At 40.2% G+C, this 60,948-nt stretch overlaps 2 protein-coding genes across 2 annotated transcripts; both read right to left on the bottom strand.

Annotated features, from left to right (window-relative positions):
* Nucleotides 1–359: 359 nt before the first annotated feature.
* On the bottom strand, nucleotides 360–10,974 carry LOC136103216 (5-hydroxytryptamine receptor 5A-like). The gene is made up of 2 exons (XM_065841185.2): nucleotides 9,945–10,974; nucleotides 360–1,170 (listed from the first exon to the last, which is right to left on the bottom strand). The coding sequence occupies exons 1-2, from the start codon at nucleotides 10,725–10,727 to the stop codon at nucleotides 838–840; spliced, it is 1,116 nt and encodes a 371-aa protein (XP_065697257.1). The 5' UTR covers nucleotides 10,728–10,974; the 3' UTR covers nucleotides 360–837.
* A 7,674-nt stretch (nucleotides 10,975–18,648) lies between these two features.
* Nucleotides 18,649–30,671, bottom strand: DDX18 (DEAD-box helicase 18). Its single transcript, XM_065841428.2, has 14 exons — nucleotides 30,398–30,671; nucleotides 30,072–30,251; nucleotides 28,528–28,671; nucleotides 27,865–28,000; nucleotides 27,306–27,406; nucleotides 26,995–27,194; nucleotides 26,792–26,906; nucleotides 25,178–25,317; nucleotides 24,170–24,331; nucleotides 23,071–23,223; nucleotides 22,260–22,373; nucleotides 21,469–21,525; nucleotides 19,925–20,102; nucleotides 18,649–19,302 (listed from the first exon to the last, which is right to left on the bottom strand). The coding sequence occupies exons 1-14, from the start codon at nucleotides 30,654–30,656 to the stop codon at nucleotides 19,160–19,162; spliced, it is 2,082 nt and encodes a 693-aa protein (XP_065697500.2). The 5' UTR covers nucleotides 30,657–30,671; the 3' UTR covers nucleotides 18,649–19,159.
* Nucleotides 30,672–60,948: the final 30,277 nt, after the last annotated feature.

Below are 60,948 nucleotides of genomic sequence, written 5' to 3'. Positions count from 1 at the left end.
TAAATAATAATGCACACAGTCCCTCTTGGAGCAATCATGTGTCTATCTATCTGGAGCTCACCTGGCTTTCAGAAAACATGGACAGCTTGAGCCCTGCAGAGTGAGAGAGTACAGTGCAGGTGAACACTCCACGCTAGGTCCTTCTCCTGTGCAAGTGATGTGAACACATTCTCAGTAGCTTTGAATTATTTTACATTTAGCTCTAAAATTTCACTTAACCCCCATAACTCACCTGTATTTCCCCAAGACTTCCCATCAAGGACTGCTGCTTGCTAGAGAACACGCAGCCCTTCAATCACACAGGGGTGTGGTTTTGAGCTGCTGAGTCATCCATTTTAATTTCACACCAATTCAACAACTGATTGAATACAGCATGTTTATTCCCTTCCAGATAAATCTCAAAAATGAAGCCAGTATCCTGCCCATACCACAAACATTTCAGTATTTCTCAATTAGCAGTTCCCACTGGTGCCTTTGCTAATGATGAGTGAACCACAGAATGGCACCTGCAGCTGGTTAGATGACATCAGTCCAGTTAGATCTGCCGGTCATGGTGTCAGACACCTACAGCCCTTCCCTTGCAGACCTGAGCATTCAAAGAGCAGACGGGAGGGATTCACTGCTTCCATCTTCTTTGCCAAACCCTGGAGCAGCGTATATGTTTCCAAGGGGGAACTGTAAACTGTCACTAGGTTTATCTCCAAACATGTTCCATCTTCTTCTTCATTGTTCCTAAATCCCCTCAAGAAGTTCTTGCACGTAAAAACTGTACATATCCCAGGCATGTTTCCCTCAAGAAATCTGTTATGCAATAATAATTTTCTCCTGTGTCCCCTTTTATCTCTGCTTTACAAAAAGGTTCTTGAAGGCATTGTTGTAATTTTTGTTAAATGCTGTATAAATGAGAGGATTAAAGAAAGAATTGGAGTAGCCAAGCCAAAGAAAGATGCTTTTCCAGACGGGTGGGATGTTGCAGGAACAGAGGGGACTTATTAATTCTGTGATGAAGAAAGGGATCCAGCACAGTACGAAAACTCCAATTAAGATGCCAACCATCAGAGCTGCCTTTTTCTCTTTCTGTTCTCTCCATGTTTCTCCATCTGTCTGGAAGGTGATAGCTGCATGACGAGCTGTAAACACCATCTGTGGTTCACACGAAGCTTCCTTCACCTCAAAACAAAAGCAAACATGAATTCTTACCAAGACAATTTGTTTGAGTGAAGTATTACTTTTAAATGACAGCACGACATCTGTGCACCTACCACAAAAGGCCCCAACTCTGTTCCTTCCATGCTAAAAGAATGAAAATACCCCAGAGTGCCAAAATTACCAGACTTCTCATTATGTTGGAAAAGCTGCTGACTGTGACTGACAAACAGAGCTAAATAAAGAGTAACTGATACCATGTATTTTGTAGGCATTCTTTTTCATTTTGTTTTATCAGATGCCGTGATACCTAGTGGGAAATGGAGTTGCTGAGGCAGGATAACAAGGGCACGTGCCTTCTGCCCATTCCTAAACCAGGCTCTCATATGCTGGTATGTGACCTTCACAGTTTCTCCAGCCTGAATCATAAATTAATTTCATTCCATTGCAGGCCCTTTGGGTCCTTTCCCTAAGGTATTAGGGAGCGATCTGCAATAAATGTCTTGCTCTTTGACAAGATAAAGCTATGTTCTTCAGCCTAACTGCCTGGACACAGAACTCAAAATCTCATCCCTGGTGGGTGCGGCAGCTTGGTACTACCACTTGTTCTGCAGAAAGGGAAGAACATGCCCCAAAAAACTCAGCTATATCTTCAGGAAAAAATTTCCATCAGAACCTTTTAAAATGAAAGAACAGGATTTCAATTAAAGGAAAGTTTTAAGAAATGTGCCTGATCTATGGAAAATGCCAATATTTCATTATCCCCCCCCCAAATCATAAATGCCTGAAATAAAATTGATACTTAGGAAATCTTTCAGTGGAAAGCAAACCCATCAAGAGGAGTCCCTTATGAAAAACAGAACACATGTACCTTCTGCTCTTTCTTGACAGAAGCTACCTCATCACAGGCACTTCTCGCTCCTGGAGAGGGACAGAGCAGCGTATCACACCAGCTGCAGTCTGCCCACAGTGCCAACACCGCATACGACAGTGGGAGCATAGGGGTGCACCTGGAATGACGTACGCCCAGGCACTGTGCAACCATTTTGAATTAGCTTATAAAATACTCTGGTAGTAATCAAAGAAAAGCTTTGCTGGAGAAGCAGCATTTTCTGGTACTCATTTTCTCTCTTCTGTCAGCTGCCCTTTATTTCACTCAGATCTACTCGGTATTCTCACAAAAAGTATTCCGTTGCCAGAAAAACTCCATTTCAATCAGCCTTCAGTTCAAACTCTGGCTTCAACAGAAGTTACACAAGAGAGAGGAAAACATCAGCTCTTGCCCCCTCTCTCAGGGCAAGATGTTCATCTGCATAGTGAGTACAGCCCAGAGCTCCAAGAGGCAGTGGGACTGTGGCAAACAGCTTCTGGGCACAAGTTATTGGTGTGCTTAGAATCTATCCAGAAAAACATTATACTCCCTTGTGATTTTAATCTGCAGATTAAGGTATTTGTGAGTTTAAGGTTCTTCTAGGCACTACAGTTATGAAGACAGCGCAATAAAATAAATAGTTAAAGGATGCAACCTGAGGCTCTACAATTTGCCTAAGTGCTAATCCACAGGCACTGCAAGACCTTGACACCACTCCAAAGATGGCTTGTTGTTAAATTAGCTACATATTCCACAGGCGTGTGCCACCTTTGTGCAAGCTTTATAATAGATGGAGAGCCTCTGTTTAATATGAGCAGAGTAACGTGGAGACGGAAACACTGGCAATGACTACACAATCACTCTTCAAGATGGATATCCCTGGCTTCAGCCTCAGACATGAGACATGGCTGCAGAATGTAAGAGCAGCAAATTATGGGCACAGGCAAATAATGGAGGAAAATGAAAATCACATCTGTCCTGACAATTAAAATGGGACACCCCTCATGTAGCAAGGATCATACCATTTGTCTGCAGAAGGACTTGCTCTGCACATCCTTAATCACACTCTGCAAAAAGGGATGAATGTATGGCACGAGGACAAATTTGTGACAAGCAACCCTGAAAGATTACATCTTGGCCCTAAGGAATAGCTACATAAATATGCCTCTTGGGAAGAGCCACACAAAGGACTTTGTCACTAACACTGGGCATAGTTTGGTGTGATATTTAACATTCAACTCTTACTCGAAAGATAGAGCTTGCAGTGTGCCATCATCAAATCAGACCCTTTTCAGTACTTCAGGTTTTAGAAGGCTTGTGACAATTGCAGAATTTACTAGTAGGGAGTCTTACCACTTATTTTCATATTGTGAGAAAAAGTTATTTATTTGGACAGAAGGTACCACAGTCCTTTGGTGTTTTCCCTAATGAAGCACACATTTACAGCCTGGTCAAGCCCCTACTGAAATTAGAGTAATTTCCACAAACTCCACAGGTTGTTAGATTAGGCCTCTGAATAATAAACAGCAAGTGAAAACAGATCATGTTATCTTTGTAAATTACAGGACAGCAGTTGTCTTCCTATCTACATAATTGCTACTTTATCTGTTGTTATAGCTGTTGTTTCAATTAATTTGACTATTTCTGCCTAGGACTTCTGATTAATGTTGTATTAATAGTAATAATAATAAAAGTGCAAATAGCAGCCTGGTGCTTTAGGAAAAGTAATGGGATCTCTCATGGAACCTTTCATTAAGTAAACTCTGTAAATATCCCTGGCAGACTGGAGATATTTTGCTTCATTTCCCTAAGAAATCCTTTGAATAGGATACACAAGATGTTCTTGAAAACACAACTAGTATCCCTGCTCAAAAAGGTCTTTCAGCCTGTGCCTTCAACAGGACTTAGAGAAGCATTTAGAATCACAGAATCATAGAATCATTTCAGTTGGAAGAAACCCTCAGGATCATGAAGTCCAACCACAACCTAACTCTAGCACTAAACCATATCCCTAAGAACCTCATCTAAACGTCTTTTAAACACCTCCAGGGATAGTGACTCCACCATTTCCCTGGGCAGCCTGTTCCAACACCTGACAAGCCTTTCCTTTAAACCTTGGCAGCTGTGTGAAAGCCACATAAGCTACAAACAACCCTCACTCAGTTGGCTCTCCACCATCACAAGAGGACCAGACTTCATAGAGGGTTTCTAGCTAGGCCCTGTACTCAGTGCCCCTGGGAACGCATCAGATTTTCCATCCTGTGCTCCTTCCCTGCCTGGTCACCACATACACCTGCTACAAGGACTGCCGGCATCTCATCCCTGCTGTGGGGACTGATTGATCAGGAGACAAGTCCACTAGATTTTTAAAATTAAACATGGATTTAATCTGAAGTGCTGTTCATATCAGAAAATATGTATCAGCGGCAACTGCAAAGCTGGGGAAGTCCAACCTTTCATTATAATTTAAAATTATTTCCATTGCTTTCTTTATGATTTGCTGCAGACCTGACTCATCTTTCTGGCCTGGTTGGTGCAAGATTATCCTTGCTACAGCTATCAGCCCCCAAGACAACGTCAAGGCTGTTTGTTATGAGCCAACCCACATGAAGTACATGGAAAGTAAACTGTAGGCAAATGCTGTTGTGGTACACGGTGCTGGCAGGGGAACTATGCTGCAGGATTCCCCCCTTACGCAGGCATGGTGTAATCCACTGTAATTTGGCACTGTCTGAACAAAAGCACAGGCCAAAAAGATTACGTGGCTGCTTCCCAGCCCTGCCAGTTGTGATTTTCTTGAACTAAACACATCTGACTATACCAAATCTGCAGTTTCCAGTGCCAGTCCTGGAGGCTCTACATTACTCCTGTTTCTAACATAAATCACAATATGTGACCATTTTCTCTGTGCGACATGAAACAAAGGACAAGCCCAATATAAAACCTTTCCCCCCATTTTGGGCCTACTGGTAAGTGCCAACAAGCAGGCTGTGCTGTATAGGGGTCACAGACTGTAAATTAAAGCAATCCATGAAGATGTCCCAGCTTATCCTGGGGACATCTTTCATATGTGAGCATTTCTTCACGGTGTTGCATGCTGTTCCTGCTCAGCGGCTGGCAGCACACTCTGCCTTGGGCACAGACTTCCTTCCCTCTGCAAGTCGGAAGCAGCAGGGAAAAATGCTGGTATGAAAGGACTTCTCCTCTAAGGCCAGAATTAGGTTCTGAATTTGTGACATCAGCTATTTCCAGGACAACAGGCTCTGAGAAGTGCAGAGACAGCCGCTTTCCAGTGAGAGTGTCATAGAATTAAATGAAGGAAAAGAGCTCTCAAGTACAAATTCTTCTACAGACACAAAGGAGTTTGGTTTAGTTTCAGATTCATTCTTCTGCTCCTTGATCAGCAGTTACAGTTCAATGCCACTTCTGTTGTTTGTCTGTCCCCAGGAAATTACTAGTATTGAGTGGCTGTATGTTCCTAGAGCTGTATGTTCCCAATTTCTGTGTTCCTAACAGCGCTACAAAAAACATACCACCAAGGAGCTTCTGATGAAATCCCTTCATTTAAAATGCTTTAATGATCGTTATTACTGTTCCTTCATGGCAGGTACTGTGTATGTGTTTGTACTACACCTCCACAGTCTACAATAACTTCTGATTTAAACAACAGTAAAGATGATAAACATCAATCAAATCTAGCTTACTACCCCAAATTCAGAGTTTTGCCTGTTACAGTGTGATTCAGCAAAGAAAAAGATCATTACTGCCTCAGAGTGCAGCTTTGGCACATTTCCTGTTCTTTGAACAAGAACACAAGAAACTGAAATGCACAATGAAGGATCAAAACACACGAATGTCTACACTTTCTTGGATGCTCCACCAATATGACAAACAGTACATTTGATAGGGAAAAGAACACCTGCTTTTCTGCTGCTGCAAACAGGAATAGCTCTGCATTTCTCCCAGGAAATTGCTGCCCACTCTATTTTGCTTCCTGCCTCACCTTTCTCCTATCTGGTATCTTCTGCCACTCTTGCACTTTGTTTCCTGACCCATCCCTTCTGCTTGTACAGTCAGAGGTAGAAATAAGAAATAGAAATAGAAAGCCCGTGACTTCTTCAGAGAAGGAGAATCTGTTTTCTCTCCCATATTGTCCTGACTGGTTATGTGGGTTAGAGAGGCTGAATGGTCCAAGATGCAGAACAGTACTGCACTGTTGGACCTCTGGGGCTTGATACTAAGTAGTGGGAAGGACTCTCACAAAACTGATAAAGCTTGGGTCAGACCTAATCACTCATATACAAGGTACTTTGAGACGGGAGAAAGACAAAAACAAACCAACAAAAACCAGCCATCAAGAGAACTTGATTTTTAACTCCTCACATGGAAATTTAATCCTGACCCTGTAATTGCTACATGCAAGTAAACCTGACATTCAGATTCTGCCATCCTTGTTCTTGCTGGGCAAAACCTAGGCTACATGTGACTTAACTGATTTAAAAGTATCTGCTGGTTTTCAAGCAGTCTAATTTATTTCAATTGGGCTATTTACAGAGAGAATTATTACCTACTGTCAACGAAGTGTGACAATATAGCTGTCAGTGATGCTATGTCACTAGGATTTTTACATGAATTTCACTGACATTGGTATTGACTGTAGAATTCACTTTTTAAGGAGTTTCATTATTAGCAAACAAATAATTATAAAAGCACTAGCCTTATTTAAGAGTTCCAGTTCTGCAATTTTTTTGTTTCAAGGGAAAGTAAGAAACAAGCTCTTATTAAAACTAGAAAGACCTCAGAGGTTACATGTCCATCTCCCTCACCTGAAGTTTTTTCAGACTTTAAAAAGTGTTTTTCAAAAACACAACTAAAATTTTAACCAAAAGTTACTCAAAATAGTTATTTTGTAACTACTCTACTCTGTACCTCTATGAGAGTATAGAAACATAACAAACATATGCCAGCTCTCAGCTCAAAGACAACTGCCCTTTCTATGTATATATATAAATATACATATATAAACACAGGGGCAACTTTCAAAGCACTTTGGCACCAGTCTCTGTTGGCTGAAAATCACTGCACAAAAACATCAAGGTATCAGCATAATTGTTCCACTTGGTGCGTCAGTTTCTTCAAGGCATTTCTACTGGCATATGAGTACTATGACCTCGTATCTTTTCCTGCTTCAATTAACTTGCTAGTATTAACCAGCTGCACTCCTGGGTATACCTCAAGCCACAAATCACAGCCCTGGCACGCAGTTCCAACTCAGCACTACCTGACAGCTGATTCCTGAGCTCAACACAGACCTGTCTCCCAGCTGCTGCTTGTCTCCAGCCTGGGAAGCACTGCCAGCTTTTGGCATCAGCTGCAGAAAGCCGCTCTAACGTTACCGCGATTAAGTAGCGCAGGACATCTGGGGTGAGAACTGACATAGATATAGAGGGCACTTCACACCCAGAGCCAGAGTGACAAAAGCAAAGCGTTGCAGGGTGAACATTCTCGGAGAGGGGGGATGAAAGACAGACATTAGGTGAGAAAGAAACAGAAAATTAGAGTGAATTGATGAGCAGAACAAGAAAAGTTGAACAGAATTTGCCCCATCAGAGTGGACAGGGCTGACACTAATTACACACCTAATTACCCCTGGGTGTGAGGAGCAAAGCTGGATCACCTCCCTAGGTTTGCCACTTACCCTGGCAACATTATCGTTGTGTTGGCTTCTTAAAAACAAATCAGTTTTGGCAAAGGAACAGTAGTGATGTACCTGAAGATTCTTTTCCAGAATTCACTGGGGAACTGCCACTGTTTCTTTGAACATGATGGATCCTGCTCCTATAAGCTTAAATGGGATCAGGATAAAAGTGAATAAGTCTCAGTCTCTTAACTTGCAAAAACGTACCGTGAATGACAGCTCCCTTGATTCACAGGTTTATTTCACGTATACATGTGCAGCTGGGCATCAGCTCTCCCTTTAGATGCCGAGTAAAGGTTTGCATGTGAATCGCAAAACTGTTTTAAGTCAGCAAATAAAGGTGCTGGGACAATGGGGAGGGTTACCATAACTTACCAACTGCAGATGCAAAAATCACTGTTATAAAAGGACAAGTTAATATGTTGATCACAACCAATATAAGGAAGATGAAGAACTACTGGCTTGAGCATGTGCTGGTATTGCAATAGTTTTATACTGGCAATCCCTCCAAAATGAGTATTCAGCTCACAGTGGCAGGAGCTCTTTTGTCAGTACAGCCTAAACCAGTTCCTAGACACTGCATCAGCAAAAAGCACCTACCTGCCAGCCCAGCTGTGCCCACGCAGGAGCTTTTGCAGACCGAACTATGACAATTAGGAGCCAGACTTTTTCTTGTTGAAACTGACATACCAACAATGTGTCTCTGAACAGGCTAAAATTTAAGCAGCGATGCCCCAGCTCATTTAGCTTCTCAGAATTTTAGATTCCAACTAGTCTGTATGAGTATGTGTGTATGTAAAGGTAAGGCATGCAACACCAAGCTTTTGTGCTTGGAAAGATTATGCATTAACTCCAAGCAATACATCCATCATACTTATAACAACTTGGAAATAAATTTGGTGCAAACAAGGGGAAGAAGGCCACAGGGGAAAAAAAAATGCCACTAGTGGAGACATTCTCCTTTTCTAACACATTTTCTGCTTTTGCAGAGAAGACAGCTGCATAGATCAATTTATATTATAAACATCTTCAAGATTTCAGGACACAAATCTGCAAGTCTGACCGCCTATAATTGCCAGTGCTGTTATCTCTTGCTAGAATCAGGGGACACAATCTACGGATTTTTATTCATGACCATAATAATTTGTTTCCTACCATGACTCCAAATGAAAGTTAGAGGGGTTTAGCAGAGGAGTGAGGCTCTGGAGGTTTAGCCCAAGTTGAACAGAAAATGCTCCATGTCTCTTCATGTATTTCTAACTAATTGTCACAACTTATCTTTTGTCACTGAGAAGGGACTGGACTTACCAAGTACAACATGCAATTACAAAACCATACTGTTAAAGAATCATTTTCACAGACAGGTGTGAGAGTAAGAGTATGTGACAGAAAGCAGAGTTTACAGAGACTACTACCGAGCACCTTGGTGACATGGCAGGGGTAACAGCATCATCATGCAGAGACTAACTTAACAGGACAGAAGGGGCTGACCCCAACCCTTCTGCAGGGACACAGCCTTCCCTTCAGCAAGGTGTATCCCCAAAATGAATGAGGTGTCCCCCGTGAACAGGGCTTTGTGGGATTACAGGCAATGTTCGAGGTAAGGAGGAGGAGGAGGTTGTTTTTAAGAGAGGTAGTAATATAAACCAGAAACCATTACTCATTGCTTCAGTACTACACAGTGAGCAGTACATTCCCAATACTGAAGGTAAAATAGCCCAAGCATATAAATAAAGTGTATAATCTGCTTATTAAAATCTATTCAGACAGCAATAGACCCCACACAAAGTCCATGCTGGCAGATAAAAGTGCACACATTTACTCTGTACACAACATGGTGATCTGTTTATGTCTTCGTTTACCCCAACACCACCATCAAAAGATAAAGGGGGAAAAGAAAAAAACAAACAAGGAATGGTAAATTCAAACTAAAGAAATTATTTTTAAATGGGTCTTGAGACTGGCGGTTAATGCACCTGCCACTACCTCTTATAGCACATTTAAAACAAAAAAAATAAATAAAACTCTTCTCCAAGAGTGGTACTTTCGGACTGGCTAACTATGGCTCACGTCTAGTCTGTAGCAGAGCTAAATTCACAAGAGAGCCCCACGGCACAGTCTCAGTTCTCTCACTGTGCCGAATCCACCCACGCAGGGGTGACAGATAAGACGCAAGAACACAGGTGCCTGGGGGGACAGTGGGGACCCTTCCCCGCATCCCACCCTTACCTGGGCAGCCTCGGGCAGGGGCACCACGGCGTTCCTCCTGTGGCCTCCCACGCGGAACTTAGCCGCTTTGTAGATCTTCCAGTAGACGAAGAGCACCACGCAGAGGGGCAGGTAGAAAGCCCCGCCGGTGGAGACGATGGCGTAGGAGGGTTCCTGGCTGACCTGGCAGCGCTCCTGCTCGGGGCTGTAGGTCTCCCCCCAGCCAAAAAGGGGAGCGAGGGAGATGGCGGCGGAGAGCACCCAGGTGAGTGCGATCATGACATTGGAGATGCGGCGGCGGGTGAGCAGCGTGTAGTCCAGGTTGCGGGTGATGGACCAGTAGCGGTCCAGGGCGATGGCCGTCACGTTCCAGATGCTGGCCGTGCAGCACAGCACGTCGAAGCAGACCCACACGAGGCACAGCTCCCGGCCCAGCCGCCACCGCCGCCCGGCCGACAGCTCCTTCACCAAGCTCAGCGGCATCACCAGGGCGGCCACCAGCACGTCCGACACCGCCATGGAGGCCACGAGGTTGTGGGGCACCCGGTGGAAAGCCTTCACTCGCAGGATGGTCGCCAGCACCAGCAGGTTCCAGAGGAAGGTGGCCACAGTCAGGAGCACCAGCAGGGTGAGGATGAGGATGGTGAAGATGGAGAAGGGCTCCCAGCCCCTCCACGTGCTGCTGCCCACCAGTGCGGAAGCAGCCGAAGAGGCGTTGGTGCCCACGTTGGCTGAGGAGGTGTTTGCACCCATGTTGGCCTGACACTGGCCCCGTGGGGTGCAGGGGCTCAGGGTCTCCGCCATGCCTGGCACAGAGAGGCAGCCCCTCACGGCACACTGGCGCTCTCCCCCTTCCCCGTCCCCGGCGCCGCTGCCGGCGGGTGAGAGCCCGCACCGGGCCGGCCCTCAGCGGCCGCCCGCCATGTGCCGTCGCCTCAGCGCAGCCCGCGCCCCCCGCTCCTCACGCCCATAACGAGCGGCTGCGGCGCCGCCGAACAGGCGAACAGACTCGGCGGGACCGCGGCGAGGGCGGCACCGCCGCTCCTGCTCCGCCCCAGCGGCCGCCTCGGGGGCGGTAGTGGAGCACCTGCGGTGCGGGGAGCGGCGCCGCCTGCGCTGGGTTCTCCCCACGGCCCCCGTGGGGCGGCCGGACACCCGCGGCTCCTCACGGCCCCGCCCGCCATTTTCCTCTGAGCGCTGCCCCCGGGGCGCCGAGCACCGCCGGCAAGGTGAGTGACGGTGCTAGGGCTGAACGCGAGCTGTTTCCAGTCTATAGCATTTAAATTGATTTTTTATTTTCCAGTTTAAAAAAAAAAGAAAGCATCTCTGAAGTTCTCTGAAATTTTCAAGTGGCCGGGTACATCTTCACCTTTACGTCAGTTTCGGGGCAGTTTCATGGTTTCTTTACTAAGGCCTCTGAAAACACGGCTGCCTCCCTGCACCTTGCAATCACTATCTTCAAAATCGGGGTGTTTCAAAGATAATTTTAAACCTTTTACACAACGTCTTTTAAAGCCTGTAGTGGATGTTAACAGGGTGATAGAAGGAGACATGGCGATGAGCCTTGTCACCTCCTGACTAGAAAATGGTGAAAAGTACTGTGACAGGATCATATAGCAACCTGGGTATTCTTTTTAAGGTGTGCTTAGGGGATTGTATCTAAGGTCTTTGGGAAGTACCCTTTATCCCAGCCCGATTTTATTCCTGGGATCCTTTTACAACCAATAATAAGCATTTCCACCCAATTAGACCATCACCAGAACAATTTCAATTGGAGTTACTGGACAGAACACAGACTCTTTTCCCTTACCAGGTCACATGGTGCTGTCAGGAGCTCTCCAAAGGTGTTTGAAGTTGATCAAAATGCTGATGATGAACATAAGATCAAAGGTCAGTGACATTTGTTTCCTCGCAAATAGCACATCTACAATCACAGGCTGTGACAAAGCGGAGTTTGGGGACAGGAGGTTGGTTGTTAATTTTTGAGGTAGAGGAGGAATATTTTTGGGGTCAGAATAGTCCCGTCTAAATGCATGCTGCTCAAATCAGTGTTCTTCACTTGCATTCACATTCACTGAATAAACAACATCATCTGACAAAACACAAACCTCTCACAGCACCACTACGTTACCCAGAGCAGGCAGGGTCCAACTGACCTTACTCAGAGGGCCCAACTTCAAAAGCTGGCGCAACGATGAAATATTACAGAAGACAGAGACAGAATAATCAGGCTACTTTGTTTGGTTAACTTTTGGATGCTGCTTCACTCACCACACGAACAATAAAGCAACAAATTATTTCCCAGGCTCTTAATGCAGACATTATTTTAGTTTTCCTTTCCTAACAAGCGCTCTAGTGTAAGCCAGCAGCAAAGAGTAAATTATCTGCATTACTTATCAGCTTTTATTATTAGAAGAGAAGGACTTCTGAGTGCTAAATGTCTTGTATTTTGCCACCTGCGCTTCCAATAGGCAGAATCTGATAGCGCTTGTCAAGAAAAGCCTTTTTGCAATACTGATGCAAGTTAAGCCTAAAGCAGCATCTGAAACAATAGAACGCCAGTAAAAATTTGTTGGAGATGGCAGAGAGCGTGTGACTGCTTCACAAGCAGCTTTGCATGCTTTGTCTTTATATTGCTCCTTTCTAATTTGTGTCTCTTTTCGTTAGTTAATGCCACTTTTAAAATGGCAGCAAAAGAATTACTGAACAACACTTCATTCCTTTAAAAGGCACCCAAACGCAGTTTAAACAAGCCCTTTAACTTCTAAATGTTTCAACATTTGTCAATCCGATTCTGTGAACTTAATAAAGGAATACAAGAATCTTGTCACAATTTGAATAACTCAGCTATGAAAGAAAGACTTGCAAACAAAAAATACAGAACTCTGCAGAAGTTTCATGTTTAGGGGCCCAAATGGACCAGTTTGCTGCTGCAGGAAATGAGGCTTTTTCTGATGTAAGGGTACTTCACGTGTGAGTTGCAAACTCTGTGTGGGCCACCATTAAAGCTGCCCATGATCTCAAAATCTTACTTTCCTAGAAGCCATGTGTCCATCCTTCTACTCCTGCTTATTATGTGTATGTTATGTGCCACATCCAGATAGTCACATTCCCATTCACACATCAAATGCATCAAAATCTCCCACTTCTTCCTCCCACTGGGCTGAAATAACCTAGTCCTGTGATACAGAGGCTTGAATAAAGTCTCAAAGGGATTTATTCTTTCTTCATAATTACCCCACTGCTGCTTGTCCTGTGAATGCAAAGGCTTAGTACTCCTCAAAGATTGCTATGGCAACATGTTACAGTGTCTTGAAAACCAGGACATGCTTTGGAAAAGAGAAGAGGGAATTTTAAAAAATGAGGAGACTTGCAGGTATTAATGTATTCTAAATAACAGAAAAGCAAGTAAATACTGCATGAAATGAGTAAAAACAAACAACCAAAACCAAAACAAACAAAACCCCAACCAAACAAATAAAGACAACCCAAAGAAACAGACAAGACAAAAATACACTTTCTAAAGGACCTAGTTTACTTTTATTTAGTTACAGTGTTACAAGTTGTTGTCCTGTCAAAGCGAAATGAAAACAATGAAAATCCTGTTTGATTCACTGATACTCTTCAATGACTTAAACTACAATCTGCATCTTCATAGTGTCTTATCTCAACAAAGTACAGCAGTGTGTACCCTCAGAAGATATCACCAGCTGTTTCATTGCTCTTAAAATAAGCAAATAAATATGTGGCTAAGGACTTGAAGATAAATGATGGAATTACTGGTAAATACAAAATAACTTAACTGTTCCATCTGGATGTTTGGAGCTTTGTGGGCTGAGCAGCCCGAGGGATACAAAACACAAAAGGAATAGTAATCTATTTATAAGTCGAAGAGTAGAAATACTTCACATCTTCCTTTGCAACTTTTCTCACTTTTCCCTGGTTACCTTAAGAGTTGCTGAGAAAAGGGTTTCTGACAGAGATGAAGAATTGCAAAACATATTTCCTAGTCCTTATCACCTTACCAAACACCGCCTGCAACACTCACTCTTCTGGCGGCCAACATCAAAATTAATCTCCTCAGTCTCATAATCTTTTTTTTGTTGTTGTTGTTCTTTCTGCCAGTCTGAAAGATCTTAATTTAGCTTAATCCTCCACACATCCTCATAATTCCTGTCCAAGCTTTTCTCTGTACAGTTATGGTAAAGAAGTGGTCATCTTCACCAGCCAGCAGCTTCCCAGGCCCATGTCATTACAGCTCTCAGTTTTCAAGCACTTTCAAGGGCAGAATGCTGCTTAGGAACAACTTTGGAGGATGATGATTCATCCAGATAACCAAATTTCAACTCATTATGTGAAGTGTTGTGGTATTTTTATAGCAAATATATAAAATTTAAATAAAGTTTACATTTTTCAGGAGTTTGCTTTTATCTGTTAGAGATAGAAGCAGATTATTTTTAGACCATTATAAAGGGGCTGAATGTGACTGTTTTGACTCATTTTCCATTTTCTGTTTCTGATATAAGTCCTATGAGAGATTCTAGAAGATGCAGTTTTATTCTGTCCTCTGTTCTCTGCTAGCTCTTTAATGAGAAACCAGCCCCTTTTATAAAGCATTTTTCAGCAAACTCATTTTTATAAATCCTGCAATTAATTTGATAAATAAATAGAAAGATTTTCAGCTCAAGAGAAGACAAACCCTCAGAAGCCCTTTGACAGCTGGTTCCCTATTTTTATGATTGAAAATGTGATGGTGAATCTAAATGTCACATAAATGCTAGATAGTACTGATTTTATTAATAATGAACAAATCTTTGACAGAATGATCTCCATTCAAATATCAGTTTTATGTAACCTATGAGGATGTGGAGCCACTAATCACAAGGTTTTCTAACACAAGAGGTAGTCAACAAAGATCTGTGTACCTGCATGAATTAGGTTTACCACTGGGGTGTGTGTGTACATGTTAACAGATAATAAACCCTAATACGGCTAAGGCAAACACTTTAATACAAAGGAGATTTAGTAGCAGATTTGCTAACATTAGGTTTTCCTCCTGTTAGAGCACCCACAAAATACAAAACCCAGCCAAACCAACCCCCTCCCTAAACAACAAACCAACAACTAATAGACCGTAATCTATAATTGAGTAAATCTTGTTTGTTGGACCTTGACTACTGGTTTCTGCTACCACCTATAATCATGGGGAGACAGACTGGTTTAATTATTGACTAGGTACAAGACATGTGCTTTCTACTTGTGGATTTTAATATTTCAAAGTGTTAGATTCAAACTTACTCAGGAGTCCACATCTATTGAATTCTATTTTAACTGGTGTCTGAGAAAGTTGTGGCTCACAAATGCCTTTGATTCTCAGTCTAACTTACTACAAACTGGTGCAGCAACTCTTCACATTTGTCTCAAGTTTCTTAGAAACAGCCTTCTTCCCTTGGACAAAGTGTTCACAAAACATTCCCCATAGGGGCCACCTATTACTACTAATTAACTCCACTACCATTATAATGTACAGTGAATGTAAAGCAAGGTCTTGATGAGTACAAGTCTAGAATATATGTGTGTGGTTTATTTATCTGTGTAATTCTTTTGAACAGACAAGTTTCATGGCCGTACTCAAAGAAAGAATTATTCAAATGAGTTTAAGATTAATTAAAACCTGTATACATTATTGATTAGATCGCACTTGAAATAGCATTGGTGTGGCCACACCTTGAGTAGATGATCAATGTAGGTCCCTCTCAACTGAAAATTATTCTGTTCTTGTTCTTATTCTGTTCTTGTTCTTATTCTGTTCTTGTTCTTATTCTAATTCTGTTCTATTCTATTCTTATTCTAATTCTGTTCTATTCTATTCTTATTCTAATTCTGTTCTATTCTATTCTTATTCTAATTCTGTTCTATTCTATTCTTATTCTAATTCTGTTCTATTCTATTCTTATTCTAATTCTGATTCTATTCTATTCTTATTCTAATTCTGATTCTATTCTATTCTTATTCTAATTCTGATTCTATTCTATTCTTATTCTAATTCTGATTCTATTCTATTCTATTCTATTCTTATTCTAATTCTTATTCTATTCTATTCTAATTCTTATTCTAATTATTCTATTCTATTCTTATTCTATTCTATTCTATTCTAATTCTTATTCTTATTCTTATTCTATTCTATTCTATAGAAGATGCTCAAGATTTTTCTGGAAAGGTGAATGCAGTTTCTGAAACTGGATGACACCAATATAACAAAAAGAGCGTGTGTCTAGACAGCACCCTGATTTTCCATTTGTCTTCCATTCTCTTAATGGTATCCTTCCTCTACCTCTCCTCACAACTCCATATCAAATGTTTGTTGTGGTGGCTACAAGGAGAAAAAAAAGGTAATATCTTCCTTATGTGTCTGTGCAATAAAGAGATTTGACACAAGCAACATTATAGTATTTATGATTTTGATGCAAGCCAGAGAATTTTTGAGAAGCAAAGTGCTGGATTCTTATTGCCACGGCTCAACACCTCCTATAAATCTGGAGCCAACAAAAGCATCAGAAACAGTTGCATGAATTCTCCTGCTAAGCGAAGCAGGTAAAACCCTGAGGAAATGAAGCTGGTAGGGCAAAAGTCAAGAGCAGAGGCAGATTTTATTCTATATGTCTAGCCAGTTGATTCTAGGCTTGAGAATTGTTATTTTAGGTTTTTTTTTTTTTTAAAAAAAACAAAACAAAATGAAAAAACAAAAAACAAAAACCCACACCTTTTAAGGGCTAATAACTGGCTCTTTTCTACTTGTGAGGTTTCTAGATCTCTGTAAAATCCCTTTTAAGTTTTGGGGGGTTGAAGTAACTGGACAACTATGTCCTAAAGAGGGCAGTGGTACAACTAAAACCAGAAGTCACAGACCTTTGCTGTATCCTGTCAAAACTGTGCCTTCCTTCACAGCGGGAAGAAACTGGAGACCTCTATTCAAATGTTTTGTTTCTTTTAATCATGTAGACCTTTTCACCCTTCCTGTGAGAGCCTGCTTCCCCGAGCTTAGCGTACTGTGAAAGCAAATAATTACAATATCTAAAGCTTTGGTAGCTTACTTAAATTATCAACTCATACATGAAACAAAAAGGCTAATTACTGCCAAAATATAAATATACTTATTTACAACAGACCTAAGTAGGTATTATCTGGTTCTCAATTATTCTTGCTCTACAGCATCAATAAATGTGATACTCACCTTGAAAAATATGATGGTGACACTTTCTGACTAGTCTTGTGCTTGTCCATAACTCGGCAGCATCACAGTGCTGGAAACTCACATCATGACAAGATTTTTCATGATTATGAGCAGTAGCTCAGCAATGGAATTCTCCTTTATGGGCCTGTTCCAACAACTGTCAAAAAAATCTTTCAGTTCAAGCAGGACAGTTCTGATCACCCCCTTAAGTGGTTTAGAGAGTCCAATTTCTTTGTCAAGGTTCTCAGAGAAAGACGGCAGTTTCTCAAGGCACGTGGTATTAGTTCCCAACCGATCAGTCACTGTTATGAGACAAGCCTTGAGAATCTGATGGCTGAGGTCTATTAACTGCTCACAAGATTGATAACAGCGTAAACTGCAAAGGAAACGTTAGATTTCCAATCCGTTTGACAATCTTTTAAACTTCTTGCAATACCATAGTAGAATAGATACTGCCCGATACACACAGATATTTCATCACAAGCTATTTTTCATTTATGATTCCATAAACAAAGAGAAAGGTAACTACATCTGCACAAGGCAGGATGCCAAAGTTCTTCTCTTTCAATACTCAGTGTCAGCTTGGGAATTTCTCTTCTGCTTAACCAGGAAATTACAGTGTGAAATAGCAGACTATGTAGTTACTTCAGACTGTTGCAGCCACTATACATTAATAATGTTTAAGTAACAGTGTTAGCACTTGCTTTTCTTTGGGGGAGGGGGAGGAGGAGGGGCAGAGGGGCAGGATACTACTACTCTAGAACAATATCATTTGGTTTTTTCATCTCTTGGATGAGATTATGTCAAAGATTTATTTGTATTAGGCTATGTAAGAAAATGCAAACCAAAATTCCCAGGGAGTTGTGAAGACTCCTGCCAAACCTGTTTTTCTGTTGTCCTCCTATCAGACTTCAGAAATTGGTAGTGCAACAGCTCTCCCAAATTAAAAAATGAGGTGGAGGTTCTCTAGCTGCTAGGAAAGCAGTCAGCCTTCTGTTCCCAGAACAAAGAGAAGTGACAGATCAAAACAGTTCTCCGTGAAGTAGATTTTTACCTGCACAGAGAAGCAGCAGGAATTCTGATTCGCTTCTAAGCCCAACCAGGTCTGGCTGCGCAGCACATGGTCAGACAGGTGGTCACTGGCTGTGCCCATCAGCTTGGCTCAATCCTGTGGTAGTACCTTTGATTTTGCCCATCACTGATCTGATAAATTAAGACTACAAAGCAATTCAATTTCCTAACTTACAAGATACAACTGCAAAAATTCTCACTGAAGTGATGGAGCATTTGAACAAACATTATCTGGGCTGAGTGCTTCCAATTTATGCATCTGCTTTTCTTAATTTTCTTTGCATATTCATAAGAGAGTACACTAGCCATTACGAGACTGATAAATTCAGGTTTAAAGAGAACATGAAGGAAAACCAAGCATTTCACTAGAATGTTACCATTTTATCACATTAAAAGTGACAGTATTAAGCATGTCCCAGATATGGTATAAGAGATTTTTTTTGTTTAATGTTGGACACTGTACTTGTTATACAGATACCATGACTGAAATCAATCACAAGTTCATACAGCGTTAATTACTCATAAGTATGTTCTGTTCTAAAGGAATCTTCCTATATTCTTCAGCATGTTTGATGGACAAAGCAGAGTTCTGCAGCACTTAAAATGCTTGCAATGATTTATGTGAGCAAAATATTTTTTAATCTCACACTATAATCTGTCCTTGCATTTATTTAAAAAAATTTCAGAGGTGTGCACAGAAAAAAGGATAAACATAAAGCAAACTCTTCTATAAATCCTAGAAGTATTTTTTCTTTAATAAAAAACTCTGTAGTATTGACTTCAGATAATTACATTCAACCACCTTCCTTACAGCAAGTATAGCAAAATTAGCAGGCCATATTCTCCATTTCTATCTTTAGTCTCCCTTCCAAAGAGTCTTCCCAAACTGAAGTCTATTCCAATGCTAAAAGGCATTTTAATGAATGTATGATTAACGAGAAAACTGGCGTTTGTCCGATTTCTTGCTAATGTGTTTGAAAATTTTAGCTTTGTGGACATTCTTCGATTTCTGGTAACCAAATCCTCCACCTCCACCTCTTTTCTGTAGTCTTCTGCCGTGGTTGCTGTGCACATCTGGAATTTTATTGGTTAAAGAACTTACAAAGGAATCATTTGAAATGTTGCTTTTTAGGTGTGAGTTATTAATGTGAGAAAAAATAGCAGCATTATACAAAAAGTTGAGTTGCATAACCATGGGCAAAACTAGAACTTTCTGCTTGTGGTTCTAAATAATGCTTTCATTTCTCCTGTTGGCTGAATTGGCTAAAGTACTACTGCTTCAAATTCCATCCGCTAGCAGGCTTGACAGTAATCTAGATGGAGTTTTTTATTTCATGCTCTTGCCCCTCTTTTTCAATACTCCATGATTATTAAACTTAAGCCTGTACCTTTCAATGAAAATAATTTTGCATGGAGGAGAAAAGTACTCTAGAACAAATATGAATTCCAGTATCTGCTATCCTGCAGCAACTAAAGCACGTACAGCATGTACATGCACTAAACCATGGACTGTTGTTGGCCACTTCTGCAGCTCTAATATTTGCTATTTAACATTTTCTTTGATAAACCATGACTCATTTATGTGACTAATAGAAAAAAAAAATCAGAATTTGAAGCAGCATAGGCACTTCAGTAAGTTGCATTTAACATTTATAAAGCAGAAATTCAGCTTTCAAACACTGCAGTAAAAGGATACTGAGGTCAACAAATGGAGGAACTTTAAAGCCAAATGAAAGGCTGACTTTGGGAAGATCCAAGTTATTGACATCATAGATCTGCTTCAGTGAATGGGAGTCATAAGCTCTGATGTAAGCTTTGTACGCTTCCTGGGCGGACTTGTGAAGGAAGTAGTTCTTCTCAATCAGTTTCTCCAGCTGGTGAGGGAAAAAAAGCCAAACCCAAAAGACATATCCAATTATAGCTATAACACATGTATAAATTACATTCAAACAAATTATTTGCTGTGTGGGTTGCAGTGACATTTACTATTCACTTCAGAAAAATTGCCCCATGATGGGTGAGTGCACATACATATATCAGAGCGCTTTAATAAACAGAAGGACAAAAAAGCCTGAAGCTGAATTACAGCACAAAGCCTCAGCAATATGAAAATTCACACAAATATTAAATTGGGTTGTCCCAAACAAGTTAGTCCAGAAGAAATATACAACTGCAGCCACACTATGACGCCATGTGTATTCAGAATTAACAGATTGCAACAGTATACTTTTAAGTCAGACATCTAAACTGCACCATTCCATGTAAATCTACGTATAGTCTTATCTATTATGAATTGTAAAATGTGCAGTATTAATTCTAAGACAAAAATGCAGATTCAGTAGTGTTGACTGAGATGTTTTACTAGTTTTGGGCTGATTTCCCATTACTCTTTAGATCCAAATGTCTCATCTGATGTTTAACATACATTAATTCAGCACACGAAAAATAAGTTACATTAGACATCATTATCTCCTAATTATTCTTAACTAAGAACCTCTTTCTGCAAGGCCTGTCACTGCTGCTTGTACTTGTTATTTCAAATTTAAATTAATGCAAAGAAGCTTTACAGTGCTCTTATGAAAAGAATGATTCATAGAACCAAACAATGGAAATTCACATCTACAGAAATGTCTAAGTCATTCTATTCAACTTCGTGCTCCATGGCTGTATTTATAGCACTGGAACACAAAGCAGGTGTAGCTGATACTGGACTTTAACAACATCAGGCAGTTAAAAATCCAGCTGGAGTATCTACTAGCATCTGCAAGTGTTGATATGGGATCTCGTTCTGCTCACTGAAGTCTTTGATTAAATAATCTCATAAAGCACATGCTACTTGTGATTAATCTGAATATATGTAACCATGCAATAAAAGCTACTGAAACCTTGTTTGCTATGCCAGAGAAGAACAATCTGTTCAAAAGTTGAAATCGGGTTTATATCACCATGGTTTTGGAATGCCATGCAAATAAAACCAATTCTTACAAGCAAATTCATTCTGTATAATTATGACAATTTACTACTGGATATTAGAATTAATCTCCAATTTCAAAACATTTTCTCTCTTTACTGTCATCAAGGGACAATACAACAGGAGGATTTACCGCCCCATACTCAACTACAGGAATTTTTCCAAACAAGCATGCATATTTTTAAACTGCAGTCATTATAGACTAACATTCTCCATGTAAATTATAACACTGATATTCAGAGCAGCTGTAGTATTAAGTCATTTCATACCTGAGACTGGATGTCTGAAATTTTTGACCACGAAAATTCAAATTCACTTAGTGGTACCTTAAAAAAGAAAGAAATAAAATACCAAAATTATTTATACTGTGTAAACAGCGATGTTTTTTAATACCATAGCTGTATCTGTCAATATGTAATTACAACTCTCAAGTTCAAGGATGTTTTTGTGAATTAAAAGCACACTTGTACATATTTTTAGGTTTTTGGCACAATCTTTTATTCAAAGCAATGATCACACTATTTTCCATTATTACTCTTACCACAAAGTGCTTTTACATCAATATGCCAGTATTTTCACTTCCTTTAAACTAGAATAACAAAGACACTCTTACCCCTTTATCTTTTGCTTTAGAAGCTTCACCACTTCAGTTACAAGTGGCAAAACTCTGTAGTGCAAACAAGCCCATACTTCTTTTGGAATTGAACAAAATGCAATTAATTCTTTGAATAGAAAAAATAAAGACTGCATGAGCAACCTCTGCGTTTTAATTTCCTCTGGATGGTCCACCTCCCAGTATCCTTCCTGAGACAGGTCATAGCACATTTATCCTTTAATAACACAAGTTGCAGTTGCAAAGCAACTATAAATACACTCAATATTTACCTTTGTGCTGCTGACTTCAGACTCAAAGTCTGATGTTCGGTTGAATATTTTTTAAGAAACAGAATGGTTTTTTTGCTTAAAAAATTACAATGTTGGATTAAAGATTACAGTTTTTGCCTTTAAAAACCTATTTCACAGTTAAAAAAAAAACCTCAACAACTAGACATGAGCTTACCCTGGCTTGCTTTAGGTAACGAAGAAAGCCCAGTTCTTCTGGTCGTAAAATGAGCAGAGCATGTCCTCTACCATTTATGCCTCTGGCAGTTCTACCAACACGATGAATATATTCCTTTTGGAAAAAATAAGAAACAGCAAGTCCAATCTGTCTTTCAAACACATAACAATCAAACAGCTTCACAAAAAAACCCCACCAAGTTAGCATTAGTGTAATGCATCACCCATATTTTTTAAGACTTCTTAGCAGCACTACATGGATGAGGGAAACCAAGTGGTGAAGATGTAAAGCATAATTAGGCTGAGACAGAATCCCCTGATTAAAAGTATTTTACCTTTTTCTGAAAAAAAAAAAAAAATTTTATGTCTACTGTAAATGAAAATTAAACTTTCCTTTTGGTATATTTGCTCTGTGTATTTGTGAAAACTTCTGAGTTTCGCTTGTTTACACTGGGCATTTATTCAAATAAGAATGCTGATTTTTAATAAAAATCAAATTTCCATGGAAAAGCTCTTTAAGAGACTCAGGGATGCATAAGCTCATATTCCTCCTGAGAAGTGTTTTGTTGCTCAGTTGGTTAGATTTAAAAAAAATAATCTTTTTGAAAGCAAATCTTAAAAAGGCACCAAAGGCCTCAGTAAGGTGCAGCATCTCCTATGAGCTGGTGAAGGGAAATGGAAGGAACGAGCTGCTAGATACAAACGTGGCTGAATCCTGACCTGTCAAGCAGCAGTTTCGGCTTTTCTCTGTAATTATGTTTTATCTAGGATTTGATTTGTTGCTGTGACATTTCTCTGTTTCCTCAACTTACTTTTGGATCATCTGGAGGGTCATACTGGACAATCCAGTCAACTTCAGGAATATCCAGTCCTCTGGCAGCGACATCGGTGCACAACAGTATTCCAGATTCTGCATTACAGAACTGGAAGAATGTTGTAGTACGTTTGGTTTGTTTCTGCTTGCCCTAAAAGGGAAAACACACATTAAGCGTGAAATATCAACTAAAAATAAAATAAAAATCTGCCAACTTGTAAGCTTAAATCTAATTTCCCATTTCACATATTGTATCACTGACAACAATATGAAATAATTTGGGGCATCTTTCCATATCACAGACTTCTACAGACCACACAGGACCATTTTGCAGTGAAGAAACAACACTATCACAGTCAGCAGCACATGGCTATAAGAAATAGCATCTCTATCTTCCAAAGTATTTAATATTTGGTTACCTAAGCATTCTGTTCAGGAGGGCTGCATAAATGCCTGAACTTCAGAAAAAGGATATTTGCATGTCTAGCAATAGGTTAAATAGATTACAGGTTAAAGTATAAATACTTGTAAAAGTTCTATCAAAGTACAGCAAAAAGTCTCCAAAATAACAATATAAAAAAAGGACATTTGTGTTCAGTTATAACTATTTCATATACATTCAGTCCACTCTTTCTCCTGGACTATGCATTTTGTGGTTTCAATAAAAATTTGGAATACCTATCCAAATGGTAACAATTGGCTTAGTAAAACCAACCATCACCCTGGCCTTAGAAAAAGCAGCCATCACTCCAGGGATTAGAGAATTTAGACTCCCCTGACAGCAGCTTTGCTCCACAAATTGAGTTGTAGTGCGTATGAAAGGCAGCCCCTTGGAAGAAAACAGAAGGCTTTCCACACACAGAACATAAATATCAGTGTTCAACCCTGGTTTGGAAAATAATAAGACTAACAATATTGAAATATCATTATTACATAGTCTTTGCTTTATCTTCTTCCTCTACAGACTTACCAAGACCATTATCAGTTTGTGAGCAGCAAATCGGTTTATTAGAAACTGGACTGAAATAAGGCCAATGAGAGGTCAGTAACAACTTCAGGTACTATGAGATTAATTAATCAATGGATAAAATACTTACATGAATGGCCAAAACAGGCAGATCAATGTAGTTGAGTAACTCATAGTGGTACTTCACTGACATACATGAAGAAAAAAATACCATTAGTTTCTTCTTCCGGTTCTTCTTGAGGAATGTGAAGAGCAAAAGGAATCTTTTTTCAGAAGGACACACTACATATCCCTGGAAAAAATTTAAGTACTGTTAACTAAAGTAGTCTGGAACAAACTTCTGTTTTTTCAGCAATACAGTTAAACAGAGGAAGTGTTATGCTGTGAAACAAATAAGCCAAATAGTTAATTTTTCCAGCTATACTAGGCCAAACCATTTGATTTACTGTCTGTCCCTCACCTTGGTATGTGAAATTCCTGAAGATTATGAACTTGGCAAGAAACTTACTGTACTAACTTGAAATTTGAAGAAGTAATTTTTAATTAATTATCCAAACTAGTTTAAATTCAGTAAAAAATTATATTATTAAAATTCATTTCAAGAACTCTGAATTATTGACATCAGGCATGAAAATAACTGCATAGGATTCTTAACATTTTTTTTATGATTGCAAAGATTTTTTTATGGAATTCTTGCTACTGATTTACTTTAGGGTAATACAGTTACTGGTAATTTTACAACATTCACCATGTCAACTGCACAAACCCAGAAACTGCTGTGCAACTGCATTTAGGGCAACAACAATGAAACATATCTGAAGTCTTTATCTCTCTACTCAGTAATACGGAAAATACAGTTAAAAAGACAACAGGAGCTTAGATATATAATATAAATAGGAATAGACAGGTTCAAGTAACCGTATTACTATTCCATGAGGTTTTATATCATCTGTCCTGCAAACATCAACTGGATGCATATAATTTACTGCAGTTAGCAGACTGAATAAAGCCCCTCAGGCAACCAAAAGCTTTTGCCCACTAGGATGGTAAACAGCTTTAAGACAGCACTTGTACAACCCACTTAAAACACATTGGTATGGTCACAGATCAAACCCTTTGAATAACATTTGTGTTTTACCTGTTCAAGGCCATCTACTGTTGCTGTCTCCTTGTTGTCATCAACCCCAACATACAGTGGCTCTTTCTTCAGGGAGATCTTTGCCAGATCTTCAACCTTTCTGGTTTGTGTTGCAGAAAAAAGCATCGTCTGTCTGCGCTCTGGAAAAAATATTTGAATGACAGCCTCATTTTTTAAAGGAGAATTCAAATAGCAAGTTCATGAAATCTCTAGTTACAAACTTCCCTGAGGAAGTCTTCTCCTTTTTTTCAATTAAATTCTAATTCAAACATACTGCTAACAACAAACAAAGACCAGTGTAATTGTATTATGGGTTGTACAAGACGTTTACTTAAGCTGCCCCCACCCACAAAATCCTAGCATCTATCAAAACACAATATTGTTTCTCTCTGGGAAAATATTAATAATCATTTGCACTCCAATTTAGTAACCAAACAATTATTTAGATAAACACCAACCTTGTAATTCTAACTATAAATTGATTTCATTCCCATGAATACAAAAATCATTCTAGAGGTTGTACAAGAAAAAGCTTAGCAAAACTCAAATGCATAGTTACTGTTCGTCTTGAAAAATCAGTCTAGACCATACGTGTTTGTGCACGCTGTTGTTCCCGTTGTGGTAAATCTGTACCAAGCCTCAGTGACTCCAATGGTCTTAGAACAGCTAGACAGAATCTCCTGCCTGCCCACCATCCCACAATTCAAATGCACATCCTGACCTGGTAACATTTTCTTGTTCCATGAGTACATGGAAACACAGACTTGTGTTTCATTTCACAACTGCAAGAACAGTGGCAGGCGTTCTTGCTAAAAAATTGGTACCACCACCTTTAAAATGCTTTTTGCTACTTTGAAGTGTCTGTTTTAAAATATTATTTCCTTTCTAAAGAGACGAAAACAAGTTAAATTCATGTAAAGTAAAAATATATTTAATCTGTAATTTTCCTATTCTTCCTTCCCTGTTTTTAGCACTGCTCACTAACATTCTTCACAGGTTTTATTAAATTTATCTATATGCATTTGAAACATGCAGATCTGAATTTTAATATTTATTTATATACTATTTCCGTGGTTTTGTTCCTCTATTTTGGAAGTTAAAGGGAGAACCGTGTTGACTCTGAGAACGTGTTTTATGCATTCATTACAAAGAATAACTGAAGGAAAAATTAGGAAAAGAAAATGTTAAGGTAAATACACATACAAGATTTCTGTAAGATACTTTTCTTCGAGACATGAAGAAAATTTGAACTGCAAGTCAGAAGACCTTTTTCCTTATATTTCAGCCTTATTATTGTAATAAATAGTTGTAGGAAATAAACAGGTAGAGAAAAATGAATGGAAGAATGTAGATGTTATACTAAAAGGATCTTGTATGAACACAATTATATCCCTAAAGTGCATATTAAGATTCTGTCCTTCAGATAACTGATTTTAAATAAAATAATATATGCTAGCTATCAGGAAAAAAGAAAAGAAAGAACAGAGTAAGACAATCACAGTGAAGTGCATTTACAGAACTATAAAAATTAATGACTTCTCTTATAATAATCGAGTCATAAAGAAGACAATGTTAATCAAGTGATTTCCAGGACAGACAGATTTTTTTTCTTACTTGGTAGAAGTTTTATGATCTGTTTCATTTCTTCTTCAAATCCAACCTCCAAGATCCGATCCGCCTCATCAATTACCAAACACTGCAAGTTCTTGTACATGAAACCTGGAGTGTTCTAGAAGATTAACAAATTCAGAGTCAGACAGGGACAGCAGTTTTATGATGTTTTAATAATGCAGATAAGCCATCAATATTTTATCTACCTGCATATGATCCAGAAGTCTTCCTGGTGTTGCTACAATGACATTGATTCCATTTCCAAGTTTCTGTGCTTCTGCTGATCTGTTACTGCCCCCCATTATCAGACCATAGGTGTGAACATGATGATTCATAAGTTCTTTAAGAACTCCGTAGGTTTGCATAGCAAGCTCTCGAGTAGGAGAAAGAATAATAACACCTGTTCCTAAAAAATACATCAGACACAAATAAGTTACAACTCGTCCAGTCTTCCTCCTGGCTACATTCCTAAATTGATGGCCACAGTAAAATTCAAATGTGAAATGAAGAGCCTTACCATTTCTAGGCATGAATTTTAACTTGTAGATGAGCTCTACTGCAGGAATAAGAAATGCAAGCGTTTTGCCACTGCCTGTTTTTGCAGCTGCTAAAATATCCCTGTGTGCAGCAAAGTTAGAAAGAGAAGTATTCAGTTAATTGTACAGAGAACAGAACAATCTTATCTTGAATGCCGTTGACAACGTAAAAACATAACGGGGCTTCTGCGAAAACAGCAGAGCTGGTATTAAGAGCTCGGTGGCAGATGTAGTCCACTGCAACTTGTCACCACAGCTCTAGAGACTCTTTGAGACACCAGACTAGCGAAAACAGACTTCCCTGCTTTCAAAGCCACACACAGAACAGTTTCCATGAGCTTACCCTAAGTATTTGTTCACAGGCAACACAGACATACTTTGTTAACTTGCATTAATGTCTATAAACAAAATATTTTAAACATACAAGAACATATTTTTAAAAAGCAGTTTAGCTGCAGAAAGTCACATTTCATGCATTCAGCTTGCTACCAAAATGTAGACAATATTTGGGGTCAATATAATGATTAAAAGGACTCTTACCTGCCTTCCAGAAGTGGCTTAATACTTTTATGCTGAATTTCAGTCATGTGTGTAAACCCCATGTCATTGATGCCTTTCAATGTGTTCTCACTGACAAGACCAGCCAGCGAAGTAAAGGAATTGTCTTCAAAAGCACCTGGAGTGAAGAAGGAAATAAAAAAGAAATAAAAAGTCTTCAATTCCATCTGTCCTCTGAGACTACACAGTTAAAATTGACCTAGATGGAAAAAAACAAATCAAAGCAAAGGACTTTTTCTTATTCCTTTCTACTGTAAAATGTGAAGACACTGAGGAAATACTGATTATCATGTTTCTAGGAATACTGCAGAGCTATTAACAATGAACGTGAATGCACCACTTCTCATGCCCAGCTTACTAGTTGTACACCTGTGCCTTGCTCTTCTTGGATTTTTTCTTCTACAGTTACACATATGTGTGTATATTTTTTAAAACAGATTTTCACTAGTCAGTTTAAGACTAACAAGAGTGTGTATGTAATGGAAATTTCAAAGAACGGTAACTGAATAACAGCTGTACAGTTGCCAGTGTCACCTGTATTCAAACCCCTGACTTCTACAGATAATTTCAAAACTGCAACTTGCTCTGGAAGAAAGCACTAGACCTTGGATTTTTGCACACGTGTGAAAAAGAGACACAAGATACCTGTTACACCTAGTGGTAAACTGGGCACTTCATCTTCCTCCCCCTCCTCCTCTTCCACTTGTTTCTCTCCAGAATCCTGCTTGTCTTCATCTTCTACCTCCACAGATTCATCTTGTTCGCATTTTGCTTTTTTAGGTTTTGTATCTAGAACATTATTTTACAGAAGACAAGTCAGAGATATGAAGGACGTGTTCATCATGAAAAGTTGTTCCACAGAGTGAATTTCTTTAGTCTGTAAACCACTTTAAAATGCCTTACGTTTTTCATGGGGTGGGATGCGGGCACAAGAAAAGAAGGCAAGTTTTCTATGGGAATTTTTGAGGCAGAGCGCAAAAAATTCAGAAGTTCCTTGCATACAATCCACTTTGCACAGTAAAACAGTGAAGCTTAATGTATACTATATGACATTTTCTACAGAAATATGGAACAAGTTACAAAATTCTTTCCTATCTGTAACGCAGCCATAAAGCTTCCAACAAGGGTTGTACTCAGGTCACATGAAATGTAATCCGTGTGCTGTTTCGAGTATGTGAATCCTCAGAGAACTGCATGAAAACACCTCTTAATTTGCATAACCATTAGAAGTGTCACAAAGATCAAACACGTAAGAGATAAATGTTTCAAATGTATATATATTTGTTTGTATATATAAGTATATAAAATCAAGCAATATTTGCAGGACACTATTTGGGGTAGTTTCCCAGTATACTTTAGTTTCATAATATACAGATGTCACCAAACGCTGAATGTGTTATTAAAAAGACATAATAGCTGCACATGCAAGCATTGAAGGCATCTGTCTGTCAAAGCTCTGCTTTGAAAGCCAGCATACATATTTGCACAAAAAAAGCAAAACATTTAAACTTATCGTTGCGAAGTAGAATCTTATGCAAGAATTAAATGGGTTGCTACAGGTTTAGTACACATTAGAGCTCAAATATTACAGCTAGAATAAGAAAACGAGTAACTGAGGATCTCCAGAGTTTTAGAACATACACCAGGTCAACACACGGTGCTTCTCATATCCAGGTGACAAATCCTGGTGTGGCCACACCTGGAGCACTGTGTGCAATTCTGGGATACACAGTACAAAAAAAGATATAAAACTACTGGAGAGCATCCAGAAGAGGGCTACAAAGCTTCCTCAAAAGGGCAGGCGTCAAACTCTTCTTTCTGGTGACCAATGACAGGATCTAAGGGAATGGCAGGAAAATGTGCCAGGGGAGGTTTAGGTTGGACATTAGGAAAAGGTTCTTCACCCAGAGGGTGCTGGACACTGGAACAGGCTCCCCAGGGAGGTGTCACGGCCCCAAGCCTGATAGTTTTCAAGAAGAGCCTGGACAACATCCTCAGACACACGGTGTGAACTGTGGGGTTGTCACATGCAGGGACACGATTTGGACTCAATGATCCATGTGGGTCCCTTCCAACTCAGGACATTCTGTGACTCCTCTCCGACAGGGTGGAAAGTGAAAGAAGGCACTTGTTGGGGTCTCCAAGAACAATTCAGCCCTGAGAGACAGGCTGCGGTTCGGATAACGTACCATCTCCCGCCTCAGCTGCCGTCTTCCTCTTCTTCTTCTTCTTCCTCTTCTTCTCCTCCCCGCCGCGGGGCTCGGCTCCCTCCGCACCCTCCGCGACCGCTCCGGCCGCCGCCGCTTCTACCTCGGGGGCCGCCTCCTCCTCCGCCGCCTCCTCCGGGGAGCCCCGCAATGCCGCCTCGCCTGGCGGAGGCACCGCACGGCGCGGAGACACGTTTGGGAGAGAGAAAGGGAAACCAAAATCAGCGACCGCTCCGCCAGCGCTCAGCCCAGGAGAGGCTCCGCACGCCCAGCTGTCCCCGGCCCGGCCCGGCCCGGCCCCGCCGTACCTGACCCCTCGGCCTCCCGCAGCTTCAGGTTGCGCTGCCGCAGCTTCAGGTTGCGCTTGTGGATCTTCCTGCGCAGCAGCCGCATGGGCAGGTTGCTCGCGGCCACCGACACCGACATCGCCGCCGTCTCTGCCCGCTCCCGCGACCACACGTGGGGACGGCGTTGCGGCGCATCCGGTCCCACCGGAACCGCGACCCCCGCCGTCCGCGAGGCCTGACGGGCGGCCCGCAGCGCCCCCCGGCGGGCCGGCGGAGACATTTCGGGCTCCCCGTCCCTGATGGGGTTGACCTCGGAGATGGAACCGGCTGTCCTGCCCCGGGCCGGTGTGTCCCCAAGCGAGGGTGGAAAACGACCCTTTTTACCCTCAGGAGGGCAGTCACCATCTCCTCCACAGGCGTCCTATGGCCCCCGGTGCCCGTTTGCCCGGTGGCGTTGTCTCCGCTCACTGTTACAGCTGTTTAAATCCAACCGGGGAAAGAAACGCCCCCGGGCATCCACCTGTGCGGTCCTGAATGTCGCACCTCCGGGAGAGGTGGATTTGGGGACACCCTGTGTGTCCTGTGGTGTGCAGCCGGAGGGGCTGGCGACACCCGTGTGCCCAAAGCGGGGATCCTCGAGCTGCAGCACCGAGCGCTGGAAACTTTTGGTACCGACTTCCAGCGGTAGAGCTGGTGACACTTTCAGACTTGCAGAACCGGTGACCCTGGGGATAAAGGACACAGCGGTGCCTTCAGTGAAGTCCCGCATCTCTAGTAGCCACCCGATCCGCTGACTGTTCCTCCTGGTGGGCATGAAGAACATGAAATCCTCTGGATTTTCAGCAGCCTGGCAGCGCTAAAAAGTGGGTCAAATCTGGGAGCTCCTCATTTCCAGGGCTCAGCTTCTTGGAACTCTTTTAGGCAGCGCTTTCTATCTGGCCACCTGCAGCTGCCAGCTGCTCCTCCATCCCAGTGACAGACCTTTCCTTCTGGTGTCCTTCTGCTTTTTGGCTCTGCACCCTCTGCCCAAACAGGGTGAATTCCTGCAGGCTGGAATGCACCGCCCTTCAAATACTTGGTGACCAGCAGGTGGCACAAGCAGTACGGGGATTCACAGCAGCCCGCTATCTTTAACAGGGAACCAGTGTGTTAAAAGTCTGAATGACTGCAGATTGTGTAAGGCTTAGCCTGCAACACCTCGCTGTAACGCAGAATAAACTGCAGAACTACTCATATTACTATATTAATTTTGAAGTGTTTATTGCATGTAACTTTTTTTTTTTTTTAAGCTACTAATGTTAGAGATGAAACAAAAATAATTTGTCACTGTCTGTAATTATTGTCTTGCAGAGATCATATGGGGTCATCAGGAAGAGAATTACTTTTTTTTTTTTTTTTTTCCCAGAACTTCAGAGAATGAACCACATGATCTTGTCCAGACTTTCTCAGACTGGATAACAGGTATGGCCACTGGCTTATTAAGTTGAATGAACAACTACCATCTGCGTCAGCGGTGTTTGAAAATAAACTGAACCATCTTCAGCGAGAAAAGCTTTTGGTACAAAATTCCAGGTGAAGTCAGTTCAAGACCTGTAGACCTCATCGTGGTTACAGCTTCCTTACAAGGGGAGGAGTGGCAGGCATGGAGCTCGTCTCTTTAGTGAGTGATGACAGAACCCGAGGGAGTGCTGGGGGAGGTTTAGGTTGGACATTAGGAAAAGGTTCTTCACCCAGAGGGTGCTGGACACTGGAACAGGCTCCCCAGGGAGGTGTCACAGCCCCAAGCCTGATAGTGTTCAAGAAGAGACTGGACAACGTCCTCAGACACATGGTGTGAATTGTGGGGTTGTCACGTGCAGGGACAGGAGTTGGAGTCGATGATCCTTGTGGGTCCCTTCCAACTCGGGACATTTTATGATTCTAAGGCTGAATTTTAGGCAGGTAAAAGTTCCTTACTGCAACTCAGTGTAATTCAGGTTCTGGTTGCATTTGCTTCCTGACTACCTTGTATTGTGTCTGGAGGATATGTTTTTAAGTATATATGAATTTGCTCTTCTTAGTTTGTACTGATTTATACGTATGTGGCTATGTTTGGTGTTTGGATATGGAATTAACCAAGGCGGTCCTCCTTTCTGGAATATGTTCATTGTGTGATAGAGTGAATCAAAAATCTGGGCAGGAGGGAGCTGACACTAATACTTAAACTGAGGGTAATCACACTGAGTAAATACACAGATGTTCCTGCGGCATGGCATTGTCCACACGTTACTATCTTTACCAGTTCTGCCATGTTTGTCATTATTTTACTTTCACCCACACCATCACACTCCCATCTCTGCCAAGAATTAGGACCTGGAAACCCTGGTCAAGTAAAACCCTAAATGAAGAACTCACCTCTAGCATCCATGTTGGGTCCTGGCTGACTTGGCAAGTCTTCTTGAAATTACATTAGTGTGGCACGAGGCCCAAATTGATTAACTGTCCTGAAAAAGTATGTTAGATCTCACTGAGCAGAATATGTTGGCTTTGTCAATTGACCGTTATCAGCATTGCGCACATGGAAAACTTTGTTGCATTTGCAGATAAATGACGATCTTGCATCTGTGCAAGCAGATGTCATGACATTACGTATAGGAATTCAGAAATTACAGATTTCATTAGGTGGCAAAGTATCATGTGCTCTAACATTGCTTTGTCTCAATATCTTGTAAAAGATGTTGCTTAGAGTTAGAAAAGAATTGTGCTTCTCAGGATATTTCAAAACATGTTTTATCATCTTATTTCTTTTGGTCTTAATTTTTTTTTTTCAAGCTGCAATGGTGCAAAATTATTAAAAAGAAGACTCAAAAGGAAATAATGATAATTTTATTGTGACAGGTCTAGACAATAGTTTAAACCACTAGCTCATGTTAATAGTTTTTCTCTGAAGCTTTGCATTTCTTAGACATCATATGAATTTCCCTGGCACATGTCTCATTTCTGTCCAATAGATTCATTCCTAATTACTTGATTTATCAGGCAATCATTACCAACAACAGGATTTTCTCAAATAGTTATTGAATTGTTGTCAAAATGTTTCAAATTCTCTACACATGATCATGCAGGAAGGTTTGTAGGGAATCCTATTTTGGGTTAGCAAAGCCTTTATAGAGCTGAAGAAGTCTCTATTAGACACTCTGACTTTATTTCTGAAGATGAATTTTTTAATGGGCTGCCAATGTCAGTATTTTATCTACCAAAGTAAATACCTCATTAAAGCCAGATTCAAAATCTTTTCTCCTACTTACCATTAACTAACTTCTGTTGATTAACAGCGTATCACAAAAATAGACATTGATTTCAGTTACATCATTTCAGGTAGATGCTGACACTTGGCTTCATATGAAGTATCAGATATCATTTTTTTTCAAATATGTCTAACTTATGTAAAAAAAAAAATCTGTATATGTGTGCAAGTGATGGATACAAAGGTATCTGCAGAAATAATCCATTTTCCAATTTAATTGAGACATATAATTCTGAAACATGGACTTCAGAAGAGAAAAGTTGCCCACATCTGAAGTGGTGTAAATGGTATAGAGACAGATATATCAAGATATAGCACGTAGAGAAGAGATGAGTTGATTTATAGAACATGTTAGCAGGAGTTAGAAATCACTGATGCAATTATCTCCATAGGGTATCTTTGAATTCCACTGGGTCTGTGTGGGAATTTAAAGTATGTCTTTGAGTTTAAAACAAGGAGAGTAACATATGTGTTTGGAAAAAGCAAGTTACGTTATTATAATCACATTTTTAAAGTGTGGTGTTTTTTTTTAATATTACTTCCAAAAAATGTCTTACTTGTGTCACATGGAGGTGTTGTCTCAGTTATAACATCATGAACACTTCGTGTGGCATGTGGAATACAGCTGTGTTCAAACCACATTTGTGAATTTTTTTAGGAAATTTCTCATTTACCCCATATTTTTTGACTGAAGCTATTTGGTGTGATGAGTGTCAATGCAGACAGACATTCACCTGCATGTGTTCCAAATCAAAACTTGTGTAGACCTTCAACTGCGATGAGAATGTAAAGATGGGTTGAATTGCAGTTTATTGAAGACCTTGTAGATTTTTCATAGTTCTTGTGGATTTTCTGGGACTTAAAACTACTGAGGTGTTTCTGAGCAGCAGTTTAATATCTCAAAGTGTTAGGCCATCTTAAGTGCCCTTATTAGCTCATTAAAGGGAAGGCGATATTCTAGTGTTGGAATAATCTGGATCTTGCCGGGGTAAGGAACTGAAACCTTTTAAATTGTTCTAATGTTCTCTTCTTTTACACACATAGAGGACTGAAGCCTAATCTCACTCTTTTTAGACTTCTCTGCAGAATTCAGCATGGCTGATCGTGAAATTCTGGTGTGCCATATAAGCTGGTGGCAGGAGTCCAGTTACTGTACTAGTCTGAGCCCTTCCTGAAGTGATGCATCCAGCAGATAGTGATGATCCACTGCCTGCTCCACTTGAACCCCAATGGCTGGAAACTCACAAAAATCAACTTCCTTGTGTCCTTTTCTAGCATGTGGAATTGGCAGCTGGACTCAGATGCCAGCAATTTGCAGATAATACCTGGCCATATGTATTTCTTAACCATCTGTGACTACATTATCGACTCTGCTACTACCAAGGTGATCAGCTAATTGTGTGAGATCGGCTTAATTAAGCTGAAGTGAGCTATATAGCTGTGACTACAGCTAGACTATGTGACTTTTATGGGCAAAAAGTCTTCAGTGTTTAGGAAATGCCACCCAGCATAAAATACTGTAGTTCTTCCCTGCGGCAACAGAGTTTGTGCTTTGGTTTGCCAAAGAAATTTGTGCTAAGGTCAGTATTTTTGTTCTCATTGCCAAAATACCTCATCACTAGGTCCCAGCTTATAAAAAATATTGCTTACATCCCTCTGAAATGAAGAAGACAGTCCAATTCATAGAATCACAGAATGGTTGAGGTTGCAAGGAACCTCTGGAGATTGCCTAGTCCAACTCCCCTGCTCAAGCAAGATCAGGTAGAGCAGGTTGTTCAGGACCCTGTCTACTCAGGTTTTGAGTGTCTCCAGGGATGGAGACTCCACAGAAGACTTTGTCTTCTTTACTCCCTCCCATCAGATATTGATACACATTGAACTTTCTCTTCTGATCAGTCCCAGCTTTCTCATTTTCTCCTTGTACGCCAGATGCTTTAAACCCTTTATCATTTCTGTGGCCATTTGCTTAACTCACTCCGGTATGTCCATGCACTTGTACTGGGGAGCCCAGAACTGGTGTCCAGTGCTCTACATGTGTCTCGCCAGAAGGAAGGATCATCTCCCTTTTGTTTGTCACAGTGGGACTTTCTCTTATAATTGTATAACTCTTTTTGCTAACAAAACTCTGCCATTTCCAAGTTTTAAATATATAGTCATTTTATATTTAACACCTACATTGTGCAAACAAAAAACAGGAAGAGCTAGCACCGCTAGGAAAAGTAGGTGCTATACACATTTTTATCCTCACAGAGGCAACGAGACAACAAACAATACATAATACAAGAGCAGTGCACAATTTGTAATATACTACTGGCAGGCAGGAGGGTACCATGAGGATAACTGTAGTGTAAAGGCACGTGTGGCACACAGCTGAATAGTTTAGATTCTATTTTATTTTATCAATGCAGAGCAAATTGTTTCTGACATTTGTAATTTAAACTTACACAATATTTTTGGGGTACTTGGAACCTAATTTCCTGGTTTATTTTAGGAAGCTGTTTATAGCTGTTTGTTTCAACTGTACCACCATCCCTTGACAGTGTTGATAAATAGCCTGTTTTGCATATGACAGTAAGGTATTGTCACTTTCATTAAGATGGCATTTAAATTCATGATATTCTTTCTTTACATAAGAAGATCCATTTTTTAATATTTTTCTGTTTTATAAAACTTAGTGAAGGTCTTTCAAAATACTGCAATGGCTACAAGTAGGATCAAGTGATTAGTTAACTTATTAATCAAAGTGCAGGTATAGCAGCTAGCTTATAACTTGCAGACTGACAGGTTCATGATCTTTAAATTAATTTTCTCAGGCACAAGAGGCTTTCCTTTTACAACACCCTCTTCAATTTGAAGAATCCTAGTAAATATATTACTGTCTCCTTTTGAGAAGCAGTGTGTCTTTTATATTGCTTTCTCATTTACATACCTTCATTTAAAATATCTCTGTTCAAATAATATTAAGTCAAAATTAAAGAGATTATGATATCTGAGATGGTAAGTGAAACACACAGGGTCAGCTAAGATTCTTTGTAACTAATTTGAAGATAAAGATTGAAAGGGAAGGATAGAGCTTTGGACATTCTGGGTGCATGGCAGCTGGATGGAGACAAATCTGTAGCGTTTTGTGGATGGAATGAACACAAGATGTCACTCTAGCTGTAAAGTAGCTCCTACACAAGGATACCATTAGTTGAAGAGGAAAGGGAAGGAAGGATTAATTACCCCCTCCAACCTGTCTGTCACGTATTTTCCTACATTGACTATCACAAAACACTGTTTCACTACAAAATTTTCTACTCATTGCCATTTATGATTTTTTTCAAACTGCTCTTTTAAAGTAGTTTCCTGAAGTTTGAAGTCAGATTTTACTTCCTGGAATCATAGCCCTATGTTTCTAATACTTTGAGTGAAAAATATGGTGGAGGATGCAATGCAAGACTTTTCTGAGTTTTCTTATTCATTTTCATACCTGTATTTAGAAGTGTAAAAGCTTATAGAAGGATGCAATGTCAAGTATTGTGAAAAACTTTCTCGTAACGTTACGTAACATAACATTACATAACATTACATAACAAACATAACCATAACATACACAACATAACACAATATGTTAAATTGTTACGTTTCTTCCTAAACTGTGTAAACCTTAGAATCATAGAATCACAGAATACTGCTCTTAACTGCCAGAATTTAAATAGGCAAGTGATAGTAAAATACTATTTTGTAACAAATTATACATCTTAGGGGACCAGATTGTCATAAACCTGGACCCTTTCAGATTGCCATTGTAAAGGAGTTTTAAAATTCCTGAGAATGAGAATAGTTAATTATTAGTCTGTTGTGTAATGTTGCAATTTTCGATTAAAACTCAGTGGGAGCTCGGACCGTCAGCACTGTGTAAGAGAATGATCAATAGCTTGTGCTATTGGACTCGGAGCTTTTATGGTTCAAGCCTTTATAAACTGTGTCAAGCTTGATAGTTATAATTATTGCACAGGTTGGCTTGACCTATATAGTGTAGTCATAATGCATTAGCCTTTCCAACTTTCAGTTGCCTGTCCTTTATTATCAGTGACATTTTCCCTTAAAGGTTCAGAGCAAGTGTGACTTTATGATCAGCTGTAAGCTTTAACTAAACCAACTCTTTTTTTTCCATGGAAGACTGTTGAAGAAACCAGGAGATGGCAGTCTTTCTTAATAGATCACAGTTAAATTATACTGATGACCACAATTTCTGTCCTTGTGCCACAGAATAGCCAAAAATCTAAAATGAAGTGAAGGAAAAGCCACGTGTCTTGTTGGCACAGCAAGTCATTGAGTGCTTAACCCCTCTGGTATCTTCCAGAGCCTTTTCTTTCAGGTGTCAGATCTTGAACAATCACGTAAATCCAGGAGGAATCATGGTCTTACCTGTGGAGGGGTTTCGTTAGATGGAGATATGTTGTTGAACTAGTCAGGCCAAAAGGAATCTCAAGGCCACTTCGAGAAGCTGAGAACAGAATCTGATGTGAGAAAGAGGGGCATTTCTTCATTAACAGGGCCTCAGCATGGCGTGAGTCGTCGGACCTATCATCGGTGGGGCTCCAGCATGTGGACTGCCTGTGATACTCATTTAGCGAATCCATGCTTGGAGCGTGGACGCGTGATTGGAGACTAGTTGTGTATATAAGGAGGCTTGTTTCTGTAATAAATGGCTTTGCGTGATTCACATTGAATTGGAATGCTGAGTCCTTCATAGCTCCAACACTTACCAGTGTTCAGACTGGCCTTAGTGCAGCCTGGCTGTTTCAATGTACCTGAACTACAGTTCTGTCTTCTCTTCTAATGCTGGTAGGAGAAGTCAATGACTAGCCAGCCTTCCTCAGGCTGGGTGCTTCAGCTGAAGGCAAGCTATTTTGGAGAAAACTATGTTAGAAACAAAACACAATTCATTCATCTATGTTTTATCAGTAAAAATGTGGTCACCCAGAGACTGTATGACCCATTCTGTCTCTGTTAGTTTGCACCTTAATGTATCTGTCACCATTCTTTGACAACTCAAAGACTCCACAGGTGATCAATGTGGTTTTATCTGGCTGTGGTGGTTTTGATCTCTGTTCATGCCACTTGACAAACGGCAGCATCACATCAGCTTACAACCTAGTAGGATATCGCTGTACTAAAATATGCTATTGTCTGTTCTTACTGGAGAAATAATTACTGTGTGGCAGTATTAGATATCAGTCTGTTTTGAGCTGTTGCCTGCAAGCATGAGCAAAAACTTCTTACCTTTCTCTGTGTTTTTCTGCAGAGTAGCACCAGAAACTCTGAGACAGGAGAGTGTTAAAGCAGCTTAAATTGGCTCTCTGTCCTTATTGTCCCAGTCCAACTCAAACAGAGCTTAGGAAAACCATGATCTGCCTTCAATGATTTACTAGAACCAACTGATAGATTTAATTCTAACAAACTAATAATCTTGCTTCTCCATAGTCATCATAGCTTTTGGACTCCAAAAACTGCTTCTCAGTGTTAACACTCCTTCTCTTAAACTGCAGTAATGTGCATGGGAACAGCAAGTGTATAGAGACCAAGAGCACATATTATTCAGGACGATGTCAGGCTTCTACCTTGTTTGGACTAACACTTTGTCTTCTATTTGGGCAAATTCTTGCTTTGCACCTCACAACCTTTTCGAACGGTCTTAACCTCTCACTGACTAATAATGATAATAACAATAATAACATGAAGAAATTCTTTTAGATGATGCTGAATGAGTAGATGTAGAAGCTAGCTGATGTTTATCAAGTTTTCAGGTTGCTACCTGAGATAATTGCAGAACCAGGCAGAGGAGGAAAACAATAAATTGTTCCAAATGTCCAGCTATATTCTCACTTGTCATATGTCAATATTTCAAGGGATTTTTTTTTGTTTTTAAAGTTAGTGATAACAGACCTCCATGTCATGTTTATGTGTAAAGGTCCTCAACCTTTCTTCTGCAGCTCACCGTATTCAGTTTGATGCACATTACTCAATGTCTTGCCACTGTTTTCCAGAGCATTTGTGCCTGTAGACATCCTGCAGATGACTGATTCTCACAGCAGAGCTCTATTTCTAACTTGTCATGCAGGAAGTTGAGCTGTTCACGTCTAGCAGAAGGCAAATGTCTTTGGGCTTTCATGCCAGGATTCTGCAGGTGAGAATCGTGTACATAGTATGGAGTATCTGGCTATAGGCTTGCAATATGGATCCATTTAGATTGTGAAACTCCTTAGTGTTGCAAAACCGCTTGATATACAAATGACACTGAATATATTGACCAAAGTTTGTTATTTCGTCCCATTCACAAAATCTCATCAATAATTCCCAGATAGCTATAATGGAATTTACCTGAGCTGTGTATATGAAGTTTCAGTTGCTATGCAGTATCATAATGCAAGCATCTAAAAGCTATGTTAAACATTTAGCATGCACTTAATCATCTGCCAAAAATGTCTCATTAATAATTATTAAGTCATTGAGTCGTGCAAAGAGAGATGTTCTGTCTTTACTTACATAATGGTAAAACACAGATCATTTACCAAGCATGTAACAGCACATCAGATATTGGAATTTTTGAAGGGAATTAACAGAGCCTTATTAGATGATACGTATTAGTAAAAGAAGGAAGCATTCAATGATTGAAACAGTGTTCAGCCACGGCATGCAGTCTTGTTTCTACACTCCCCCATACTCTGACAGCCTAAAACATTGTAAATTGGCAAGGTGTAAAGAAATAACATTAATAATATAACAAAAATGATTGCAGAGTGTCACTCTGTTATGAGGCCGGGACTCTAAAAATACATGTAGACCTCCTAGCTCTGCCACAGATATCCTGCGTGACTGAAAGAAATCAGTTGTGCTGACATTCCTGCCGTCTAACTATGGACATTAACAAAGGTCCTGTATTAAAGCACTGGCTTCAGAAAGCAGTTCAAATGTCACATGAGCTCCACAGTGGTGTCTGTCTCCATTGACTGTTGGGAGTACAGTGTGGATGGGCTCTGAACACAGTCAAGGTCCTTAAGTGCAGTTTTGGAAATAGTGCTGGATGTTTATCTGGATTTGTTGGCTTTAAGTAGTACCTGGTTGAGTTGAAATGCTGTACATCTCTAGAGGGTTCCTCATACCCTTTTGTAAAGAGTTCAATAATTATGCTTGCTTATCCGTGGTGACAATGAATCTTTGCCCCAGGTCCAGGATATGTAGGGTATTAAAGCTCCTGGTTACTGTCAGAGATAGAGTCTGGCCTACAGCTGTTCTTGTGTTCTTCTGGTGAGCACTTGATCTCCCAGAGAGCCTGTTCTCCCTCAGCCCTCTCTGCACAAAGCATGCGGGAGGCCTCGTATTCAGCTTGCTTTGCAGCAGGGTTTGCACCTATACCTTCGTTCCTCTTCTAGAGGGTACAGGGTGAAAAAACAAAACAAAACAAACACAAAACCAAAACCAACCAACCAATGACAACAAAAAACAAACCAAAACAAAACCCCAAACAAACCAAAAACCAAACAAACAACAAAAAATAAGGCACATCCTTTGCATTAATAGTGTGTTTTACATTTTCCCACCCATATCCATAAGGAATGAAGATAAAGTTAAAGAAAAAGAAGCAGCAAATCAGGTATAGGTATAGGTAAGCTCCAGAGAGAGCGCAAATGTACTCACTCTGCAGTGTTTAAAAGGGCAATTTAGGGCTTTAATTGAAGCCTGAATTACTTCAACCTTGAATGCAAATTGCATTAATATGTAATTACGTAATTTCACAAAAGAAAGCAAGAAAAACAAGAGATGCCTTACTGATTTACATGGCAAATAGCCCCAAAAAGTCCTTGGCTAGGATTTGAACATTTCAAGAAAAATAAAGCAAGGTTGCAAATGGAGACTTGGAGCATAAGACAGATATATATTTTGTAGATATTCAGCAAGTTTGATGAATGAAGCAGATCTCTGTGTGAATTCTTAGCCTTAACTCCCCAGCAAGCATACACATTCAAAAAATGTCTTCTGTCTAGATACTAAATGTGGAGCAAAATTTCTCTTGTAAAAATGCTATTCCAAGTGCCATAAACCAAAACTTTAATTAAAAAAAAAAGAAAAAAATGATAGTTGACTTCAGCAAAAAGATTTGGGTTTGCTGTGCCCTGGAGTCCCCTGAGTGTGCCCTTCTAAAGGAGCACATTCACTCACTGACCCTGACGACAGTAGTGGGACAGTCCTTTGAGGATGTCAAAATGCAATATCTCACATCCAAGCACACACCACATTTCAGTCACCACCATCTGCGTGTTGTGTATCCTCAAAGATAAGCTTGTGTTTTCTCAAGAACCCAGTTACATCCTGACATTAATGGCTCCTGATTGATCATCTCACATCAGAAGAACAATGAGCATCTCTGCTGATGGGTGGTCCTTACTAAGAACAGTGGAGACGTCTTTGGCATGAGGCCAACTGTGTTCCTTTGCTTAGAGGCTGCCTCATCCAGACCCGTATCTTGCATGGTGCAGTATCTGGGGAAAGCTGGATGCCATATCTCAGCTTCCTCAGTTGTTCTCCCTGAATTTCATGAGCCTGTTACAGGATTCTGTCACAATAAAGTCAGGAGAAATCATTAGGGAGAGCAAGGAGCTGGCAGAACACTTCGTTGGACTGTGTGAGGTGAGGTGGTAAGGACATAAGTATTAGAAGGGCAATGTTGGAAGCTCAGTCAGGACAGAGTGAGTGCTACAGGTGTTATTTAAAATAAATCTTGCTGTGCTAGCAGCTCAGACTTTGGACACACACAGATCTTGTCCTCCTCAGAAAATACATGTTCTGTGAAAATAGCATTTTCAGTTGTGTTTTGCCTTTTTTTATTTTTCAGTACTCCCACACTGGCTGATGTTGTACAGCTGTTTGTTGGTTGCTCTGAGACTTTCACTGGAATCTGATTGCCCAGGATAAGAATTTACCCACAAAAGTAAAGTCATTTGTGCTGTGCCATGGAATTAGTGTTAGTCACTTTTTTTTTTCTTTTTCCTGACAGAAGAAGATAAAGCATTGAATAAGTCTGGCCCTGCAGGTGATGCTGAGAGACGCTGGGAGATATCACAAATTGAATTCCCTAGCCAGCCTGATATAGTGTAGAATATTTACTGCTTCCAGGGCTGTTAAGCCTCACCTCTACCATGCATTTCTAAACATTTATATCTTTTACAACTTTACACTTTCTAAGTAGTGAACTATCTTCAAAAAGGATAAACAAAGTAATTGAAAATAATTTTAATTACATAATTTCCAACATCATATTATCTTTCTGTGAAAGAGTGCAGCTTTAGCAGAGACACAGACCCAGGAGACAGCATGTACAGATCTCTTGAGCTCTCCTTCATTATTAATGTCTTGTTTTCATTGGTTTTAAGACAGATTCCTTCAGTCACATTTTCAAAACCATCTAGTTGATTTGCATACATGATTTTAAGTGTGAATTATTTGGAAACTCCCAGTGTCCCTACCTGACTTCTGAGATTTTGCCTTTTTATGTTGCAGTGAAGGTGCTGAGTGAAGAATTGATCCTACTTCAAAATTATAAAATATCTCTGTCTTGTTATATTACATTTAATGGGAAAATGTTTATAATTTAAGCATGTAATTTTCCACTATTCTCAGACGGCTTCAGTGGTATAAGCAGTGCTCAGGGCGTGTTTGAGAGATATATTTTGATTAATAAAGAACAGACTAGTGAGCTACTATGAAGAACTGGATAAAGATTAAGATTTTCCTATACTGTTGGAATAGAAAGAGACTCTTGGGTAAAATATTTTAGGGAATAAATCCAATAAGGGTCCAATTTAAAGAAAAAAGTCCACTTACATGCATAAGTATAAGTGTCTGACTTTTCCTCTCTTAAAGAATTGCCCCCAAAGTTATAAAATAAGAATAATTACTCTTAGCAAAATTTTCTGATCATTTATTCTACCTGAGTTTTCTGGAGTACATCTTCAGATCATGGATTGTATGTGAATATCTCATTATCACTAATGAGAATTTCAATGCAGCATGTAATTTTACTGTGCTATTTTGTCTGATTTGTATTACACCTGTCAGTCTGCTTTCCTTCTGCTATTTCATTAATATTTAAATATTAATATTTAAAGGTCAAACTGAGCCTGCAGTGATATTAAAATATATTATTCGGTTTCATCTGACTTGAGGAGAACATCTTTAGAACAGTGCTCACTGGATAGGGAAAAAAGCAATCACCATACAATTTGCTGCCTTTTAAATGCATTTTTTTCCTTCTCCCTCCAGTAGAAATTGAGCAGCTTCCATATGAGAGAGATTTGAAAAGGAATGAAGCCCAATTCATACTACAGTCAATGGGAGGGAGGTGTGTCTCTTCTCCTGGAGAGTCTTGTCCTGAAGCAGCTGCAGAGCTGAAAGTCTTCACAGGACAATGAAGCAAAACTTTGTCCACTAGAATTTCTCAGTGGAAGATGCATCTGTCAAGCTCGATGCAGCTCTCATTCTGGTCAGTGAAAAAAGGTGAGTGATGGCAAGATCTGGACCAAAACTTTGCCCCTCTGTGCTGAGTTCTCCAAATAAACATGGAACATGTTTCAACAGCATGGTGTGCTGGAATTAAAAGGAAATGCTAAGTGTTATGTACAGTGGTGTGGTAAAGGTAGTGCTCCAACTGAAGCAGCATTTGTTTACATAGATATTTAGATAGGCGAACTGTGTTCCATAGATGGGATTTTGCGTTATGAACAGAACTGGATTATCCCAGAAGCTGCTTATCTGTGTAAATATTTGTGACATCAGAATTGAAGGTTATAAGGTCAGGTTTGCAAAGAATTATAGGATGTAAATTCCAATAAACTATGTTATTTGACTCAAGACTATGCTAATGCTAATATTTTTTGTAACTAAATCCTCCTGAAATCACCAAGGAAATTATATGGCCTTTACTTGCTGTGTTCCAGAAGGTAGCCTGGTGCTACAGAGAAACTGGAAGAGATTCTACAAAGAGTGGAATTGATTTCATAGATAATCTTCACTGTATCAAAGCTGCTTCTCTTGTGGATTTAAGGGAGCCTGCCATGAGAACACCTATAAAGTAAAATTAGAGCTGTGCATATGCTGTGTATGTAAATTGTTGCCTATAGCATGCACTTGCTTGAAGTGCAGGAGTCCTTACAATACTTATTTATGTGTAAAAAAAAAAAGGTCCCAGGAATGACCTAATAAATGATGAGTCTTCTTACCAGTAGCCATACGACACTGCTGCAAGAGCAACTGGATTATGTGGTAGCAGCCAGGTTAGATGTAGCCTGTCTGTCCTATCCACACTGTGGACATGGATATGTTTGGTCTTGTGCCAAGGAAAATGAGAGATTCAGCTTTTCTCATTGTCTTGTCTTGATACACATCAAGGGATTATTCAGAACTAAACCAAAAATTGTGTCCATACAATGTGGACACAGTAGTAGTTTGGACCGAGTAAAAGTTTGACCAGGTGTTGATTATACAGAAATACCTCAGGTGCTGGGAGGCTGTGCAGCTTGGTTTGTTTTGTTGTAAAAGAGTACGAAGCAACAGGGAAACTCTTTAGTCAAAGTGTCAAATCTCTACTGTGAATGTGTTTAACAGCCTAAACAATACTGAGCTGGCATCCTAAACCTGCCTTTGCAGTTGTTCATCACTGTTGAATGCCAGGCTGTATGTGTGGAGGTTTTTTTTGTTTGTTTTTTTGATTGCTTTCCCACATATCTACATATTTTGGCATTTGAGAACACATTAGTCTTCCACAGGCAATGTAAAGAAACCAGTTTTTGAGTCTTTGAACTTGTTTACTCATGTTGTGGCTGTGAGGTCATAAATTAACATGGAATGTATTTCTCTTTTCTGCAACACTTTACCTAACCCAAGTATCTCAGAACAGAATTTTCCATATCTGCACAATAAGCTGGTGATTATAGCTTTTGCTGTCAGACACAAAAATAGAAAATGTAAATGCATGCACTTTTAATAGGAAAGGTTATCTTCAGCTGTATAGCTGTTTATCCAAACCCTAATGTCATTCTTGTGAACTTAGGGCTACCTGCTTGTAAAGGTCTGAGGTAAAGTTATAATCAATTTTTTGTCTCTCCTGAGCTTAATACCATTAATCGGTGTGATTTTCTGACTTCAGCTCGTGCTGAATAATCAAATGGTCTTGCTGTATCTCTAAATGCCTCTTTTGAAACACAGAAGAGCAATAAGAAAATACAGTTGCAGATATATCGAAGGAAATGTTTAAAGTGGGATATGATATAAATAGCTTAACTTTTATCACTTTTGGCATATCACCCAAGAAGAAAAAGTATTCTTAATGAGCTAAGTGAATCTTCTTAAATTCAATAGCTGAATAGTTCCTCTGGGGGTGTGCGTATGGGAAAAAACAAACCCTTATTTTCTGGTGCCATAGAAACCAGCCTTAACCAGGATGTTGTAAGTAAAAAGAGCACCCTCTGGCTTCATATTTATGTTGCATATGTATTCCTTTCTAAATATGAAAAATGACACTTAATTTCTCAAATAGGTGGTCTGTTGATCCCCTTTTAGATTTGACTGTTTCCAGAAGCAAGCTTAAGAAGTAATTTTTGACTAAGAAATGAAAAATGCACAGACCCTGAAGAGATTACAGAGGCAGCCTGAGTCCATCGACTTCTAACGCATGGCAGAGTGTGTTGAGTGGAAGGACTCAGAATGTTCCCACTAAGTCTTGGCAAGCGGAGAGACAGCAGATGTGCGCCTCTTCCGTTACTGTGACATCACCCTTCATATACCTCATCCTAGATAGTGGGTTTTCATCATTTCAAGTCTTTTCTGTAAGAAATCAAACATTTTGTTAGAGTGGGGCAAGTGGTACAGCCATTTCCTTGTAGCTCAGTTCTTATTTTCAAAAACTGAGACTCATGCTTTCCAAAGCAAGGAGCCAGTTGGCGCTTTCATTGATGGCAGCAATATTAGCCTTCAAAAGGAGTAAGTTTCATTATAGTCTCACAAGCTTAAAACCCCAGAATGAAGGCACTGAAATTACACGACGTGCTGTCTCTATTGACATGGAAATTTTGGCAGATATCAACAGCTTCCTGTGGAAAAGAGTACACTAGCACATTTTGTAAATATTGTGTTCCGAATTGAAGAAAACTTAGTTTATGTTAGTGTTGAACGTGCTTTTAAAACCAAACCCCTTTTTTTTTTTTTTCTAGAAAACAGCTGAAATTACCTTGTTTCTCAGTGTGATCCTGCTCTAGCACTCTGTTTCTAGAGACAACTTTAAAGTATGCTAGTTTTAGGAGAAGAAACTGTATACTATCTTCTAATACATCTATGAACTGAATTAGGAGCTAGAAGTATTTTTCCTCACACTGTGTGTTGCGTGTATATCTGCTTTTGGTGTGCTATGAAATTGCACATTGCAGGCTGGGAACTCCAGTGACCTTTTTATCCTTGACACTGCGGTGGCTCTTCAAGGGAAATAAGACTGGGCTATACAGGGAACATGGCTCTGTAAAGTGAAGGTCAATCTGTCTGCTCGGTGCAGCTAAACATTTCCAGCCATTTCTTCAGTTTCTACATTTAACTTGAGGAAGAATATATTTAATGACAACATAGGTTAAAAAGGCTTTCTACTGCTCTCTCATGCTGCCTCAAGAGGGATGCCCGTCTGATTGCTGTGAGTCTGTAGAAAAAGAAGCTGAAATGTTCACTTTAACATCTGTGAGAGTGAAACCAAAAGACAAGGCTGGGTACAGCCTATTCTGGAGACCTGCAGGGACATTCCTATGTATGTTTTCTTGTGGGCCACAGGAGCCCAGCTACACCATTGGAACAAAGAGACCTGGCAGAAAACACTCTTAGGAAGGATCCTACACTGTTGTTTGTCTGATGTCAGTCATATGGCACTGCCACGAGGATAAACAGATAAGTGAGAGCAGCCAGATCACAGCCTAGTTAGTTCTGCATATTTCAAATGTATAATGGAAAAGCAGTCAGCCACCCATTGGCTGGGTAATGACGGGGGCTGACTGTCAGTAGGTACAAAATACTGTGTCTGCTGCAAGAAATGTAGAAATATCTGCAGTCAAATCAGGGTACAACTAGTAATATTTTGCATGGAAGCCTGCTCTTCATTTGGGTAGGGTCTGGGTCAGCCCTCAAGGCTTTGTGAAGGGCACACTGGAGCTGGATATCCATCGTAGTCCTGTCCTTTTTTGCCATTGCTGGTTTCATTCTAGCATATGCTGCGTTTCTTTCTTCTCCAACTGGTCTCTGTGTTCTCACTTTAGAATATATACCTCTACCTTAAAATGTATTTGTAGATCAAAAAGTATCTATGTAAGGATAGCTTCTTCCTTCCCAACAAGGCTGCACTCAGAGAATAGTACTCACTGACTAGTGTGACAAGAGACAGCTCAGAGTAATTTTTTACTCTTTTAGCAGAGTGTCTGCGAGGTTTGCTTAGCCATTACCACAAAGAAAAACACTTCTTGCCTTGTCTCTCTTCAGCATTAGACCCATTTGCTAAGTCACAGCTGTGCAAATATGCTGACAGTCAGGGTGTGACACAGGTGGAACTGGGCAACTCATCTGACCTACACAACCTTCCCCCTTGATGATAATGTCATACAAGAAATAAAGAGCCAGCAGAAGGCTTAGATCTCTCTGCCTTTCTAGGCAACAAGAATATTATTTAATAGAAAAACAAGGCTTATTTCAAATAACAATTAAAAGAAGTCTCTGGGACTTTTGCAGGTGCTAACGGCTGGTGAATGATATAGGATGTAGATACTGGGACAGGTGTTCAAGGGATGCATCCAGGGAAGAAGCAAAGTTGGGGTGATGCAAAGGCAGCATGTGTGGGAGAAAAATAGTTGTTATATTCATTTTAGCTTCTTGAGAAACACTTGTTTGACTAGGGGCCTGGGAGTCTTTCAGGGCTCAGTGGTACCTTTTGAATCCAGAAGTGGCTTCAGGCCAGGCCCTCGTGGCACGGGGTTGTGGAATTAGCAGATGTATCCACAGAATGACTAACAGATTGACTATGGGGATATAAGTTTGAGACCAGATAAAACTTTATATTTAATTTACGTTATTCGTATTTCTTCCTACTTCAAAGCGATGATTGTCTAGATGTCTACTTTTTATCTGGAGCAATACAGTTCATTAAGAAAGTTACTTGGGTTGTGAAGTCAAGTATTTTGAGCCTTGAAAATGCCAGATTTATGGTTGGCAATGCAACATTAAGTATATGTCCAGTGTCTTAAATTATAATAACCTACTTTATTTCTCTGAAGGGTACATGCCTTATTCAGTGTGCGGAAGGGACTTAGGGAAGAGAATCAGGGCAACTGAGCTGTCCTTGACTAACTGCTGTGTGCTAGACTTTGTTCTTAATGGCTCCCATTTTGCTCGGTTTCTGTTGAATACAATGGACACTTAGTATTAATCTGATGATACCAGACTGCACTTCCACCTGAAGACTTCAGGTCCTTTACAAATGGTACCTTACCTTTGCAAGTCTTCTGCAAAATTAAATACTTCATTTTACAAAGACAGCTAGCTACACAGATGTAAAATTATATGCTCGGTCCCACAGGCACCAAGACTCACCACAGAAATAAAACCTGGATATATGGGCTCCTGAGCTTCCATTTTAATAACAAGTCTATTTGTCTTGCTTTATGCCTAGTAGTTATTGATCTTCAGTACAAATGGGAATCAGAAATCTATGGTGCCTTTCAATAGGTCTGCAGCAAACTGCTGGAGTAATATTTTAGAAAATTTCAGGCAGGGTCTCTGAAACAGGTAGAATTAATCAATTAGAACCATCTGTAGATCTATTTATGTATTGCTAAATGACGAAGTCTGAAAGTGAAGTCTGTTGATGCATCCAGCAATGTTGGTGGAAGAAGAGACTTAAATGGAAGAGATTTTTCTTCTCACAGTAACACCATGTGAAACTACAAGTTGAAATTTTATCTATAACTGTAACTTGATTGTTGTTCCCTCTATCTGCCTTCCGCAGTGCATGCACTTGCCATAAATCCTTCAGAAGAAATTGTATTGTTACTCCTTCCTATCAAATTTCGTTTGCGTTTACGGAGATTAAACTAGGATTGTGACTGCATTCTCCCCCTGCATTCTTCTCAGTGTGGGACTGGGAAGGATTTGGATAATGGGAATGCCAGAAGAGTGTGGGGAGAGAGTGTGACAGTCCCTCCTGTGGATTGTGCATGGGGACAGTCCAAGCCCCATGGTGGATTTTTGCTTGAAAATGTTAGTGCTTCATTAAAGGCACACACTACCAGTTTTTTTGACCCAAGTGGAAAAAAAGGGGTGCTTTAAGGGTGAATGTATGTAACACAAATATATTAAAAATGTATCTATAATCCTCCGAAAAACATGGCTTCATTGCCACCCATAATTACAGGTTTGTAGAACTTGGAGACAATGTTAATAGCAAGCATACTAAATACTTTTTTAAAATGCCATACCAGGACCATAGGTGCTTCCCAGCAGAGACCAGTGATGTGTGTACTGCATCGCTGGAAGCTGTGATTGCAGCACAGAAAAGCAAGTCACTTCGCTGTAGGCAGATTGAACACTAGTAGCAGTGATACTCTCGCATCACAGGCTTCAGCGTGAACTGCACGTGTCAGTCACAAATTCCAGGCGGATCTTTGCAAATACGGAGTGTCAGCTGGTAGGCACTGGAATTGGTTTGTTGTCCCCTGTGGCCACTGACACCAAAAACAGATCTGGCCCTGGGGTGCTGGTAAGACCTCAGCTACCCCATGTATTCTTTGCTCAAACGAAAATGGTGTTGTCGCAGGAGCATGGAGAGAAGAAGAGAATAAGAGTAGATGTTGTTCTGGCTGTAACGGAGGCCTGTTTACAGAGTGAATGATTTGTGTACGTGTCTGTGTGGAATAAAGGTGCCAAAATTCCTGTCGAAATGTAACCACCAAAAGTAAATATAATCATACTAGTGCCTTTGCTACATACTTCACCAATTTCTTAGCATGAAGTGTGTAAGGGGATATCCATTAGCATGAAAACCCACTGTGTAATTTGAGAAATAATATTTATCTTAATCCGTCTTTCCCTTTATCTCCTCTCCCTTTCCCATTTGTCTCCTCCCTGCTGCAGTTTGATGTAGTGCTACTGAATGCTGATGAGACCACATGAAGCCCAACCCTAGCCACTCATTATTTGCCAGCTAAGTTGGCACCATAGCAGCATTTAATACTTCTGACTGGGAGAAAATCTGTGGAGGAGGCTAGACATGATATGGAAATCTCTAGGGTAAATGTGGTTTTGTTTTATTTTCTTTTGCTTTTTAAGATATTTATTCAAGTCTGACGTGATTACATTCCCTCCTCACCATGTTCATCTCAAAAAGGCAAACTCTTCCTGTGTTCCATAACCTCAATCTGTTTTCTGAAGATGCACATACAGAGAGAAGCCAAGACCTTCTTCCAACATGTAGTGAGAGGGATTTATTGTTCGTATTTCCTACTGTTTCTGCCGCAGTAGTGCCTGTGTGTCTTGGCTGAACTGCTTCTTGCTCTGAAGAAGTTTACAGATGAGGCAAACAGATTCAGAAGGAAAACAAAGTCAGGGAAGTACCAAAATAGATGGTGGTGTTTTGAAATTTAATACTTAATGCTATTTGAGACATATATAAACTAAACTTAGGTAAGATTGATCAATACAGAATTGTTGTTGAGATTATACTAAAGCTAAGAGGAAAAACAGAGAGGCAGTGATTACTACTAAGCAACAAGTAGGTGCCTGTGGGTGAAACAGCTCTTCTTCAATAAAAAAATCTAGATGGATTGGAGGGGAAAAAAGGTGATCCTTGTCTCTGAGAAGTAAGTTCCTGGACTTAGAAGTTATAAGTATAATCAATAACATGTAAGTGCTGGTATATTTGAATTATAAAAGCTTTGAAATATATAAAATATTAATTAAAATTTCTCTGTGTGTTACCGAAGAGACTTGGCTCTTTCACAGATACATTACTTTGGGAAGAGCAATGTCATCGGTTCTTTCAGGTACTGCCATCTAATAATGGCACCTAGGCAGCAGGAGCTGTCACACTAATGCATTGCAATATAAAGTATACTTTAAAACCATTTCCCTAACTGCAGCTATCAAACACACCATCAAACATGTCCTGCCTAGTGGAATGCATGAAGTTTTTCAGATAAAATAATAGAAATCTCACAATTTTGTTGAGTTACCCCACTGAAAGATACGTAGAAAATTAATCAAAACGGTAAATGGTTGAGGTTGGATGGCACCTCTGGAAATAATTTGGTCTAACTCCCTTTCTGAAAGCAAGGTCAGCTAAAGCAGATTGCTCAGGATCCTGTCCAGTCAGCTTTGTAATCACTCCACAGATGGATACTCTACAACCTCTCTGGGAAGCTTGTTCCACACCATGACCACCCTCTCAGCTTTTTCTTACATTTACATGGAATTTGCCATATTTCAGTTTCTGCCCATTGCCTCTTGTCGGGGCACAGGCTGTTGCTGACAAGAGTGTGACACCATTTTCCTTACTTCCCCCATCAGGTATTGATACACATTGATAAAATCCCTCTGAGCCCACCCTTCTCCAGCCTGAGGAGTCCCAGCTCTCTCAGCCTCTGCTTGTATTCTGAAAGCCCTTTGTGATGTTTTGCAGGACTCACTCCAGTATGTGTCTGTCTGTCTTGTCCTGGAGAACCCAGAGTGAGACACAGTGTGTCTCATCAGGGATGAGTAGAGGGAACGCATTCTAAAATATTTTAACATGTGTTTGATCTCTACTTTCACACCTGCCTCCCACTGAAAAATGAATATTTCGTTTTCAGGTAGAACAATGATTTCACATGAGTACGCTCTACCCAAAATACCCAGTATTGCAATCCAGCCTGTCAGGATAATCCAAAATGTGATCTCCTGGTCTGGAAATGCAAGAATGTGGGTTATACCATTCCACGTTTCTCCTTCCTGGTAACTGCAGTGTGAGTTCCTGTGTAGCTGTAAGCACCTCTGAGCTTAGCAGCACATTTCATTCCCAGAAATCCAGCCTTAGAATCAAAACGGAATCATTTATAACAGAGAGATAGAGCAGATATAAGCCTACTGCCTAATGGTGGTGTGCTGCGTGGTACACGTTCTAGTGCACCGGATTATGCTGAATCATTTCCTCTCAGAATGAGATGAGCCTATACTATCTATCTACTTTATATCTAACTTTTATGATACCTTGTGTAGAGTCCCCCCAAACTAGAGAACAGGCAGATGATTGCTTAAGCAACTCGAATTTCTACCTGTGTGCTCTGCTGAGAGGCAAGCACTACAAACCAGATGATCTGTATCTGTTTATATTTTCCTTTTTTTCCCTGGGATTATATTTTCCTGATTTTTCCTTTTAAAGGAAAAGTGAAATGGGATGCATGATGCTGTGGTGCAAAATGCTTCTGTTGCTCCTGAATCAAAGCTACATGCAGCTCTGGCTGAGGCTTGTGAAAAGCAGAATTTAACTTGATCTGCGTGCACTAGTTACCGGTGCTGTGGCAGGCAGCTGTTTCACTCCACGTCAGGTTTCTCACTATTCCTGTAAGAAATCTATGACAAATGATTCGCAGGCCTTTCCTTCTAGGTCAGCAGTTTGCAAACACTCTTTCAAAACTCAATTAAAATGTTCCATTTTCTCATTGGCATGAGGATAATAAATGGAAGAATTTCCAGGCTTAATATGTCTCTCCCTCAGAAATACTTCAGATTGCACAGCTGTGAACAGAGGTGCTTTATCAGAGATTAGTTTGTTCAGATTTCCTCCATGACTGAAAATTGTTAACAAAATTCAATTACTGTTGTGAGGAAGTAACCTAGAAAATAAAGGCTATTGCTGGCTATTTGCTGAAGGAATCAGTTAAAGTAATAGTATCAGTTAAAGACAGTTGATGCTGCTTTAGAAGTTTCTGCTAGCTTAAAAGCAATCTTTTTCTGATGTAGCATCAGGTAAAAATAGAACTGCAAGATGTCCTGCACTTTAAGTTATTTATATGTCTTGTGCTGTATCTTATGTGCACTGCCTACAGGGGAGATTCAAAATAGGAGAGTGATGTTTGTGCTTTTCACCAAATGTTCTTGATGGCGCGTGGCTGCCTGGATGCTCATGCAGGAGATACTGCTCTCTCTTCTGCCACTCTCACATTGTTCTGCAGAACAGCTGGCAGCAACCATGTGTCCTCAGTAGTCCCTACAGATGAACTGTCTGTCTTTTCATCCACTTGCAGCATTTCTGCCGGTAGCCATGGCTTCATCCCATAGGATTTTATTACTCTGTACAGCTCACTCTGGCTCAAAGACTAAACACTTAGACATAGAGGTTTAGTCCAGAGATTGGGCTCAGGTAGTCATCCTGTCCTTCAGCATACGGACTGTGCTTTTATTGAAGAAAAGTTAAGTTTGTATTAAGTAGAAAAAATCCTGTCATTTCAGAGAATCACAGAATGGCTGGGGTTGGAAGGGACCTCTGGAGATCATCCAGTCCAACTCACCTGCTAAAGCAGGTTCAGCAGAGCAGATCACACAGGAACGTGTCCAGGTGGGTTTGAATGTCCTCAGAGACGGAGACTCCACAGCCTCTCTGGGCAGCCTGTTTTAGGGCTCTGGCACCCTCAAAGTAAAGAAGTTTCTCCTGATATTCAGATGGAACCTCCTGTGCTTCAGTCTGTGCCCATTGCCCCCCATCCTATCATTGGGCACCACTGAAAGAGTCTGGTCCCATCCTCTTGCCACCTTTGAGGTATTTATAAACATTGATGAGATCCCCTCTCAGCCTTCTCTTCTTCAGGCTGAACAGACCCAGCTCTCTCAGTCTCTCCTCATCAGAAAGGTGGTCTAGGCCGCTCATCATCTTCATAGCCCACTGCTGGACTCCCTCCAGTAATTCCTTGTCCTTCTTTAACTGGGGAGCCCAGAACTGGACACAGAGCTCCAGATGCGGACTCACCATTTACTGCTTTCCTCTGTCCCCTACTGTAAATTATGGGACTGCTCCCTGTTTACCCCAACTCTTCTCACCCAGATGTTGGCATTTTTCATATGGCTTTCCCTAGTTTTGACACATCTCACCTCAGGGTGATTATACTCAGCCTCCCACTGTTTTCTCCTGGATTGCTTCCTTCATCAGAGGAATTGTCATGCTCATCAGTTCTTGCTGCTCTTTCTGAACTTTAATTAGCTCTGCCCTAAGGGTTTGTGAGCCTCAGGAGCTCTTCTTTGACAACAGTGGGTTTGCTTGCTGGTCTAAGTGCAGATTTTCTGAGGGTTTCAGAATACCTATCCTGCCTATCTTTGCATTGAGTTCCTTCATCTATAATTAATACATGTCAGAGATGAATCTGTGCTATAAACTTTTCTTATGAGGATGAGTTCTTCCATGAAAATATTTATCAAGTTCTGTTCACCTTGACCATAGCAGTGAATTCCTTTGTTCAATTATTCACAGTCCTCTGAAGGACTGTGCTCTAATCTATCAGGCCTAACAGAACTCAGGACTAATACCTCTTAAGTCTGGATCCAAAGTTCAAATAGCATCTTAATCACAGATCGGGTGGCATGTTCCACCTCTGAGTCTGTCTTCAGAGGAATATGAAGCATTTTTTTCAATGTAAGTATTTGAAGGCCTTATTTTTATTACTCAAAGAAGAAAAAGAGGAGTCAATACTGCCTCAGAATTACATTTAAATATGTGAAATTTTGGTGCAGGGATATTAATGACCTGACTTTTAACAGTGTGCTTAGTCTCTGCAGCTTTCATTAATGTCAGAGAGGCTTGCAGTCACCTGAACTTCTGACCATAATTTTCCAAGCATACTTGACTCACCAGTGAGAATGGGAGAATGAGTCGTATTTATCATTAATGACTGGTGATTTTGAATACATCAAGGTTTTAACTTCCAGAAATCTCACAAGAGCCCTTTTCTTTTGCCTTTCTTCCCTCAACCCCCCACCCTAACAAGATTGCCAAAGATCTTCCTTTGAAAAGTTCCTTTATTTCCAGGTTGCAGATTAAAACTGAAAATGCAAAGTTCTGAAAAATGCCTGTTGCTCACAAAGGTCCTGGCGATAGCATCTTTCATCTGCTTTCATCTGCAGCATCCCTTACAATTCTCTCTGCCACTTCAGTGAAGCCAATTCTAGTATTTTCATCCCATCCTGTTAAATTGAAAAGAATATTTCTATTGATTCAGAGAACAGAAGAATTAAGCTCCAGTGTGTGCTTCACTGTGCTGTGCCATAGAGTGCCTTATAACCAATGTATAGCATATGCAGCTTTAGTTTACTGAGTGCGGTTCCAATATCTCACTGCCTTTTTACACCAAGGCTGACATCCTGACACAGATAGTTACTTTATGAAATAAATGATATGGTATTTCTGGATTTTTGTTGTTGTTGTTGTTTTTGCCTTAATAAAAACCAATCAGTTTAAAGGCATCTCACTCACTTGATCAAGGTTCAGCTGGCAGAGGCATCTATTTCTGTCACAGAGGTGGAGAAGAGTCATTAGGTCACCTGGCTGATCCTCTTCTGGAGTGGTCTGTTCTTGGAGAGCTTGATTTTACATTTTGCAATATTCTGCCCATTGAAACAGTATGATGTTTAAAGATCTGTCAAACTGATAGGATTAAGAGCAATGCTTTCCATTGTGTATTTGTTTATCAGACAAAAACTACTCACTGTGCTGTCTCTCAACTCTGAGTTTCTACAGGTCTGGCAATCAGACAGGTGAGAAATTGGTCTCATTAACTACTTTTTTAAGGCTGTGCTAAAGGACTTCACCTCAGTTTGACTATACTTAGCAGTGTGTATTTAATCCAAACAAAAATTAAGTTAATACCTGAAGTGAAAGTGAAACTGGGCTAAAAACCCTTAGACATCAAAACACATGGTTCTACTTGCAAACATGTTGAAAAAAGAGATCAACAGGTGTGATCCAGCAGCCGTCATTCGCTGTCTGGGCCATGGGTCCATCACTGATACAAAGGATTTGGAAAGTGCTTTTTCATGCTTGTTCCTTATGGTACCTGTTCTCCCCATTCCTATGGGTGTAGGTCCTGGGGAGCTGACAGTCTAGGTTTGGTGGTCAGCAGAAGCATGAGAAAAAATGAGAGCAATCATGCACAAGACCACATGTGGAGCTTGTCATTGAGCTTGTTCTCTTGAGCCCAAGAGATGAAGATGCTTTTGTGCTGCTGCTGTACATGCTGAAATGCTGCTGTGTGTTTGTCATGAACACAGTGCTGCAAGGCAAGGCTGTGTCTCCTGCTGCTGATCCTTTCCAGTCGTGACACTGGGACTGGAGACCTGCAACTGAGTGGGAGGATTGGTTACCTTTTCCCCATAGACAACAGGACTATTCCTCTGCTTTCTGCAGAAATGGGGTTATGCAAGTCCGTGACTGCATGTAGCCTTGCAAATATGTCTATGAGTCCCTCAGTTCACTACCTGTTAGAATATTCTTCATCCAAGCAAGAGCTGCCAGTCTTCCCTGACTTGATACAGGGCTGTAACATCAATGCTGTCCTCAAGTATATACCTTTGAAGGCTTCTCCTCCCAGGCGCGTTCCTGTGCACATAGTCTGTGGAAATAGCAGATCACTGGACTTCTCCTTGCTCCTGGGTGTGATTTAGGTTGAGCCTAATGTCAGTCTAAATGAGAGGCCATGTCTGTTGCTGCTCTGTGGAGTTTCGATGGTGTGCCATGTCTAAGGGTGTGCTGGTGTTGCAAAGACCCAATGTTGTGGGCTATGCCTGCAGTCTCATTACACCTGTACGTGTATTTTTGCCTACAGATATTGGACGCACAGTCTCTGTGTACCCAAAGTATCGTGAAAAGATGTTACCCTTTGTTGATGGCTGTGCTTGAAAAACAACATATTAGCATGGAAAGCACTATAGGATAAAATGGCAGAGACTGGCACTTTGCTGCGCTGTAAACTGAGTTTGGAAAATAGATTTTTCCCAGTTTTGACATCTATTTAGTTCTTTGCTATTATTCTATACATTGTATGAGGAGAAGAAAATGGGACAATGATCAGAAAAGTTGCCTAAATACATTTTAATACAAATTTTAACATAAAAAGGTAAAAAGTAATAATTTTGTTCAAGTAGTTCATCTCCAGTCAGATGATACAGAGGTTACTGCAGAGCTCATGCCTTTTATTTCTTACTTTACTTTGGCTTGTGTACCAACCAATTCTTGTTAAATATTTATGGACAAGATTAAAGACTATAAAACTTAGCAGCTGGCAGCTGTCCTCGCCTAAAGGATAATGCAGAGTTTTCATTTTAATTGGATAACTATGTGACTGAAATATGCAAACCCCAAGGGAAATACAAGAATTGAAATATATAAAGTATTTTTAAAAGAAAATACCCTTTTACATTCGATACTTTCTTTGTCCCTTAGTAGCTTTTATCTGAAGGTGAAACTGCCATTTCTTTTTCAGTTCTTTATTTTTAAACTTTTATTTCAGTTGGTTGCTTTTTCCTTTGTTTCTCTAGGAGATAAACTTTTCAGATGGTGTTCCTTCTGTTAGAAGCCAGGCATGAATTAACCTGCTCTTATTCTTCTTTCTCTATTCTTCCTTGTCTTCCTACATTATTTAATTTTTTTGTGTGTTCTTAATTACTGCTATTATTATGTTAGTGGGAATCTTCATATTCCAGCCTTTGAAGATTAGTCCATCAGTACAATCTTGTAGGCTGTAATCTTAGCTGTCTATACATATATTCTTCTCCTTTATGTCAATACTTTGGATACACCTTGCAGTTCAACTAAAAGAAAGGGCAGCTGTAGCTGAGCATAAACAGCATGTCATATTTCAACCCTTTTTCTCACCAAACCCCTTGATTCTGTCTTTCTAAAACTGTTTTCCTCAACACCTTAAACTGTCTTGTGACTACTGGAATCAGTAAAGCTGGGGCTATCTTTGTGTCAATGTCTGCATGGAGGATGGTAGTAAAGCAACAACAGTTTCTTTCTTCACTCATTCAGCAACTCATAATGCAGGGAGCCATGTAGAGAAATAATACAGGTCCTGACCTCTCATTTTCTCCCTGCGTGGATGCTCTCATGTTTCTCTTCTTGGACTCATTTTATGATGAACTGTTTTCTTTGATACTTTCCTTAAGATATTTTCAGATATATTAGCTGTGCTGTACAATCTGGTTTGTTGTCACATTAATAGTTTAAGGCAACCAATATCTGTGAATTTGAGAGTTATGTGTACCTGTGAGTATTCACTTGTTTTGTGCTGAGTAATATTTGCTTAGACGGGCATTTGCTGTTATGGTCAGCTTAGCTTAGTTTTGCCGTTGAGTTGTAGTTTCTTTAAAATTACTGCTAATGACTTCATCGAGGACATTGTGACATGAGATAAACTGGGCATCTAATGTCTCCATCAAAAACACGGGCGAAAACAGACACTTCCTCTCAGAGCTCAGCAGATTCGGACCAGAGCACACAGACACATTGTCACCTTGGTTATTTCCCAAGAAGGGGGGTGGATAAAGGCTACAGTAGATCCCAGAGGTCAATGGTGAGACAGCTCTGTCTGCTTGAGAGTCACAGCCTTGCTCCTGGAATAGTGCTACAAAACCCAAGCAGAGGTCCTTCAAAATCCAGTTGGAGAAGGTTCTCTCTGTTTAGCCAGTCGTTGACTGGTTAGAAAGGTGAGCCAGTTTATAGGAGCTATCAATTCACACCTCCACTGACACCTCCACTGTGTGAAGAGACAATACCTCCTCAAGTGCAAGTTACTGGGACAACTGGGATGGAAGAAGAAAGTCACTGTCAGCTGCAGATGCAAGTTTATATTATATGGCAAAATTAAAGATACATGACATTAGAAAGAGAAAGTGATGTTGATCTCTAGCCCAGTGTTGATGCTTTTGTAGAAGGACTTTTTCCTTGAGTATGTATACTATTGACATGTATCTTTGCAAAAACTCTGTAGACTCTGGTTTAGAGGAGGCTGAGCTGAAGTAGATTGTTTCTGAACACTCCCAGGAGATGAAATTTTAAAAAGGTTTTTTATCTTGGGTAAAAAGCTTTTCAATATAAAAAGGTTAAGAGTATGTGGAGTGACAGATGAATGGTAATTGTGAGGACTGTAATTTGGATTTGCATTGCTCAAATGGAAATCAGTCAGGACTTTGGAAGCAAAGTCTTTCTTCAGATGTCTTAAAATGACTCACCAAAGATCACAGGTGAAGTCCTGATCAGAGAAGAAAACCCCAAAATGGCTTTGTAAATGATAAATTAACATGTCCATAGGGGGCCTGATTTTCATTTCCAGTGTTACCTCTCCTTTCCCTGTTGGCACTTCAAAGCATTGACATTTTAGATTTGACACATAAATGTGTTGTTAAAATGACCTGCAAAAGGAGACTATGGAGCTGCATAGAAGCAGCTGGACCTATGTGCATTTTTTGTGTCCTTTCTCGTCTACCAGTGACAAGCAAAGAATAAGTTGGGGTATTTTATTTTAAGGATGAAATTATTTCCCAGACTTGCTTCATAAAACTATATGGTTGCCTTGCATCTGTTAAGAAATGAGTACTGATTAGAGTATTATAGTGAAGAAATATCTAATGAAAATTACCTTTTTTATTTGTTTCTTCTTTTCAGTGTAACATTACAAGAATCAACAGATCATATCATACTAATTATGATTTATTTTAATAATGGCCATAATAAAAGTATAATATCTCCTCTCCTATAATAATAAAAGTATAATATCTAGTTTGCTTTTTACTGAGATAGTAAGCTTCTTTGCATACACAAAGGACTCTTCTGTTATTAGAAGATGCAAGCAAGATTGGCTGATCTTTTTGAAATTATATAAAAATTTTAAAAATACTCTTAACAATATATAAAGGGTGAGTGCCATGAGAATGGAGCCAGGCTCTTCTCAGTGGCAAACAATGATAGGACAAGGAGTAATGGGATCAAGTTGGAACACAAGAGGTTCCACTTAAATTTGAGAAAAAACTTCTTCTCAGTGAGGGTGACAGAGCACTGGACCAGGCTGCCCAGGGAGGTTGTGGAGTCTCCTACTCTGGAGACATTCAAACCCACCTGGACACATTCCTGTGCGACCTCACCTAGGCGTTCCTGCTCCAGTAGGGGGATTGGACTAGATGAGCTTTTGAGGTCCCTTCCAATCCC

Source organism: Patagioenas fasciata, chromosome 7 (genome assembly GCF_037038585.1).
Source record: "Patagioenas fasciata isolate bPatFas1 chromosome 7, bPatFas1.hap1, whole genome shotgun sequence".
Taxonomy (NCBI): Eukaryota; Metazoa; Chordata; class Aves; order Columbiformes; family Columbidae; genus Patagioenas; species Patagioenas fasciata.
Note: the sequence above shows the minus strand (reverse complement) of the source record. Positions and strands in the feature narration are given on the sequence as shown.

Bases quoted from the DNA above. Each gene is read 5' to 3' on its own strand.
- DDX18 (XM_065841428.2), bottom strand. From the start codon at position 30,656: ATGTCTCCGCCGGCCCGCCGGGGGGCGCTGCGGGCCGCCCGTCAGGCC. The intron at 26,907-26,994 runs GTAGATAAAATA...TTAATCTTCTAG, and splicing joins GACTTCTGGATCATATGCAG to AACACTCCAGGTTTCATGTA. The intron at 21,526-22,259 runs GTAAGCTCATGT...TTCTTTTTTAAG, and splicing joins GTTACCTAAAGCAAGCCAGG to GTACCACTAAGTGAATTTGA.
- LOC136103216 (XM_065841185.2), bottom strand. From the start codon at position 10,727: ATGGCGGAGACCCTGAGCCCCTGCACCCCACGGGGCCAGTGTCAGGCC. The intron at 1,171-9,944 runs GTAAGGGTGGGA...TTTTGTTTTGAG, and splicing joins CCCTGCCCGAGGCTGCCCAG to GTGAAGGAAGCTTCGTGTGA.